This window comes from Homalodisca vitripennis, unplaced genomic scaffold (genome assembly GCF_021130785.1).
Source record: "Homalodisca vitripennis isolate AUS2020 unplaced genomic scaffold, UT_GWSS_2.1 ScUCBcl_4305;HRSCAF=10415, whole genome shotgun sequence".
NCBI lineage: Eukaryota > Metazoa > Arthropoda > Insecta > Hemiptera > Cicadellidae > Homalodisca > Homalodisca vitripennis.
Genome location: NW_025780438.1, coordinates 1 through 71,392, shown reverse-complemented (window position 1 = coordinate 71,392; position 71,392 = coordinate 1). Strand labels below are relative to the sequence as shown.

Below are 71,392 nucleotides of genomic sequence, written 5' to 3'. Positions count from 1 at the left end.
TTTTTCTGACTCAGGAATGATTCTTCTGGTTCGTTTGCACTTATTAATTACTAATTGAGGGTATCCATTGCTTCTGAGATCCGATTCAATTTTCTTAAATTCTTCTTTTAGTCCATCTTTATCTGAGCACAAGCTCTTTGCTCTATCAAACAACGAGTAGGCTACTCCTTCTTTGACAGATTTTTGATGGTTGGATTGATAATTTAAATATATTCCTGTGTGTGTTATCTTTCGAAAAACAGTTGTCTTAAGGACATCCCTATCTCTTAATACACACACATCCAAAAAGGGAAGCTTGTTTTGGACTTCCACTTCCATTGTGAGGCGGATGGAAGGAGAAATACTATTAATGTGATTCAAAAAATTATTTAATTCAATGTCTCCATGAGAAAAAATAACAAAGGTATCATCCACATACCTCCACCAAATCTTCGGTTTGAACTGAGCTGAAGCCAAAGCTTTTCGCTCGAATTCCTCCATAAAGATATTGGCGAAAATAGGAGACAGTGGAGAACCCATTGCCATCCCCTCATCTTGGCGGTAAATTTTACCCTCTAACTCAAAATAATTGCATTGAGTGCATAGTTTCTAACAGTTCCATAATTACTGGCACGGGAAGTTTAGTTCTATCCTTTAATGTTTGGTCTTCTTTGAGACGTGATTTAATAATTCCGAGAGTTTCTGGAACTGGTACATTTGTAAATAGACTTTCGACATCAAAACTTACCAGTTTGTCAGTTTCAGTCAACTTTAGGGATTTTGACTTCTCTACGAAATCTCTGGAATTTTTAATGAAAGAGTCAGTTTTTTCCTACCAATGGCGTTAAGATGTCCAAGAGGACTTTAGACAATTCCCTGCAAGGTGAATCACGAGAACTAATGATGGGCCGAAGAGGGATGGTAGGTTTGTGGATTTTGGGAAGGCCATACATATGGGGGATTTTTGAGTGGTGAGGAGTTAATTTAGATCTAAATTTATCTGAAAAAAATTCTTTATGTTTTCTTAAGGTGTTTGCTACTTTGCGTTCAAATGAATCAGTCGGGTCTTTATTTAAAAACTGTATATTTTGCCAGTATTTTAAAAAGTTTCCGCAATCTTTTCTTTATACGCTACCGAGTCAAGTACCACAGTAGCGTTGCCTTTGTCGGCAGGTAAGATTTTGACCGTGTCGTCTTTCCCAAGGATCGACCTGGCCCTTTTCTCCTCTATTGTCAAATTGGGTTTTGTGGGAGGAATTTTTCTGAGTAAAAGACTGGCCTCACAACGAAACCGGTCACCCTGTTCCTCAGGTAACTGTGAAACAGCCGACTCGATTCCAGTTACGAAATCCAGTGCCTTTACCGATTTTTGTGCCACAGAAAAGTTTAAACCCTTGGATAAGACTGATATTTCCGCTTCATTCAGGATTTTTGAAGAGAGGTTGATTACATTTTTATTATTTGCATCCGTATTCACGTTGCCATCCTTAGGCAAATCACATTTTTTAGGCCTAATTTTTTCCAGTTTGGAGATTTTCTTTTTCTTATCTGTTTCAGAAACTTTTATACATCTATTTTGGATGCTTTCGAGAATGTTGTTAAATTCTGTACCGATCAGTGTTTTTAATTCAGTTTTTTTACACTCAATACTATTTTGGAGGAGGTATCTTTCACGATGATGATATGCAATTCTTTCTTTAAGTAAAGATTTAGAAGCAGAAGACAAAATTTTACTGGCTTTCCTACTATGAAAAGGAGTTTTTAGAGTTAACCCTATAGGCATAAGGTCTTCAACCTTACATTTATGCAAGAAAGTTAAATGATTAATGTGTTTAGTTAATTTAAGATGCAAGCTCTCAAGGTCTTTGATTTGTTTACTGGTTCCGGGTCCGTACCGAGAATCAATTCTTTGTTTAAAGGTTATTTTTGACGATGGAAGGATTGTGAAGGAAACAGGATTTTTCCGGACATTTGCCATCGTTCAGTGAAACAAGAAAACAGTAACACTACGTTTCGAGATCTGCAATCTGATCTCTTCTTCAGGTAAAGAACTAACCTAATACATAATTACAAACTAAGTTAAAATAAACAAATCTTACTAAAGCGTTGTGGCACGCCTAAGTCAGGAATCACAACCTACATGTTGTTGTCAACTTCACTAACACTAAAGACATGCACTTAATACAAAACTATACAAAACACTAATCATTAAAAGTAAACTACGGAAACAGGTCACAATGCGTCTTCACTCGTCTACTGACCACCTACGACTGACCAGAGGGACTAGCCAATGGCAATCGTGACGGCTGGCTAAAACAAGATGGCGGAAATACAAGGGAAGGGGAACAGGAATGGGCCCTTTCGTTATTATTGGTTCATGCGAGATGAACTTCTTAAAACCATATTGTGACTCCGCATTGGTTTATTACAAATATCCGATCCGTTTGATACTTTTGGTTTTCTCTTTAGTTCATTTTTTAGAATTGGCAACCAAAGCGGCCTAATCTCGACTGATGGTTGACTGATTGGTTGGTCTGCCAATTTAATGTATGTTGCCTCAATTAATTTCCTTTTGAAGAAATGTGGTTCCCGGTGTATTATGTGGGCTTCATCCCAATTCATATGATGGTCTTCGGACCAACAATGGTGTGCAATTTTTGGACTTTTCTGTGAAACCCTTTCTCGTGTTTTCTTTGTGTTCTTTTATCCTTACGTTTAGTGGTCTTTTTGTCTCGCCTATGTATTCCCTATTGCAGCTACATTTTATACTGTAAACACAGTTTTTGGAATCCTGTGTGCCATTTTTTGGTTTTGTTTTTACGAGACTTTGTCTAAGAGTGTTGTGTGTTTTAAACGCGGTTCTAATGTTGTACTTTCTACCTACTCTTCTAATTTTCTCCGATAATCCCGGCACATAAGGGATTGACATAAACGCAAATTTATCACAAATCTGTTTTTCTGACTCAGGAATGATTCTTCTGGTTCGTTTGCACTTATTAATTACTAATTGAGGGTATCCATTGCTTCTGAGATCCGATTCAATTTTCTTAAATTCTTCTTTTAGTCCATCTTTATCTGAGCACAAGCTCTTTGCTCTATCAAACAACGAGTAGGCTACTCCTTCTTTGACAGATTTTTGATGGTTGGATTGATAATTTAAATATATTCCTGTGTGTGTTATCTTTCGAAAAACAGTTGTCTTAAGGACATCCCTATCTCTTAATACACACACATCCAAAAAGGGAAGCTTGTTTTGGACTTCCACTTCCATTGTGAGGCGGATGGAAGGAGAAATACTATTAATGTGATTCAAAAAATTATTTAATTCAATGTCTCCATGAGAAAAAATAACAAAGGTATCATCCACATACCTCCACCAAATCTTCGGTTTGAACTGAGCTGAAGCCAAAGCTTTTCGCTCGAATTCCTCCATAAAGATATTGGCGAAAATAGGAGACAGTGGAGAACCCATTGCCATCCCCTCATCTTGGCGGTAAATTTTACCCTCTAACTCAAAATAATTGCATTGAGTGCATAGTTCTAACAGTTCCATAATTACTGGCACGGGAAGTTTAGTTCTATCCTTTAATGTTTGGTCTTCTTTGAGACGTGATTTAATAATTCCGAGAGTTTCTGGAACTGGTACATTTGTAAATAGACTTTCGACATCAAAACTTACCAGTTTGTCAGTTTCAGTCAACTTTAGGGATTTTGACTTCTCTACGAAATCTCTGGAATTTTTAATGAAAGAGTCAGTTTTTCCTACCAATGGCGTTAAGATGTCCAAGAGGACTTTAGACAATTCCCTGCAAATTCACGGTCACCCTGTTCCTCAGGTAACTGTGAAACAGCCGACTCGATTCCAGTTACGAAATCCAGTGCCTTTACCGATTTTTGTGCCACAGAAAAGTTTAAACCCTTGGATAAGACTGATATTTCCGCTTCATTCAGGATTTTTGAAGAGAGGTTGATTACATTTTTATTATTTGCATCCGTATTCACGTTGCCATCCTTAGGCAAATCACATTTTTTAGGCCTAATTTTTTCCAGTTTGGAGATTTTCTTTTTCTTATCTGTTTCAGAAACTTTTATACATCTATTTTGGATGCTTTCGAGAATGTTGTTGAATTCTGTACCGATCAGTGTTTTTAATTCAGTTTTTTTACACTCAATACTATTTTGGAGGAGGTATCTTTCACGATGATGATATGCAATTCTTTCAATTGCAATTTCTTGTTTCACTGAACGATGGCAAATGTCCGGAAAAATCCTGTTTCCTTCACAATCCTTCCATCGTCAAAAATAACCTTTAAACAAAGAATTGATTCTCGGTACGGACCCGGAACCAGTAAACAAATCAAAGACCTTGAGAGCTTGCATCTTAAATTAACTAAACACATTAATCATTTAACTTTCTTGCATAAATGTAAGGTTGAAGACCTTATGCCTATAGGGTTAACTCTAAAAACTCCTTTTCATAGTAGGAAAGCCAGTAAAATTTTGTCTTCTGCTTCTAAATCTTTACTTAAAGAAAGAATTGCATATCATCATCGTGAAAGATACCTCCTCCAAAATAGTATTGAGTGTAAAAAAACTGAATTAAAAACACTGATCGGTACAGAATTCAACAACATTCTCGAAAGCATCCAAAATAGATGTATAAAAGTTTCTGAAACAGATAAGAAAAAGAAAATCTCCAAAACTGGAAAAAATTAGGCCTAAAAAATGTGATTTGCCTAAGGATGGCAACGTGAATACGGATGCAAATAATAAAAATGTAATCAACCTCTCTTCAAAAATCCTGAATGAAGCGGAAATATCAGTCTTATCCAAGGGTTTAAACTTTTCTGTGGCACAAAAATCGGTAAAGGCACTGGATTTCGTAACTGGAATCGAGTCGGCTGTTTCACAGTTACCTGAGGAACAGGGTGACCGGTTTTTTTCGTTGTGAGGCCAGTCTTTTACTCAGAAAAATTCCTCCCACAAAACCCAATTTGACAATAGAGGAGAAAAGGGCCAGGTCGATCCTTGGGAAAGACGACACGGTCAAAATCTTACCTGCCGACAAAGGCAACGCTACTGTGGTACTTGACTCGGTAGCGTATAAAGAAAAGATTGCGGAAACTTTAAATACTGGCAAATATACAGTTTTAAATAAAGACCCGACTGATTCATTTGAACGCAAAGTAGCAAACACCTTAAGAAAACATAAAGAATTTTTTTCAGATAAATTTAGATCTAAATTAACTCCTCACCACTCAAAAATCCCCCATATGTATGGCCTTCCCAAAATCCACAAACCTACCATCCCTCTTCGGCCCATCATTAGTTCTCGTGATTCACCTTGCAGGGAATTGTCTAAAGTCCTCTTGGACATCTTAACGCCATTGGTAGGAAAAACTGACTCTTTCATTAAAAATTCCAGAGATTTCGTAGAGAAGTCAAAATCCCTAAAGTTGACTGAAACTGACAAACTGGTAAGTTTTGATGTCGAAAGTCTATTTACAAATGTACCAGTTCCAGAAACTCTCGGAATTATTAAATCACGTCTCAAAGAAGACCAAACATTAAAGGATAGAACTAAACTTCCCGTGCCAGTAATTATGGAACTGTTAGAACTATGCACTCAATGCAATTATTTTGAGTTAGAGGGTAAAATTTACCGCCAAGATGAGGGGATGGCAATGGGTTCTCCACTGTCTCCTATTTTCGCCAATATCTTTATGGAGGAATTCGAGCGAAAAGCTTTGGCTTCAGCTCAGTTCAAACCGAAGATTTGGTGGAGGTATGTGGATGATACCTTTGTTATTTTTCTCATGGAGACATTGAATTAAATAATTTTTTGAATCACATTAATAGTATTTCTCCTTCCATCCGCCTCACAATGGAAGTGGAAGTCCAAAACAAGCTTCCCTTTTTGGATGTGTGTGTATTAAGAGATAGGGATGTCCTTAAGACAACTGTTTTTCGAAAGATAACACACACAGGAATATATTTAAATTATCAATCCAACCATCAAAAATCTGTCAAAGAAGGAGTAGCCTACTCGTTGTTTGATAGAGCAAAGAGCTTGTGCTCAGATAAAGATGGACTAAAAGAAGAATTTAAGAAAATTGAATCGGATCTCAGAAGCAATGGATACCCTCAATTAGTAATTAATAAGTGCAAACGAACCAGAAGAATCATTCCTGAGTCAGAAAAAACAGATTTATGATAAATTTGCGTTTATGTCAATCCCTTATGTGCCGGGATTATCGGAGAAAATTAGAAGAGTAGGTAGAAAGTACAACATTAGAACCGCGTTTAAAACACACAACACTCTTAGACAAAGTCTCGTAAAAACAAAACCAAAAAATGGCACACAGGATTCCAAAAACTGTGTTTACAGTATAAAATGTAGCTGCAATAGGGAATACATAGGCGAGACAAAAAGACCACTAAACGTAAGGATAAAAGAACACAAAGAAAACACGAGAAAGGGTTTCACAGAAAAGTCAAAAATTGCACACCATTGTTGGTCCGAAGACCATCATATGAATTGGGATGAAGCCCACATAATACACCGGGAACCACATTTCTTCAAAAGGAAATTAATTGAGGCAACATACATTAAATTGGCAGACCAACCAATCAGTCAACCATCAGTCGAGATTAGGCCGCTTTGGTTGCCAATTCTAAAAAATGAACTAAAGAGAAAACCAAAAGTATCAAACGGATCGGATATTTGTAATAAACCAATGCGGAGTCACAATATGGTTTTAAGAAGTTCATCTCGCATGAACCAATAATAACGAAAGGGCCCATTCCTGTTCCCCTTCCCTTGTATTTCCGCCATCTTGTTTTAGCCAGCCGTCACGATTGCCATTGGCTAGTCCCTCTGGTCAGTCGTAGGTGGTCAGTAGACGAGTGAAGACGCATTGTGACCTGTTTCCGTAGTTTACTTTTAATGATTAGTGTTTTGTATAGTTTTGTATTAAGTGCATGTCTTTAGTGTTAGTGAAGTTGACAACAACATGTAGGTTGTGATTCCTGACTTAGGCGTGCCACAACGCTTTAGTAAGATTTGTTTATTTTAACTTAGTTTGTAATTATGTATTAGGTTAGTTCTTTACCTGAAGAAGAGATCAGATTGCAGATCTCGAAACGTAGTGTTACTGTTTTCTTGTTTCACTGAACGATGGCAAATGTCCGGAAAAATCCTGTTTCTTTCACAATCCTTCCATCGTCAAAAATAACCTTTAAACAAAGAATCTGAAGTACAGTCAAATATGATAGAAAAATATTTTCTAATTTTTTTTTAGATTCAAGGGTGTCTGTCTTACTTTATTGATTTTTGATTGTAAATGAAAAGTTGGGAAAACTTGTAAACACATTTTTTGGACTTAAAGTAGAGGCCGTATGCTCGGCTAACTAAGATGATAGCGCCAAATCAATCCATCCTACTCACTAGGATGCTGCACCTGCTTACTAGTCACTTCTACGATAACGGAGGAAGAAGACAGATAGACAAACAAGTGCCCCCAACCACAATTACATAATACATACCACAATTACATAATACATCTCGTATTCTCTCCTCTTTTGCACATACTACAGCTATCTGAGCTAGGCAAAACTCATCGAACTTCACAGAATTACACAATAACTATGGAACACCCAGGTCCTTTGTTTTTCGGGCTTATAAAATGCTAGAAATCATTTTATTTTGAACCTCTAGCCTAGTTTAAGATGAGCTAGTGTAGCAATTATATCTTAATTGTTAATTTATCTGTTTATAGTTTTGAGTAATTTTTCAATATTCCTAATATAAAAATTACATGATACCTATAACTGGCCGGCACTCCCCATGCTTCTGCGCCTCTGGCGAGTGCCATTCCTGTCACCTGCTTGCTATGCCACTGTTCTATACTCAAAGCTTTTATAGATACGTACATTTTCTTATGCTGAGTAGGCAGATCTTTATCTATGGAGCCAAAATGTCATATATTAAAAGCTATAATACCACAGTCATAGTTTTAAGTGTTAATTAGTTTTTCAAAAGTGTAATATAGATCTTAACTTTTCCAATGTTTCTTTGTTTGTCTATGATAAAATGTGAGAAGCTTGAATACTTACCTCAGCACTATTTATATATTTTAAATTTATTCTTAACTGTTTTAATATCTTAATAATTATCTCAACTGTTTCTCTCAGGTCCAATATGAAACTGACAAGGAAGAGGAGTCAGATTCTGACCAAGAGGAAAATGAAGGCAGCAAACTACTGGGAATGGAGTTGAAAACGGAGAAAGACGTGAAAAAGGCTATCAAACACCAAGCGACTAAGCAAGTTCAGAAAAGTAAAGCTTTTCAGACGAAACAGAGATTGGAGAAGAAGAAGCAAATAAAAAAGTCACATAAAAACAAACATGAGAGAGTAAAGGCACGAATGAAAAAACAAAAATTTAAAGGAAATAAATTTAAGAGATGAAGTTGTATTAGTGGATATTTTTAATTAAAGTTTAAAAATATGTTTTCTAATATTTTCCAACCTTACGTCAATTTTTATATATGCTAACTGCTATACAGCTGACCTAAGAATCAACTATCATTCTCCTTAAAATTTTAAAATTTGGATCCTTTTTAAATGCCAAATTTAAACTATTCTTTTCTGGCCGATTTTGGAATTTTATCTTTCACTGTCCCAATTTAATTTTCTGGCACAAAAACACTCTGATTGTTACCATCTCAAACAGCAGTCTTCTAACATAAAAATTAATTGTATATATTATGTTTTATAAGATTAGATATCAATATACAGTTTATTAGGAACAAATTATATTTATAATTATAATATTATGATATATATAATTATACATTATAATTATTGTTTATAATTACATTTATAATTGTTAATTTTGCCTCAAAACCAACTAAGCATTACAACACATAATGTATAAGTCCTATTTTGTTTTTATTAGTATAAAAATAACTGATAAGAAATGATAATACAAGTTAGTTGGAACAGGGTTGGTATTTTATAGTGTATTTATAGATATAGTATTTTATTTAAAAAAATTTAAATGAAATTTGTTACATTCGATGATGAAATAAATTAGACATAAAACTTTTACAAGAGCAAAGTAAAAATGAGAATGAAGTAGAAGTAACAGGTCAATTTCCATATCATTCAATATTTAACATTTTTCAGAAGAACTGGTGAAGTAAGAATAGGCTAGGCCTAGTTTAGTTTTCTGTAAACAGAAAATTAGTTAGGGTAATAATTACTAATTGATGACCTCACAACACTACATTGCACTAAAATTCACTATATTATATGGTAGCTCCGTCGATGACCGGTAGAACCAGATAGACTGAGTCATTTTACAAAAACTATATACAAATCACAATGGCGGTGGATGCAGAAAAAACCCACTGTCCAATTCTTTTAGGGAATAGATTGGCCTCTCAACCAAACAGCCCCTCAGATGTTTCTTAAACTTCCCAAGCTCAAGATTTCGCACGTACTCCGGCAGGGTGTTAAAAAGGTTGAGCTGAAGTAGGGAAGCTCCTCTGAGTCACAGCGAGCCTACATTGAGGCACATCCAGCTGGCAGGCCCCACGAGTGTGGTGATCATGCACCTGGCTCCTTCTGTCAAATGAATCTATGTTGTCCCGCATGTTATTAATAGCAAAGTCAGTCATTTTAATTATAGTGTAAAGGACTTACCCAAATAGTCATGTCCCAGTCTGCACTACTCTGGGTATTTACCATTATAACTTGGACTTATTCGAAGCAATTCCATTTAAGCTTATTTAAACCTAATATTTTATTTTAAAAACGTATTATATAACTTCAGGGTTATTAATTAGTCTTTAATTTATTTCAAAAATATATTTATTTTTATGCTCAGTACAAACATTAGAAACTCAAACAAATTAGTCGTTATTATATCTTCATCATAAGTTTAAATGGAATGACAAAAATATATCCTAAACAGATCATGCAAAATACATATTTATGTAACAAAATATAACAAACATGGACTAGATCTCTAACAAAATAACAAAAACAAACTTAGTAAAATATAAGTCAAATAAGTAACAGGAAATACAAAAACATTAAAACACTATTATACACACAGCAAGTACGCTAGGTTTAGTTTTGTCAAGATGGTACTCCATAGTTATGAAAATACTATTATTATTATTCAGATGTATAAACATAGTTAAACTTATAACTTACTCTTATAAGAATTGTTTAGCTGTGTCTAAAATTCCTTAAGGGTTGTTGCTGCCATTATTAATTTAATAATTACGATAATGAAGAAATAATCACTTAATGATCACTTTAATAAAAATGTTATTTCTACTTATTTTTAATCCAGGATAAAAATATGAGTCCATTAAATTACAAACAAATAAATCACAATGCTAATCATTATGTATCAACAGCTTGTCTGCAATAAAACTAAATCATTTATTATAATTATAGCCTTTAGTGTTTTGAAAAAAACTAAAACTAAAGTTACATAATATAAACCATTATTTAAAACATATATATATTTATTTATTATATTTTAGCCAGTTAATTATTGACTGGCACTGAAAAATGCCTAATTTTATACATTTTATTTTATAGTATTGTTTAAGAGTTTTCCTTCAAAACTATTCAAATATACTTTGTAATGAATAAGCAAATGTTGTCTTTTACTTTAAAATTCTTATTTATAATACTTAGAACTACAAAATTCTACAAATTAACTCATTAGCATATTTAACTACCCTAAATAATAGAACCTTAAATTCGATCTGAAAATCGTTGATACAAAGTGCAGTTAACATAGACTAAATTTATAATATTTTTAAAATTTACATTCCTATTGCTCATTAGTGTGACAATCTACAGGATTATTAACATGTATTGCATTATTTGAGACTACATAACATAATAATATTATTACAATAATATTGAAATAAAAAGGCAGTGTAGAGTACTAATAATATATATATATTATATATATATATATATATATATATATATATATATATATATATATATTATAGTTAAATCCCAAAAATGTTGTGGCACTTGTGGAGATTATGTTATACTTTATTAAACAGAGCTTGAGGTATTCGGCCTACTCATTTCTTTTAATGTTCAATAGCAGTTGTCCATGTCTAAGTACCATAAATGATTATAATTTTTTATATTTGTTTTTTTATATACAATTAAAACACTAGAGGAAACAAGTTTTAAACTTGTTATCCATTTCTACTTTAAATCCAAAATATAGTATTTAATTCTAAATTTTATTCTGTTCATTTATATATATATAAATATGAGGCATATGAGAACTACTTAATGTGTGATAAAAATCGATATCAGAATAATATCAACAGAACTGAAACTACTATTAATTGTTCTTTCATACGGTACTGTTAAGTAATTAGGCGACAAGGAATCAGTTAGTAATAACTGTAGCAGTAGCCAAATAAATGAAACCGCACTTTCCACCACGTACTAGGTGGTTGGTCTGCGAATGCTGATCTATTGTGACCTGTATTCTGTTGTTTAGTTTTAATAATTAGTGTTGTGTTTTGTTTTTATGTTTTAGAGTGAGTGAAGTTGACACAAACCATGGTGGTTGTGATTTCTGCCTTATGGTGGTTGTGTGTTCTGTCATAACACTCTGGTACGATTTGTTTATCATAAGCTAGATTGTAATTTATGTGTTAGGTTAGTTACTCACCTGAGGAAGAGATCAGATTGCAGATCTCGAAACTTAGTGTTACTGATTTTTTGTTTCACTAAATGATGGCAAATGTCCAAAAATTCCTGTTTCCTTCACAATCATTCCATCATTAAAAACAAACTGTTCAAACAAAGAATTTAAATTTTGGTCATAAACTGTTTTTAAATTAACCGACTTGGAACTTGACATATAATTTTTCTAACTCACAACAATTTTAAAATTTAATTGTTTGCAAAATTAGTTTGGATTAAAAGGATCCTCAAATTTGTATGTTAGTATGGATTATAGGGATTTTATTGTTCTATCTGCTGAATAAAAATGTAGCTCTAACAAGATGAGAGAGCAGACATCTTGGAGGCACTCTTATGGTTCAATAAATTATTGGGAAAGTAAATTGCTGTTGAAATTTTTAAAATTATATCATGGACCGCTATGGCTCTGTTGGTGTTTTACTTATTTTGGAGGAGTTGGAAGCCTAGAGGGTTTGAGAATGGTGAGTCCTATAACATACATCACCACTGTTAAAATGTTGGGGAGGAAATAGATTGAGCTCCAGTAACGCAGACAAGCGTCAATACGTAACAGGGAGAATGCCATAGACCAGTATGAGAAGTGCAGCATCTTCCACCAGTAGCGGAAAAATGCCCAGACGTAGTTCACCTGGAAATGATCAGTAATTACATAAACATCTACTACAGTGTGACAAGTCTCAAAGGCATGATTAAAAGTCAGTAGTCATAATTAACTTATTGTTCTACATAACAGATCATAAGTTACAAATCTCAATAACTATCAGTAAAAGTTATGTTTATAGTCAAAATTGTCCATTAGGTGTGCCATCATAATTGAATGGGTCCCACCAATAAAGTTCTAAGTTAAAGATTCTGCAACGAAATATTTTGTATGCAAAAACATTCTACACAACATCATGAACAAATATAAGGTTTCAATTACATTAGAAACCCTGTAACTGATACATACAATACAGCAAATATCTGGCCTTGTGGTTCAGTAACATTCCAAGCAACCCAGAATGTTCACCTCGTCACAAATCAACTTGTTGCCAATTGATATAAATCCGTTAAACCAACGCAAAAAAAAGAAAATTAACAATGCAATTTGGTCTAGAAAGATCTTTAGAGCTTCAAGAAATACAGGAGAATTTTACATAACAAAGAAGAATAAACTTAATTAATCAAGGAAAACTTTCACTCATGTGAGATGAGCACAGCAATTTTCATAACATCTTGCTTGCTAATATTTTTTTTCATTAAAAAATCTAATTTAACTAATAAGGTTATATTCACGTTCATTTGTAAAAATAGTGTAAGCAACAGTCGTTTATGTGTTGCACTTTAAAATTTCCAATACTAGTAGTATCATAATGCTCCACAGTATTATGCAAAACAATAATCGTAATATTTTTTTAAAACAATAAATGACTTTTTATTTTCTGAAAAAAATGTTTTATTTAGGGCTAGGATAATTACTGTTAAGATTTATTCAACTAACTGATGGCACTTCCAATACCAGCAGAAATGTGCAAGACTGATCAGGTGTTAGGAGGAAGAAAATTGGCAAAGGTCATATGGAGGGAACACTTGCCATAATGGTGAAGGAAGGGAAAAAAAGAAGGAAGTTACATGTTCTTCTACTGGTTGCTTCTCTTATTTTTTATATAAAGTTTTTTTTATAATAAACATGTCCTACTGGCTGAACACCCCAATCATGTTCTGTTCTCATAGACTGTAGTCTGGTATATCTAAGTTTACTAAAGGATGTAAACGTATAAAAGTCACATCCTTCAGGCAATCTTCATAAAATGTGGAATTTTATGATCACTATTTCAATATTGTAAGGCTTTGGTAGCTAACAAAAAGAGGGTCAAATCCAAAAACAACATAATCAACTGTCAAAGAGGATGACAAAGATGAAATTTGTTTTCTTCCAGCTTCTTAATTACCATTGGCCTCCACCCTAAATAAACCTCAGATAAAGTTCAACAATAAACTAAATAACTATAAAATAATCAACTTTATAACAAATATACAATATTTGGACATTTTTGCTTAAGCATTTTTATAAAAATACCTATTATAGTATTTCCACTGTATGACACGATCATAACTGTTCTAGTACATATGACCAACTTTTGAGGTAATTTTTACATTTATTTTTAGTACAACAGTGAAAAATAAATTGTAGACTTTTGAAAACTAGGACTCATTAATCAACGGTTTCATACAAAAATTAAAAAACATTATTTTTAAAAGGGAGTTTAAGGACATGTAACCAAAAATCAGGATTAATGTTTTTGCTACCGTGCTATTTACCATTTTTAAAAGAATGCTGATGTGATAAATTTTGGATTTATATTTCTAGTTAAACCACAGAATCTAAGCAGGCGAAACAAATAAATTAGTCTAAATATTTTTAAACAAAAGGCGCTTCCGTCCCCCTGCCGCTGAGTGAAGATTGTTTATAAATACTTCCTTGGCAACCGCGATAACCACAGAGCGTGCACCAGGCATTTCGAAGGCTTTTTGTGAACTAAAAAAACTCTCCAAGAGACAAATCTATAGTATTGGATATAACTATATTTGGCGTTTGGTCAAAGTAGGCAAAGTATTCTAATTAACCTACGGCGTGAGAAGGGTTAATGTTTGCCCCTACTGTAACCATTCCCAAAGCAAACATTCTTTGAAGAGGCTGCTTCAGGATCACATTCCACATGTACATTCTGACTTTCTCTCACTGATTGGTCACAACCCCACAGGTTTGCTGCGATTTTGGCAGGACATCACTCTCAAAACTCGATTAAACTGTTGGTTGATTAAACTCTACCTGAGATGCAGGACAAGTACATTTAGGACCTTTTGTGGCTTACCCCAGGAGTCCAACTTCCTCCTTTCCTTTTTAATATGTACACTGTCATACCAGAAACATAATCAGCAACATTATGTATGATGGTGATATTGCACAGTCGTACTATCACAACAATATTCAACCAACCATGCTGGTGTTAACAATCCTAGCTGTGCTCAAAGAAGATTTTAGAATATCTAATCATTTATTTCATAAAAATAATTAGTTTTAGAACCCCTTTAAAAAATGCATCTGGTGTACAAAACAAAAACATTAAGTAATTTTTAGCACTACAAATAAAATTCAACATTTGTTGTAATAAATTAAAACAAAAAGTGGTTAACTTACGCCAGGAGGAAGTGTGTTGTTGCGGAATGCTTTGTAGAACATATCCTCTGCTGGAAGGTAGAAGGGAACAGAGCACAGACACAAATAATATCCGGCATACACTCCATGCCACAGACTAGACACTACAAACGTCACAGGCATCCTGCCAACATGTAAACAACAAAATACTTAATACCAGCTTGACAGATTTTTTAATGATTTCATCCCATTATATATATTTTTAATAAAAAAGAAATAATGCTTTCTAGAAATATGCTAACTATGAACAAATATACTATTTATTTTTATTTATCTTTTAATCTGGTTCTTAGTAAACAAATCTTATACAGACTAAATTCAAATTGAGTAGCCTACAACAGTAGATCTCATGAATCAAATACAAATTGATGACTTCCTTTAATAGACTAGTTTTTAAAATTTTCTCCATTAATGGTAGATAAAAGGAAGAGTTACCATTTGGAAATTTTGAGTTGGGGGACATCACTCTTACAAAATTAACCCTTTGAAGCCGATTTAAATTTAGCATTTTTTCAGATTACGCTCATTTAAGGTGAAAAAATGAAAATTCCTTAAAGCTAATTTTTTATTCATTCCTAATGACTAATAACACACACACAAAATTTACAATAATGTAATACTTGCATTCGGCATACATGTGATGAAAAATATGAAAACATCCTCATTATCGTCACTGTCAGTATAATTGTTTAAAAGAATATCACTAATATCATCTTCATCCACATCATTATAAGCACTAGAAAACGTAGCATTCAAAACTTTAGCAACAAAATCGTCAATCAGAATCGTCTGGGTGATGAGCCATAATTACACAACAGAAAAGAAACAATAAAAACTTGATTATAACACCGAAAACATGGTAACAATAACTTTTTACAACTGTTTGTAAAAGGAATGACAACGCAAGAACACTTCCCAAAGGCACAATGCGTGCTCCACTGATAGTCGGTAATGGCGGATAGTATCGTCATCGGCGTACAGACGGGAGTGGGAGAACAGCTGCCAGCAACAAAACAATCTATTGCTTACTTACTGCGGCCAGCTGACAGCTGCAACTGGATTATTTGGTCAAGCCAGTACATTACTTAGTATTGTGGCTTATATATTGAGGTTATAAACTTAAAAAACAGTAATTAAACATATTTTTATCGATCGGCGGATTATTTCGTCTTTGGCGTTATAAGACCTAAAAACATCGCGGATTATTCCGTCTACGGCGTGCTAAGAGTTAAGCATAGAGTGGTCACATTTTCTTGTCCTAAATGCTACTCAAATGAAAAAGGATGGATGTCACTCTAATAATCACAACCTCTCCTAATACAGTTTAGGATTTTTTAAATCTAAACTAAACCATAATTTATTTTTAGAGATTCTAAAACACTAATGAGAGTCGACCACTGACCTGTAGGACTTTACTGGGAACCGTTTGTATACGTTGACGGCGAGCCAATGTTGTATGGTCATATTCCATGCTTTCATAGAGGATCGGATGGTGGGCTGGAAGTCTGATCCCCAGGCATCGATGTTGTAGATGGCTGCGAAACTGTACTGTTCCTTCTGTGCCAACTCGGGACTGGCAGCTCTGTTAAAACACATTTAGTTACACATAATATAGCTATGTTGGGAAGGGTTGATTCAATGTGAATGTTGAGTTTTGCTCTAATTCACCAGTATAGCTTTAGTTGTGAAATCCAATCTCCAGTGTGTGTGCAGTGACATCTGGAGTCATGTTTGTCTGAAGGGATCCAAAAAAATTCTGTGGCAAAGAAGCTCATAAACGCTTCGCATTGTTTTGACATGAGACACCTAGACAACAAAATATAGTGTAATCTAGGTGAAGGGTTAATGGCATTGTCTAATAAGGTGCACAATTGAGTGCACTACAATGTTCGGACACGATCCCAAAACACAGTGAGCAAACAAGTTCTCTTATAAGATGCATGCTTAAGAACTACTAGTGATCAAATTATATAATAATGTAGCATATATGCCTGAGTTATCACAAGAACAAGTAAAGAGATAGACAGACACATTAACCAATTTTAAAAGGCCTCCATAGTAAATTAAGAAAACAATTGAAATAAAATAAATACTAACATACAACAATTAGGTTGAACTTCGTATTGGCTTGGGTTACTATACTGCATTTTATCGCATTGAAACATGGAGCAGCATTAGCTTGGGAAAAAATACTATGATTTACTGTCAACATAATAGAACCACCATTTCTAGCAGACATTTTGATACAAAGATTATAATGGACTTTTTATAACACAAATTATATAAATAGAAACATACGAGGGTAGGTTGTAATATAAAGCAGAACATTGTATTGTTTAACATTAAGTTCAAGCTTTCTTTCAAAGGTCTTTTCTAAGTTGTCACACTAATATCGGCCTTGTTCGAGTAAACTACCCAACGCTATATAAACTCACATTCTGCCAAGGGTGAAGAATTCAGTGGAGGGTCCCTGCCCCGGCTTAGGCTCTGTGACAGCAGGGTATGCCCCTAGTCCACTCATTGTGAACACACACTCTGAGAGACGCATTCCGATGTACATCCGCATGCGGAAGTTGAAGAATGATGGGTACAGATACCAGAGGCGGTACAGCATTGAACGTTCTGTGTAGAACTCATCACTCAGGGCATACTATGGACATCACACATATTTTTAAAATAATTTGTGTACTTATTTTCTCTGTGCAATAGTAATTAATCTAGATCATCATCCAAACAAGAAGATTATGATAGCTTTTAAATGTCATTTTGTTATTAATTTTTATTTCCTGGATATCCTAGTACTGCTAGATCTGTTCCTATTTGCTTTCTAGTGTAATTACAAAAAATTCTTTTCTATCATACTTAATGGTTACTTTTTTAAGAAAACTGACATAATTTATTGTTATATACGTATTTTGAAAGTTCTTAACATTTGTTTATGAGAGATCATTAAAAATGCACCACTAACTTTAATGTCACTGCATTATTTTGTTACATGTTGTTAGTTATAGAGTTCATCAATAAAATCTGCAACATTCGTTTAAAAAAAAAAGCAGCCATTTTGAGGTAATAATGCTGTTTGATGTCTGCACTGTTATGTGATTATTTACAGACTGTGAAATTGCTTCATGTTATAAAGAAATGGTCAGTTGTAAAACAAAAATTTTACTGCATTAGATAAATACAGTAAAGTACTAAACCAAAGCAATAAAAATAGTTTACCCATTGAGTAGTTATTTAAGTAATAATATTTTTCATTTTTGTCACTTGAATTTTTACAAATCATTGACGTCAGGAATACAGCACTCGGCCAGATCACATAACCCCTTAATTACTACTTACTACTAAGAGCAACAACTGAAGGAAAGAAACTTTTAAATAATTTGAGACAAGAAAATAAGTAGGGTTGCCATATCACTGGATTTCCCCAGATCACTGGATTTTGAAAGTAAAAATATAGCTCCTGAGCATTCCCACAAAAATCTTAAAAAAAACCCTTTTTTTAATTTTCCTACAAAAATGTGTTATTTAACAGAAATGTGTCAAAATCATATTTTAGAACAAAAATATTTACGAGGGTAATTCGGAAAGTAAGGTCAGTTTTTTTATTTAAAAAAAACTGCAACAGATTTTTTAAAAAAACTTGTTTTATTTGATTCCTGACATCAATCACTATTTTTCTACATAATTTCCACTTTTGTTTAAACACTTGTCATAACGATCTACAAGTTTTTGAATGCCGGTGTCATAGAAGTCGGCCGCCTGCGACGATAACCAGTCTTGTACTGCTTGTTTCACCTTGTCATTAGTGTCGAAGCGCTTCCCGCCTAGGAACTCTTTTAGGTAGCGAAACAAGTGGAAGTCGCTCGGCGCTAAGTCTAGGCTGTATGGCGAGTGTTCTAGCTGTTTCCAACCAAACGATTTAATGAGATTTTGGGTTTGGTTGGCAGAGTGGGGTCTGGCATTGTCATGCAGCAACGAAACTCCAGCTGTCAATAGGCCACGTTGCTTGTTCTGTATTGCTCGTCTAAGGTTAGTCAGAGTGTTGCAATAAGAGGCCGCATTTATTGTTGTTCCTCGCTACATAAACTCGACTAGCAATATCCCGTCTATCCCAAAACACTGTCGCCATAACCTTGCGTGTGGACAATGTTTGTTTTGCTTTCACTTTAACCGGTGACGTCGAGTGACGCCACTCCATCGACTGGCGTTTCATTTCTGGGGTTATGTGGGAAACCCATGTCTCGTCACTCGTCACAATGTGGTCTAAAAGGTTATCACCTTCCTGATGATATTGGATCAAAAATTCAAGAGCAATACCCATTCTTCTTTTTTTGTGTTCCTCAGTAAGCAGCCTGGGAACCCAACATGAGCACAATTTGCAAAAATCCAAAATTTCAGAAACAATTTTAAACAATGTGGTTCTACTCACGTTTGGAAATTCGATTGCTAATGAAGAAACAGTGAATCGCCGATCTTCACGAATTTTTTCATCGATGGCTTTCACCAAATCTTCGGTGATCACTGACGCCCGACGAGATCATGGTTCGTCATGGACATTTTCCCGTCCATCTCTCACCCACTTCCGCACTTTGCTGTCACTCATTGCATTTGGACCATACACTTCACTAATCTGTCGAAGAATATCCGCTGCTGAAACGTTCCTTGCTGTCAAAAACCGTATCACAGACCGTATTTCACAGTCGGCAGGGCGATCAATAGTTTTAAACATTTAAAAAAGGAACAGACAACAGCAGACTACAACGATTTTACTCCAAATGGCGTCGTCCTGCGTGCAATGCATGCCGGGAGTCAGGGCGCATGCGCATTTCGCTGCTCGCATACTGTTTGTCTGGTTTACGCAAATCAGACCTTACTTTCCGAATTACCCTCGTATATTAGTAACTTTATTTCATCATGTAATGATTGTCAATGCTAAACCTAAAATTACTGGGTGGGTTTCCTTTGGTGGGAAACTTCTTTATCTTCATAAAAAACCTATGATAAAAACGTGTTGTCGATTACTGAGGATAAGAAAATTTATGGCATAGCAACCAAAGTAACACAAGTGAACCAAACTGAATAGAGGACCAAAGTAACCAAACCGAAACAAGCATTTTTACTAATCCCATTTTTATTTTAGTGATTACTATCTGTATTGTAAAAGACATTAAGTTGTTATGTTAGCATTTTAGCTTACGTTTTAAGGCTTTATTGTTTGTAGTATTATATTTTGAATAGAAATTAATTGTGAGTGTTGAAACAGACAAAAATATATGCCCAAGTAAAAAATGTGAAAAATTTTCCTGTCTTTTTAATTAGTTCTTCAGGATCTAATTTTCTTATTTGCTTCTGTAGAAAGTATTTTCTCTTGCTTGCTTAATGGACAAAAATGGAATACACTAACAGTAGAGTCAATTTAAAGCATTTTATATGTGAAATATAGTTTTAAATTATATTCTTATCAAGAGTTCTGCAAATAACTTTTGTAAAATACAATTTTATGAAAGAGATAGTAAAAATTGGTATTACAACCATCATCTCCTGGCTCTAGTAACCTACCAGCTCTATCCCCACAATTAAGTGGTGTGTCCTTTCAGATGAATAATTATATTCATTGATAAATGAATGATGTGATGATTGAGATTCAGTTGGTTATTTTTAAATAAGTGGAACATTTAATCAATAACCTAAATGGTATATTGGTAGATGGGAATATTTGTAACTATATGTTTATAATGTAGTTACCATACTGTGGGTTTATGTTTACTGCTTCTAAAATATTAAATTCTAGCTGCTAACTGATAAAGTGATCAAAACTTATTTTTGAATTTTACATTCTATTTCTACACCTTGCTAAACAAGGAAATGAGTTTAATTAGCAAATAGTTAATGTTTGGTTGGTTTTTAAATCTTGATGTTAATACGAAATATTTCTAAAAAAGAGGCTCATTCATATTGCTAAACAGCCTTTCCAAATTATTAAATTAAAACTATAAAAAAGTATATTGTTTCATAGATTTTATAGTTGCGACCTCGTGTCGTCGCAACCGAAAGAGGGCACCTTCCAGAGAAATAATAATTAACCGTGGATCCGCCACTAGATTCCTCCTATCCAAAACCTAACCAGCTTTGATGACTAAAGATAAACTAATAATTTAGATATGGTTCCAAAAGGTTCCCTAACAATTATACTAAATCCTAGACCATGTACACTCATTTCTACCTGTCTACTCTACCCGATCGCTGCACAACGACTCCCTCCCAACCTTCGATCTCAGTCTGCTAACCTAGCAGGAATCATCCTTCCAGAATTCCGGATGGTAGGAGGCTCCTATTGTTTAAGCTATGACCTAGAGGTCGGCGCAGCTGGCTAACGTGTTCACGGCTACTCATAGATTACACACGCCAATTTCTAATCTATAGAGGCACTCGCTACATTGTTCACTCCTTTTATTTGTTTGGTCTGATTTAGGATACTTAAACATAAAAACATTTCCCACAAACCATAATAATACAAGCATATTAACTAATGATTATATTCTACAGTTTTTTAAATGTTGAAATGCATTAAAAAGCATATTTCAATGCTTCATTTTAAAAGCACTTGGCATTGTTCACACATCCATTACTATTATTTAATTGCATTCACAATCACTCTACAACCTTATCAATCAACTTCAGAATCACGCAAGTTTTCACGATCTGAAACGTAATGTAAACAAACTGTCAGACAATATAGTGTACAGCTAAAACACAACAAGTAAAACATTTCAATATCAGCAGGTTGGCCACATTTATAGAAATAAAATAATTTGGTTGCATCTAAAAACTTAATAAGGAAAACACCAATGATATCTGCCAAAAATACGGTAAACTAAGTGATTTAATGTCAAATGAAGAAAAGATACCCGGTACCTGACTCACATTAAGCCCTGGCCGAGCTGCTCATAACCAGCACATGTGTCTACTCCAATGGGTTTAAAACATAAAATAAGTGATTCCAGTGCAATCTTAACACATGTATCACACTGCCACCCACAACTTACTCAATGAGAAGATGGACCTACCTTGAGAGGGAAAACGTAAGAGGAGAGTAGAAAAGCTCCAGCCCACAAAGGAACAGGCATTATCCTCTCCAGCGTAGCCTTGGTACAAGGAGCCAGTTCTGCAAACGGACTGTTGAACATATCCCAGTACATACGGTACTTGAAATAAGGTCCTGTAATTAGAAAAATAACAGACTCATAACTCAAAAAAATACCTTTGTCCTTTAAAATTCAAACACAATACAACAAAATATCCTACATGACAAGTAGGTCTAATTTAACTTTATAATATACACAAACACATCAGGTAAAATGTTTGCCCATCTTATTTTTATAACCTTTTGCTTTTTACACACCTTACTCCTAAGAAAGTTGAGGGAAAGATATTAATGAAGAGTTCTGCAGTGACTGAGCTCATATCTGTCAGTAAATGACAGAGTGTTGATTTTTAAGATATGCAATAATTAATTGTAGGAGTGCTATACAAGTTGATTCTGAGTCTATATTGTTTGTATTAAATGTGAATGACATTAGTACTGGGCCTACTTAGCACTCTCAAAGCTACCAGAATAGCTTACTTTGCACTATTTGAGACTCATCTTTGCTATGGAATAGTGATTTGGGGAAGGTCTTCCATCACCAACTTCCGGCGAGTGCTAGTTTTGCAAAAGTGTGCAGTATAAATCATGGCTAGCTTAAATCCTCAAGAAACTTATAGGGGGGCTTTTAAGACATTAGGCATACTCACAGTGGTGTGTACTTACATCACTGAGGTAATTCAACAGGTCTTAAAAGGAAATCTTTTGAGGAACAGCGATATCTATAATCGTCAAACAAGACATGGTGATGAATTTAATTTGCCAGCCTACAGATAAGCTCTGCAAAGAAACCATCTTAACACATTCACTGCGGGTGACGAGCATGCTCGTCATGCGAAAATGGTGCGCCGAGCGGTGGACGAGCGAGCTCGGCATACGGCAGCTGCTTTCATATTGCCTCAGTGAGAGCTAAGCAGTTGCCCGGGAAGGCTTTAACACTCATAGCGAGGTGTGCCTGTTTCGGTGAGTCAGTTGGTACGATTCGTCGCCGGTTCGCCATTTTCGTTTGTTGTGTATGCTTTGCGATATTGTGTGAGTGGATTATGTCTGTTGACTGTGTAAGTGTATGTACTCATAATGGAAGGAAGACGATAATGTTATTGACGATAATTTTTCATCTGATGAAGACAATGAGTCGCAATGAAATGCACTTTCTCCAGGTTGTTGTAGTAAATTCTTTTTACCTTTACAACATGTACAACTCAGATAGACAGTTCCTGTATGACTTCTGAATTCATGTTCTTGAAGACCTGCTCCCTCCAAAGAAAACCCCACTGCTCATCACACCGACACGCAACAGCATGCATCGTCTCTCCAAACTAACGAAGCGCAAAGGAAACGGCAAGTCAGTTACCCGGAGGTTGCCGCGTTTGCTACCAAGAAGGCAAGCGTAAGGAAACAGTCTACTATTGTGCAGTGTGCCCTGACGAACCAGGTCTGTGTGAACTCAGTTGCTTTGATAAGTATCACGAGGACAAATAAGTAGTTTTGAGTCTTTGGCGGTGGATGGGGATGTATACAGGGTGAGTAAGAAATGTGGTAAAATATTTTAAGACGTGATTGTAGAGCTAAAAATAAGAAAAAAATGTTATATAAAGTTAGGTCCGGAAATGCTCCATTACTGAGTACTGGCTGGCGAAAGAATTTGCTTTGTTTTCAGTTCACCTGGTGAAATTAAGTGATTCTGAAATGTTTTGTTCTTACTTTTTAACTCAAATAAGGTGGATTTATATGGAAAATCACCTGAAAAATCAAATAAAATCACTCTAGATGTTGTAGTGTGAACAGTTTTTGAGAAAAAGTATGAAATTTGCAAAAATTCTAATAAAAATACCGTCGTAATGTTTGATGTCCAATAACATTGTTAAATGACCAATAAACAAACTGTTTTTCCTAATACAGATTGTAGAGAATTTAATTCTGAAAACAACAATAATAAGCAAAGTTAACTAAATGTGTAAAAAAGTTATGAAATTGACTCCTCACGTATTACACTACATAGCAAACTTTTGCTGTTTTATAATAAGGAATGAGTATCTGATTGGTAACAGCTGGTAATAATTAATCATTTAAACAACAGCTGTTTAAACATATTTAAATAATAAATAATCAGCTGGGCATTTATTATTAGATGACATATGTCACCTCATTGTTGAACAAAACAACAAATTGTAAAGATGCTGTGTGTTTGTGTTAAGTATTTTAACCAGTTATTTTCATCCATTTTATTAGTGATTTTGTGTTGTGTGTTTCATTTATTAAAAATGGAAGGTAATAGTCATGTGTATTCAAACTCTGAATTTGCAGACATGCATTTAATGTATGGTTTGGGACGCTGCAATAGTACTGCAGCAAGACGTCTGTATCAAGAGAACTTTCCTAACCGCAGGTGTCCAAGCATTCATCAACGCCTATCTGAAACAGGTTCTTTGAAGTCTTCGGAGGATAGTAATGCAGGCATCACCCGATCATGTAGCACTGTTGAATTAGAAGACTTGGTTCTTAATGAAATTTCTGATTATCCTGAAAAGAGCACTAGAAAATTGTCACTAAAGTTCAATGTCAGCCTATCTAGTATTCAAAGAGTACTACACAAGTACCAGTTACACCCATACAATTTACAACATGTCCAAACTCTTTTGCCACAAGACTACGCTCCCCGTGTTGCTTTTTGTCAATGGCTTCTGGAAAAATGTGGTGATCCAAACTTTTTAAATACAATTTTGTTTATCGATGAGGCTCACTTTACAAGAACAGCGATCATTAACTTCCATAACAACCACACTTGGGCAGATATATATCCTCATGCTATCAAACCTAATCGCCCACAACATCAGTTTTCAGTAAATGTTTGGCCTGGAATCTTAGCAGATCATTTAGTCATGTACCTTCCCTCCAGGCTTAATGGCGTGGTGTACTTGAACTTTTTAATAGACGAGCTACCTAACCTGCTTGATGGTGTACCTCTGTGTTTGCGCCAAAACATGTGGTTTATGCATGACGGGACACCTGCGCATTACTCTATGGCTGTTCGTGGATACCTAAATGAGAGTTTCACAAATATATGGATAGACCGAGGTGGACCATTTTCATGGCCAGCAAGAACACCGGACTTAAATCCTTTGGACTTTTACCTTTGGGGACATTTAAAAACATTATTTTACTCTTCCCCAATAGATACCATTGAAGAACTCCGATTAAACATTTCTAATGGAATAGAAACCATTAAGCAGACATCTGGAGTTTTTGAACGGGTCCGAAACTCGATAAGAAGACGCCTGAATGTGCATTTTGAACAACGGGGGTCATTTTGAGCATCATCTTTAATCTTCCGGTGAGATTTAAAGCGATTGTAGATATTTTTATTGTATTTAAAAATAAAATTTTTAACTAAAAGTGTGTTTGTTTTTCACCAGCTGTTACCAATCAGATACTCATTCCTTATTATAAAACAGCAAAAGTTTGCTGTGTAGTGTAATACATGAGGCGTCAATTTCATAACTTTTTTACACATTTAGTTAACTTTGCTTATCATTGTTGTTTTCAGAATTAAATTCTCTACAATCTGTTTTAGGAAAATCAATTTGTTTATTGGCCATTTAACAATATTATTGGACATCAAACATTTAAGATGGTATTTTTATTATTAAATTTTTGGCAAATTTCATACTTTTTTCTTAAACCCTGTTCACACTACAACCTCTAGAGTGGTTTTATTTGATTTTTCAGGTGATTTTCCATATAACTCCACCTTATTTTAGTTAAAAAATAAGAACAAAACATTTCAGGATCACTTAATTTCACCAGGTGAACTGAAAGCAAAGCAAAATCTTTCGCCAGCCATTACTCAGTAATGGAGCGCTTCCGGACCTACCTTTATATAACATTTTTTTATTATTTTTACCTCTACAATCACGTCTTAAAATATTTTACCATATTTCTGACTCACCCTGTATAGTTTTTTCTAATTTTTACTCAGGGAGGGGGGAGTGTTAACTGTTTTTGATGTTGTATATTTTTCAAACTAATATGTAATATATATGTGTAATTGATGTACTATCTATGTGTCAGTCATGTATTATATACGTGTAATTCGTGAGTGTTTGTGCCGAAACCTAGTGCGCTGCGAGCACATACAACACCGGCACCCGGTGTGGATGACGAGCAGACTCGGCACGGATATGACGTCACCCGTTACGGCCAACGAAGCTTCTGGGATACCTTGGACAACCCTTTCGGCCATCCTGACTCCATTTTGGGTAAATAAAAACAAAAAAAATCCCAGTAATTTTGTCATCCGCAGTGAATGTGTTAATCAGGTGCCAGGTTTTACAACACGCTACCAAGAAAACTAAAAAAAAACATGGCCCTATTGTTTTGAAGAAGAAAATGTTCAAGTGGCTAGAGGAAGGAATTGTTTATAGCCTGCAAGAGTTGAACACCACCATCAATGACTAATAGAAGTTTCTATGAATGTATTAACTTTTAATTGTAAATAATGTACTAGCACTAACCCTATGAATATGAAAATAATAAATACTGTCTATTGTCTACTGCACATATTACATGTATGCTGATAATTTACAGACTTCTGTTCATTTTACTACTACTGACATAATTGTGTCCAAAGTTAACAATAGACCCCAACAATAAACACAGACTTAGGACTGAGTCATGACAATCTCAACTATTTACTTAGTTGCCTTTATGGAGTAAACAGACTTCAACACAGTTAGTGCATCATTTACTATTACTGGCCTGTCACAGAGCAACAACAGAGTGGAAAGCTAAGCTCTTCAAATTATTTAATTACAAAATTGCAAACATTTTGTTAAATTTTCTTTTACTATACCATCTTGTTTATTTAACTTTATGATGAGAAACTGCTGCATTACCTGACAGGAAACTTCTATAGTTACAGAATTATTCTTTACATTACACTTTCGATCTGAGCTTTAGCAGCATATCACACCACACCATGTTAAAATGCAGTTGCATTGTAGAAACTTACTGTTCAATAATCCCTAAAAGTGTATACACTGATATAAATCAAAATTAAATAATTACAACAATTATACCATTTTTTAAAGTTGAAATTTGCAGATTTCTTTACAATTTTTGACAAACTTCTTATGGTGCTAAATTTCTTATTTCACTGTTCATGGACTACCCTATATTACTAATGTTGACTTAAAAAAAATTTTATTTCATTAAGTAAACATTGTAATCATTTGATAATAAGTTTCTATAGAGGTTGAAACATAACATAGTGAAGAAACAAAAAGCAATCTGGAAATACCTTATTATAAATAAAAATTTAATTAATCCATACATTTCAAGCAATAAAAACTACTTTAAACTAGAAAAATAAATTATTATGACAGCCCTTCATAATTTTAATTAAATTCTTCCCACTCTATCTCTTTTACAATCTTATTCCATAGTGACAAATTGACTTTAAAACAATAATTAGAAGATAAACACCAACATTAGGAATTCTCAGTTACAATAGATTGATAGGAACACTACTGAGATTTCAATTTACACTATTGGTGTAATGCCTATGTACCTGTAAGTACACCAATGTAACAGAAAGAGTAATGGAAGATATCCAGAAGGCTTGGGGGTGCGACACGACTAGCTTCCACTTCAATTTGAGGCGAATCATCAGACGAGTCTCTCACTTTCTCTGCCATAGCAGTGTCATGAACCTCAAACGCCAGTCCTACCAACTATAAAAAGTTTTTTCATTTCAGTCCAGAATTAGAGTATCCTACATAAAGACATTTGAGCCAAAAGTAAATAACAAATGATATTTTAATTTGGATTATAATTCCAATATTCTGATTAGGCATATCTTTATACAATTTCTTTTTATTATAAACTATTTACGAATGGTGCAGAAATAAAACTAAAATAGCATAAAAAACTATTCTCTCATAAATATTTTATTATTAGAATCTAACTCTTGAAATTTCAACTATTACTAATTTTTACAGCAAAACAAATACACACCTAAACTTTCTTGAGCACATATTTTTCATACCAGTGATGAATCCGAAAGGGCTTGTGAATTAATGAATCCAAAAGAGAATACTTGTAATTAAAAGTTTTAAATAGCTGTTACCGAGACTTCGCAACGAAATTCTTAAGTCCTGAAACTACTTAGCACTCATGATATAATATGATGGATTTCTAGGGAATTTTCCAAACATAGGTAAGCATACATCAGGTATAAATTATTTCAGTGTTCAAGCTTAAGATGATCAGAGTTTAAACCTTTCTTTTTTATCATTTTTTGGAGCATTTCTGGTTCTAATCAATTATAATTCTAATGCCATAGCATTTTTTGACCTGAAAAAGAAAATAAAAATATATAGGTCTCGGACATACTTCAGTCAAAAAGCATTTAGTTCCGGTCTAAGATATATTTAGTCCAGTAGTCTGCTTGTTGTCAAAAAGCATCTACTTCCGGCTCTTGAAATCTACTTTCAGGTCAAAGATATTTCTATTGCTACAGCTGAGTTTGCCTTGTTCCAATGAAGAAAATCAATAAACATAACATAGGACTGAGAAGCCTTATAGGGTCTGGGGGGAATCCCACCTACTTCCCATCTGTTTGTGGTATGAGCCTGGAGAACTCCTTATTAAGTTCATGCAACATGTAGCATAAATATTACAATTTTTTTCCAAATTCCGAAATATTCCAGGTAACTTTTATATGAAATCTTTCTCTTCATACAAACCTTCACATTTGAACATATTTTACAAAAATAATTGGTCATTTTCAAGATTAGTACATAGAACCCATTTTGTGGTTCATTGTTATTTATAAGACAAGGAGATTACAGAAAGTCTTCTTTAAAATTAGAGGTTCAAAAATACTTTTCTTTCTTAAAATACTTAATGACTGTAAAATCTAATTGAAAGTCTTTAATTTTTAAGACTAGCCTGCAGAAAAGATGTTAATCTAATTTACAAATATTTCTTATTGATTAATAATACTTCCTGATTGTGACGTCCCTTTTGCCTGATCCTTGACATTATTACACAATAAGGCAATATTTTCTATTGAAATTATATTTTTTTTAAAACACACACACACATTATATATATATATATATATATATATATATATATATATATATATGTAACCTTCTGGTAACCCAACTTTATTCTCTTCTTTTATTCCCTTTTTTTGTTTCTGAGTTTGTTCGCTCTGCCTTATATTTTGTTATTGAATTTTCTTGTATATCTTTCTTGATAATATGAATAGTGGAAAATCCTACACAAGTTTGATGAACCAATTTAGATCTATTTCAATGAAAGTGGCCAAGCTAAATTGTCATATTGCTTTTATTGGTACTTGTTTGATGTTAGGACTGTGCCCGAAAGGATTTAACGTTAAATTGCCTACTTCAGGATTGCCATCTACACTTCACCGTCAAGTAAACTTACTTGCCTTAAAAAAAGGATTTCAGCTCTCACATTTTGTGTTGGAATCTTATAAGACTGTTTGCAAAGAACATGCTGAAGAACTTAGAAGCACTCACCGAGAATTAGTTACTAAATTCAACTATAAAAACCCTGTGTTAGAAATAAACCAATTCCTGACAAAAATTGATGACTTCATGAACATGAAGATGATCAACCTACAAAAGAAGCTTAGAGGGCTGTGGGAAAAGACAAAAGATTCGAAAATTGACTTTGATATCAGGCGCCAAATTCTTTTAGAATTACCTCAAACCATATTACTTTTATCAGACAATATATCCGCAAATAAAACATGTCATTATCATGTTCCTGTAGAAAACCACCAGCCTAATTGTGATCCATTGTATAATTCTGGTAATTCATGTGACACAATCAACCTTGTTGAATATAACCATGCTAACATTGAAAACCTATCTAATTATGACCTTTCTGGTGATGAAATATGTGTATTGTCAAAAGGTCTCACTTTTTGTCCTACACCAAAATTTGATCAAATTAGTTTAGTCGAGGACACTTTAAATTTTGCACGTAATGTTTGGATTAAACATTATTTTTCAACTCACGAATCTGAACCTTCAAATCTACCTGGGTGCTTGGAAAAATTCAAAGAGCAAAGCGATTGGGAGCCTCCACCTTTAACACCTGATCATCCCGTTGAGCAATTTATCAATGTTATCCTCTCAAATTTGTCAAGCTCATCTTTCACAAATTCGTTAAAATATAAGAATAACTTAACAAAAAATGAAATTAAAGCTATTAAATCGCTCAAAAACAATAACAATATTATTATTCTAACAGCAGACAAGGGTAACAAAATTGTAATTCAAAACATTAATGATTACTGTAACGAAGTACAGAGACAACTGGCTGATGATGAAACTTACCAACTACTGCAGACAGATCCAACCAAAGAATTTAACGAAACTATAAAAACGTTTTTGGAACAACGAGGAAAAGACGAAGATTTATCACAGAGAACTATAAGCATACTAACACCAAAATTCCCCAGAACTAAAACATTTTACACACTTCCGAAAATTCATAAGAATGTCAGACCACCACCAGGACGTCCAATTGTTGCCAGTTATGGAAGCCCGACTGAAAGAATATCAGGTTACATTGACGACCAACTGCAGCCTTTTGTAAAACTACTTCCATCTTTTGTTAATAATACTAATGATTTTATTGTTAAACTCTCCCAAATTACCCAACCTTTACCAAAGAATTTAATCCTAGCCACAATTGATGTTACATCACTATACACCAACATCCCACATGATGAAGGCATAAACGCAACTAAACATTTCCTTGATACCAGATCCGCACATTCAAAGCCCTCTACTTCTTTCTTTTTAACACTAATAGAGTTTATCCTAACAATGAACTGTTTTAAATTCAAAGATGATTTCTATTTACAAATAAAAGGCACAGCCATGGGAACACGAATGGCACCCTCTTATGCAAATCTTTTTATGGGCTTCTTTGAACAAAATTTCTTAAATACCCAAAATAAACTTCCTCTGATCTGGTATCGTTACATAGATGATATTTTCTTGATATGGCAACATGGTGAAGATCTCCTTAAAGATTTTCTATATTCCCTAAACAAATTTTCAACATTAAATTTCACTTGGAAATATTCCCACACAATCATTACCTTCCTAGATGATGTTGATGTGTTTTTAGAAGCAGGCTTTCTTAAAACAAAAATTCACGTTAAAGATACCAACACTATGAATTACTTAAATTATACTAGTTGCCATCCTACACATGTAAAATCAAGTATTCCAAAAAGTTTAGCCATTCGAGCAAAGAATTTATGTAGCAAAGAGTCTGATTTCACAAATTATATTAACAAAATAACAAACACATTCAAAAATTTAAATTATCCCGACAAACTTGCAAAAAAAAAATTAATAGGACAAAGAATTTTAATTACAACAAATCTTTTCCTCTAGATGAACCTAAATTTACTACCAAATTCTACCCCGGACTTAACAAAATAAACCCTATAATTAAAACTGCTTTCCATATTCTACAGTCATCATCGGAAACTAAAGATATATTTTCAAAACCACCTAGGGTCATCTTTAGAAGACCGTCAAATCTTAAAAATATGCTAGTCCAAACCAATCTTAAACATAAACATTGAGAGAAAATTTTTAACAGTTGTAAACCCTGTCAAAAACCATGTTGTGGTACGTGCAAAATTATGTCCTCTAGTCAAAATTTTAGTAGTAACATAACCAATAAAACTTATCCAATTAAAGGAACAATTGATTGTAATTCAAGTAATATAACATATCAGCTAAATTGTAATTTTTGAAATAAACAATATATTGGCCAATCCTCTAACCCTCTTCGTATCAGAATGACAGGTCAATGTTACAGTATTGTTCATGGAGATGACAAGCCCCTCGCTGTACATTCCAGGGAACATAATCAGGACAAAATTGAAAAGTGTTATAAATTAAAAGGCATCAATAATGTTCCATTGCATGCCAACGAAAATATAAATAGGTTTAATTTGAGAAGGAGCGAAACTGCTCATCAACTTGTTTTAAGATCAAAATTTCCTTTAGGTTTGAACATTCGCTAATTTCCAAAATTTTTTACTCTTTGGTATTTCTGATGAAACATAAGCTGTGAGGTATTTTCCCCTGTTTATTATTCTATTTCAGTTCTTATTCTTGTTTGTATTTAGTTAGTTTAATTATTTAATTTTGTAAATATTTATACACTATTATTGTTATCTGAAGAAGTATGCTGACATACGAAAATTCATATAAAGAGTTTCCAATATTTGGTTTTTTATTTTCAAATGAAAAGAATACATATTGATATAGGCTGGAAACCTTACATAGTAATTGTTAAACAATCAATATTTAGGCATTATTGTTTATTGCCAATATTGTCACTGACATCAGGAGACAGGCAAACCTGTAATAAAAAACTGGAAACCACTTTGACTACATCTCCGACAGCACAAGGCAACTCTCTGACTTCAGGAATCAGACAAACCTGCAATAAAAAACTGGAAACCACTTTGACTACATCTCCGACAAAGCAAAGCAACTCTCTGACTTCAGGAATCAGACAAACCTGCAATAAAAAACTGGAAACCACTTTGACTACATCTCCGACAAAGCAAAGCAACTCTCTGACTTCAGGAATCAGACAAACCTGCAATAAAAAACTGGAAACCACTTCGACTACATCTCCGACAGAGCAAAGCAACTCTCTGACTTCAGGAATCAGACAATCCTGCAATAAGTAACTGGAAACTACCATGACTACATCCCTGACAGAGACTAACAGCTCTCTCACTTCTGGAATTAGACAGACCTGTGTTGAAAAACTAAATCTTAAAAACCCCATACAACCCAACAACAGTGTCTCTTTGCAAATGGCTTAAGTGGGAAAACAAACAAACGACACAGAACAAACACACAAAACAACTGGTAAAAGGAAACCACCATTATTTGCCAAAATAAAGCCAAAGGAGGAATCTTTTGAGGAGTTCTTCTCAAAACACATTGATTTTTATAAGGAATGTACAACCACCAGAAACCTGATCCATCAATCCTACAAGCAACAATCAATCCCCTTCTCAGCCACAAGATCTGTCACAAAATCAAATTAAAAATCATATTGTGAAGGATACAATCACACCTTCAGTGATGTCAAAAGGAAAGACAGAAGCATGCAGTAGCAACATTTTACAATGCTATGAGTCAATAGAAACAAACTGTTTTTTAGGCAACACTCAGCAGAGAAAAGTGACAACCTAAGAATATGCCATCAAAACATAAGAGGTCTGTTTCAAAAATAAACCGGCTGAACCATCTACTATGTGAAATATGTCCCAGCCTCTTAGTCTTAACAGAACACAGTCTCAAGCAAAACATCAAGTGACATTGAAAACACAAAACTTCAAGGATACATTCTCATAGCTGAATACTGCAGAAAAGAACATAAATTGGGGGGAGTTGCTATTTATTGTAAGGACAGCTTAATAAACAGTATAGAAGCTATTGACACAACTAACTACTGTGAAGAAAAACTACTCGAGGCTGCAATGGCTCACATAACAATCAGAGGGAAGCATCTCTACCTCCTAGGTGTTTACCGCCCTCCTGGGGTAAACATTCAAACTAGCTTGGACATTCTATCAAACATCCTGGAACATATTCAAGCACATAATAAATTGTTTATTATGACAGGAGACATAAATATTGACAGATTAAAACCCAACCACCCTGACCACATAATGCTTGACAACGAACTGGCAACACAAAACATAAGAAGGCTCCTTTTACCACCAACTCGCATCACACCTGACACAAGTACTTCAATTGACTGTATATACACTAATATTCCAGAACATGACCTTAGTGCAACAATTTTACAAACTGGACTATCAGATCATACAGCTCAAATGTGCAGTGTGTATTGTAGTAAACACTATACTAATACACAAACTCTACGGCGACAAATGGGAAGGAGAAACCTCGACCAGCTCAAGTCACTGCTTTCCATTAAAAACTGGGATACTGTCCACAATGCTGAAGATGCAGAGTCAGCATTCAATATATTTGAAGGAGTACTGCGAACTGCCCTTGACATCGCTTGCCCTCAAAGGAAGAATAAAAGTAAGAGTAAACTAATTCACTACTATGACCAAGAATCAGCCGAGATGAAAGCTGCCTATTTAAGAGCTCTAAACACCTATGATATAACTGGAAAGGTGCAAGACAGGGAAACTATGGTAAATATGAAAAAGATGTACGACAATAAACTAAAAGCACTACAACAAAATGAAAATACCCGGAAAATAATGACATCTGACAACAAGTCCAAAGCTGTATGGAACCTAATAAATACAGAGAGCCATGCTAAACAACCTAGTAAAACCTGTCCCAAGCTAAACATTAACAATGCAGTGGTAGACAACCCTATTCAGGTAGCTGAACAACTAAACACCTATTTTACTCAAATAGCTGAACTGACAATACAGCAAAACCAACAATTGGGATATTGCAGACTAGGAGAGGATCTAAACACCCCTTTAATACAACCATTTCATCTGACTCCCACAACATGGGAAGAAGTAAAACAAGTAATATACAGTCTAAAAAATAAGTCATCCAGTGGTACAGATGAATACTCTTCAAAAACTGTAAAGCATTGTGCAGAAGAATTGACTCAACCTCTTACATCAATCATAAATAAATCGTTTTCCCTAGGCCAATTTCCTACAAAACTTAAAATCTCCAAGGTATATCCCAAGCACAAAAAGGGGCTAACAACTGACCCCAAAAATTATAGACCCATATCATTAATCTCTACATTTTCAAAAATTATAGAAAAAATTGTATTGAAGAGGCTAATGACGCATCTTGCAAAACACAGCCTTATTACCGACTGTCAACATGGCTTCAAAAAGGGAAAATCAACTTTATCTGCCATCATAAGCTTGGTTGAATCCATAATCGACAGTATAGAAGAAGGAAAATTCGTGACTGCATTATTTCTAGATTACAGCAAGGCCTTCGACTGTTTGGGACACAATCTTATCTCCAAAAAACTTGCAGCCTTGGGAGTAAGAGGCTTGGAAAACAAGTGGTTTAACAGCTACCTAAAAGGAAGATCTCAAGTTGTGGAGATTAAGCATACAACATCTAACCTCACTAGAATGTTCAGATCACACCCTAAACCAATTACAAGAGGAGGCCCACAGGGATCTGTACTAGGACCCATCCTGTTCATTCTGCTGACTAACGATCTCCCAGCCCTAATTGAAAACAACAGTACCAGCTGCATAATGTATGCAGATGATACAACTCTCCTTTTAAGAAATGGCTCAGCTGAAGAATTGTATAATAACTCTGTTCATTCTCTACAAAATGCCATTGCCTACAGCAAATTAAATGACTTGGCGATAAATCCTGACAAAACTACACAAGTGCATTTTAGCAAGAAAAAAGTCCTACCTGCAAGCATCCCCAATAAATCAGTACTTAATCAGACTAAGTTTTTAGATGTAACTATAGACAGCGGACTCACTTGGACAGATCACGTAAACAACATTTGCAGAAAGATCAGTACAGGTATCTACGTTGTTAAACGTATCAAATGGGTTGGCACTCTGGAAGCGGCAAAAGTAGCCTACTATGCATTAGTAGAGTCTCACATTAGATACAGCCTCATAATCTGGGGAACCTCGTTAGGGAACCTTAAGAGAGTGCTTGTACTACAAAAGAAGGCAGTCAGGACCCCTGCAAACCTTGAGCCGCTGCAAAGCTGCTGACAGGCCTACCAGACCCTAGGCATACTTACAGTTCCTGCACTCTACATTTATGAAGCGATCTTACATGTCGACAAATTACACCTGCAGACTCACATGGACGTTCACAATTACCCCACACGCCATGCCTCAAGGCCATTCCACAACACAGAAGAGCCCTCTTTGAAAAAAAAACCATCATACATAGACCAAAAATTAAAAAACCTCTTTCCAGACTTCCTCCGAAACCTGACAGGTGACAGACTGAAGAACTCGCTTAGAGAATTTCTATTTAAGAATCCTGTCTACACTATAGAAGAGTTTCTGGAATCTGCAAATGCAAGAATTACCATGACCTTCAACATTTAAACAATTTTTAATTCACAACTATTATATTACAATTGTATTATAATAACTTTGTATTATAATCTGACAAATTACTGTTCTTAATGATCATGTAATAAAGATACTTTGACTTTGACTACGTTATATGATATGAGGTTTTTCAAAAATACCATAATGAAAATATCAAAGTTCTTAGAGATTATTTTTTAATTGGTTATATTTTTCCATACAAAACACCATTAATAATGGTCTTTATGAATGTTGTAATGTTAAAACATCTCTTTTTTATAAATTCCCACTTTTTCTCTTTTTGGGTGCTTAAAAGTGCTTTGGATGAATTCCTAGACAAATGCCCTTTTATAAATGTCTTGCCCATTGGGCATTTGCCCAGCTCACATCACTAATTGAGTCACATAGATATTTTACTAAGTAGTACCATAAAGCTACTTATTACAGGAAGAGTCCAAATTTTGGGTACTTCTGACAGAAGATATTATATTTTGTAGAGTGAAATTTTTGCACATGAAATATAATATAAGAAGTACCTTTATCTTGTGTGTGTTACAGTTCAATCAAAATTAGTTGAGATATAATTAGTGTGTATTTATCTGTTTGACATTCTACAAGCTCACATAACAAAATTTTCATGGAATTTACATTTGGGATTTTTAAGTTTAGAACTTCTATGCAAGCATCTCTGAACCAGTTACTGATATGCAGATACTGAATACGAGCAACGAGAATTCTTGTCATAAACCTAAAAAATTACTTGAAATTGATAGAACAGAGACTTCTCATCCAAAAAACGTAGTATTCTTGCAATGTGCTAATTAGGTTTGTATGTAATATATTTATTTCATATCTACCAGAAATATGATTTTTTAAATGAGTGTTGAAATGTTAAGCAATTTAATATGTTTGTTGATCTTTAACAACTTTTTGGTCGAATTGAATCATAATTATACATTACAAAAAAATGTACATTCAATAAGTAAAATTATTTACAACAGAGTACCGAACGGCAAAGTGTATAATGTATAATGAGTGTAGTATATTATATTTTATACAATTAGTTTACGCAATATACCGAGGAAAATCTAAATGACTTGTAATGACTAATAAACAAACATAAATGGGTATAAAAACATAAGCCTCATTATATTTTATATCGAAGATATTTTTCCTTATACGACCAAGATTCGGTCCCATAGTGGATCAATTAAGACAGTGTCTACTGTATATTATACTATCTTAACACTTTCAACTTTAGCAACTCTATGGATCACTATGTAAGCTGCAGTAGTGAATTGTTAAAGAGATATATATTAAGCATTTAAATATAACAAATTTATATAATGATTCTGCACCAATTACAAAAAAGGAAGAACTTAATTAAAGTTAAGATGGGGGAAGAAGAATTAGAGGAAAGGTTGAGAGGAATTAAAAATGCATAATAAATTTAGCTAATTGAAAATAAACTAAGACATTCTTACAAAAATGAGTTAATAATGTTTTTATCATAAATGATAAGCTATCTTGGCTTTATTTTATTAAACTCGGCTTACCTTCAAAGTTAAGATCATCTGTATCAGATTTGTATGTGAAGGCGGATATGGAATTCCAAAATATTCTGTTGTCCGGAAAAATATTAGATATGCGAATGTAAATCCAAAACTGAAGACATGGATTGATCTGAAACAATTAAAAACTTAACAACTTGGAGGATCAATTAAAATATCCACTGGTAATAGATAAAATATATAAATATCCAGATTAAACTCAATAGGTTATTGATCTTTTCTACTAAAATACAGGATTGTGTTTCAAAAGAATAATGTGAAACCAGAATTATTGAAGGCTTAATAAAAGCCAAATTAAAATGTTTGCTAATATAACAAGTATTCCAAGGTTATTCTATGTATTTTTACATTACATAGAACAACTAATGTACATTAGAGGGACAGGGAGTGAATTTTCCTGATATTTAGTAATCTATATTCTAGTTCAGTTTCCATTGTAGTTCATACTAATAGAACGCATACTAAATTTTGCAACTCTACTTTTTTGCAAATACTGTTTAAGCCATTACAAAATCACAATAAATAACTATATATTAAACTTATTACAACTGAGTAAATATATTCACGAAATATGCAGTAGTTGGTTCTACCATACATATCTAAATCATTTTAAAAATCTAAATGCTACAGCCCAAATAAAGTACTCAGGTTAAGCTTGTTTTAGTTGCCATCTGAAAGTAGGAAGGCCACAGCTGCAAAAGGTTTTAGTAAGAAATTGAATATTTTAGGCTTTAGCCAAATTCTGCAAGGGGTCTACAAAACCCCTACTGTGTCAATCAATCAGTCAATCAATAATATCTTTATTCAAGACATACATAAAATGTACATGAATGCGTCATTCTTAATAAATAAATTCAAGGTAATGTTATATTAGTTCCACATATATACAACCCTTTTAATGTAAATTATTTTCAAAATCTTAACATAGTTAAAAATAGGTTTAATATTATTTAAATCGTTTTTATTACCAAATTATAATTAATTCCACTAGACTTCAGAAATCAAAATCAAAATACATGGCTCTGGGAGTAAAACTCTTCAAAGTTATAACATGATAAATCAATTAAAAACTGTTTTAATTTATTTTTGAATCTAACACTATTGTTTTTATTCCTGATGCTACCTGGCAGGTCCCCCATAAACTTGATTCCCATATAAGTTAGGCTTTGCTTAAATTTTTCTTTATTATGTTGTTTTATTACAAAGTTATTTTTGTTTCTAGTATTATAATCATGAACATGTAGTTGTCGTGGTAATTTAGTCTCATTATTTTTTACATATAATACTGTTCTATATATATATATATATATATATATATATATATATATATATATATATATATAGAGGCTGTATACAGTCATAAACTCGAGCTCTTTAAAATATAACTTACATGACTCATCTTTTTTGAGTTCTATAATCACCCTAATTGCCTCCTTTTGTAGACGTAAAATTTTATTCAGGTTTACAGCACTTGTTCCCCCATACACTTCAATCCCATATGCGATATGTGAATGAACCATGGCATAGTACACTGATTTCAAGGTTCGTTTATTACAAAAAGGTGCTAGCCTTCTTAGTGCAAAAATTCCTGAACTTGTTTTGTTACATATTTTTTGTACATGAATGTTCCAATTAAGTGTATTATCTAAATGTAGCCCTAAAAATTTAGTTTCTTTATCCAGGTTTTTCATATTAATTTTGTTTGATTCAACATTTTTGCAAGTAAACTGTATAAAAGTAGTTTTATTATCATTGAGTAAAAGACTTCTGTTATTTAAATAATTTTTTAACAATGAAACTGATTCGTTACATTTCTTTTTAGTTGTACCTATTCCATATCGGCAATGCACAAGCTTATATCATCAGCATACAAACAAATTTTACTATTCTCAATTATATATGAAGAAGGTAAAAGTGTATACAAAATTATATCTGTCAGGTGTAGGTAAGGGGTTTTCTTCAGAAAAGTGTTAAAAATGAACTTTGAGATTAAACAAGTTTACAAGTATTTACTCGTACATTAAAATATTTGTTTATTGCTTTAAGGGAAAACACTTAAAATGTAAACAGGATAACAGTAGAGGAAAAATTAAACTCCTCCTATAAAAATCCAAAAGGAATAACTCTCTATAGGAATAGTACATGATCAACTTAAGAGCCTAAACGAAATAAGAAAAACTTACTTAACTATAACTATTACACATGTTCATTAACCTACCCTGACCAAATCCAACCTATTTGAGAGACCTAACCCCCACACATAACCCACGATATATTACCCAACCTACAAAATTCATATAAAAATCTACCATTACGAGACCAAAATTTTGTTATTGAAGTAAAATAAGAAAAACTGACTGACCTAAAAATAATTGCCACAAACATGTTTAACACAGCCAACCAAAGACAGAAATAGACTGGGATTCTGATATTACAAGGGCCATTACAGAAGTTAAAGCCAAACCACGTCCCCTTCCATTGAACCAATCTCCAAAACATATGCTTACGTTTAACTTACCATGTTTCATTAATAATGCCATAAAGTATAGTTATAGTTGTATTCAAATTCTGAAATTTTATACTCTTTAACAAAAGTACATGATGATTTTAGAAAGTCTAATTTGCTTTGTATTAGAATCAATTACAAACATTAGTAACAAAACTTTTTATGACGACTTGGATTGTAGATATTAATATTCCAGAGTATTAATATTTAAATTATCAATGAGACATCCAAGACGATATAAAATATTTTTTTATTAGTAAGCTCCTAGTGAATATTCAGTACAATTTATTACTAAATTGGTTAACTATTAAATATTATCTGGTTTGTCTAAAATAAAAATCACAGTTCTAAATAACACAATGAATTTATTTTAAACTGGAAAATTAATAAGTTCAACGTTTCAGAATTTGTATCACTCTATTTTTCACAAAGAATTGACAAACCTTTTAGTAAATTTAAAAATTCCTTTGGCAAGAAATAAAAAATATTAATCAAATATATCAAACTAAAATCAGAGCTCTCTTCTAAAATAAAATAATAAAGTTTTAAAATAAAAATCAAATACCACTTGGAAATAACTCAAATAAAATGTTCACTTCTAAGTTCACTCAAAATTCAAAAAAAATAAAAATTTTAGACTTCTCTTTACACTAGTTGAACCTTAACTTTCAAGTCTCTGCAATTCAGATTACAGCTCTCTCAAACAATTATTAATGTTCAATTAATTTCCAATTAATAATTCACAATAAAACAGTTCCAGTTAAATATTAATAAATTACTACTTTTCCAAATCTCAATTAAAGTTATTAACAAAGTTTAATTTTAATTCACTTTTCTTGCAAGCATGAACCACTGTAACTTGTATGATTCTATTATGCTCTATTGTTCTTCGAGAATAAGTTATTCAGATTGCTCTGTAGTTTCTATGAATTTAATTTTTTCCTATAGAAAAGACAACAAAATTAATTTAATATCAAATCAGGAAGACTATTTCAATAAAACATACAATAAATTTGGTGCTTACCTCAAAATCCCTCGCGGAAAAAGATTTATGAAACACGGCGCAGTAATCAACTTACTCACGAAAATAACCAAAAGAAGGGCGAAAATTATGAGCGGGCGCTTAAATACTTCCCTTTCCAATCAACTTTGCAGGACATCCGCGGTGTTCTCTCATTGGTCCAGCTGTATCAAACCAGGAGAACAATACTCGCAACAAGACAAGTTCTAATCAATTCAAGGCAGTCAACCTGCCTTCCTAACAATTTAAAACTACCAGTACTAACTTGCCAAAAGATTACATGTTCGTTTTTACCCTGACTTTTCACAATCTAATCTAAAATTAAATCCCAATATTTCGATTCCAAAATTTTTATTTAATTTAAGTTTTAATTAAAAAAATAAATCAATGTAGCTTTAAAAACGCTACACTTTTCTTAACTAAAATGCATCAAAAAGTTCTTTTGTGAGAAAGTTTTTGTTTATTTCATAACGTGGTTTTTGTCAGTCGGAAATATTAAGGAAAAATCTAAATAATACATTTTTATTCTCCATATTTTATTATAAACTGTGTGGTTTGGCTAAATTAAGGTCAGAAGTGGAACACTTGAGTCAGCCTTCTGAGCCACTCCCATGACACAACTTGTACGTCTATAAGTTTTATCAAAATAGCCTACCAGTATTGTACATCTACAAAATTATTATAAAAATAGCTTTCCAAGTCTCCTTCAGTGAATTTTTCTTTTTCAAATTTAAAATATTTACCAATAAAAGTGAAGATAAAATATGCATATGCTAATTTGATATATATGGTAGTAATGGAAAATTAAATGAAATATCAGTACCATACTAACAAACTTGAAAATAAATAGTGAAATAATATTATAGTGATAATTTTTTGTCTTTACATGATGTATTTATATGGGTAGTAAGTTACAAAAGAAGTTATATTATATATTACAATTTTTTATGAAATGCAGAACAAATTAAAAGTAATCAATCCATATTAAAAATTATCTAAATATTAGTGGTCGCTATTTTCATGAAATATTCAAAATACAACAAATTTGTTATTGTTATTATTCAAATGAACTAAAGTATATAAAGATTGTTAAAGTGTACATAATATTAGTATATTGTAATTATTTGCAGTAATGAAAATAGTAAAATAGTGAGGGTCAACGCTTTATAGTGTGGGTGATTTATGTATTTTCTTCCCACTCTTCTTCCTGCTCTGACCTGGTTTCGTCACTCATCTCTGCACAGTCTTTTTCTTTTTTTGGTCTAAGGTTTTAAACTTATACCCAAATCTACAATATTTGAGATTCTTTATCTTTACCCAGATGGATCAATAAGTGTAACCGGTTTTTAAATTGATATTAACCAACAAATTTGCTTAATTACAACTATCAATATAATCAACAGATATTGATTAATTAATTTAAATAATTAACTAATTGAAATCTTCTATAAACACACTTTCAGATTAGTTTTCAGCTCGAATTAGGTCTATAGTGAAGATTTGGCATTTATTGTGGGATGTTAAAATTATGTTGTTCCACTTATTCTTAATTTGGACTAGTTTAACATTTGAATTTTTTTTAAGTAATAGCTTCAAATTGATTGTTTTGGGTTTCCAAATCGACAAACGATTTTTGTTAACTTATGAGCATTATTAAATCATTTTAGAAGGAGGCAAACCTCTATTAGTCAAAATTCCAGAGTTTATTTTGCCTGTGCATCTTTTATCCAATTGAATCCAAAGGTTTTTCTGTACTTTTATAGTCTATTAATTCAGGAAATTTGAACTGCTCGGTACATTGAGCTATTTTTGTTTCCAAGTTAATATTCATTGCCTTAATTTTTGCATTATTTTGCATTAGTTAATTTCATTTTCATTAATTTTTTACTGACCCGGGAATTAGAGGAATCAATTTTAGTATTATTAGCATCAAAACCATTATCAGAAAATGGATCCAGTCAGGCCGAGAAGTTGTGTGATTTTTCAAAAATGTGTTATGTTGTAAATTAAAATAAAGAGCGTTTAATTAAAACTGAGTAAAATGACACCACTCCCATCTCTCATGCTTGATTAGGAGAAAAACTATGGTGATTACAATATATGTTTGTTCCGGTTTTTTGGTAGATTTAGAGAAACTTTACATAGCCATAACTTTGAACCCGTTTGAAATATTTGGGAGGAAATCTGTAATTTTTCTAATCTATATGAGGACTACCACTTTACCAAATTTTATCAAATTCTGAGGTGGTAAAGAATTTTTGTTTATTTGAGTGTGTTTATTTCATACAAAATAACCCATACAAATTATAGCAGAGAGACTAATATTATACGTGGACTGGTAATTTTGTATTGTAATTTGAGGCTGGTGAAAACAGTACGACTGTAGTTTACTCTAGCACATCTGTAAAGAAGCTGTAACTCAGTCCACAAGGTAGGGTCTAGGGTGAGCTGTCAACACTACAACTTGGCTGACGAGTTGGCACACTTCTCCCGAATGAATCAGCAGTCTATTTCTATTAATGGTCTTTGATTAAAGTCAATTGGATATTACAAATTATAGGTTGTAAGTGCAAACTTACATTTAATTTTAGTCCACTTACATTTAATCCACTAATGAAAATTGCCATTCGCACCACATTGGGTGCCATTATAAAATGTATATATAGCCTATTTATATATAAACACACACACATCAAAGATGCACTCACGTAACTTTGGACTTTAGTACCTATATATAAATACAAAAATAACACCAACTAAATAAAATAACGAACAAATTGATTTCTTTTTTTAACAATTGACAAGAATGTATTAATGCTTTATAACAGTTTATATAGGGGAAAAAGAAAAACTGTTTAGTACAACTGTGGCTCACATTAGGCTAATTTAAGGACTAAAAACCATAATTGTGCTAAAAATCATGTGTGACTAACGGAGATCTACATGACATTAACAATTATAATAATAATATAATAGTTACCTACCAAATCATCTAATGTGATCTGAGTATCAATCGTAAATGTTAGTCTTAAGTTTGTTTTTCATTAAAAAAAATATAAAAAAAGGTATCAGTTTACATTAACGTGACCATGGAAAGGTATGTTCATTTTTTTTCCTGATAACTACAATTTTTCCTGAAAACAATATTGAAGAAAAAACTCGTCGGCAACAAAAATCAAAGGAGCTACGATTTTTTTTAATCCTCTGAAAACTCTGTTTTTGACAGTTTCCTATAACTCCGCGTCTGCTCAAACTCAGTATAGCCAGATTTTAAAAACCAATTATCATACCAACAACGAGAAATTATCGTACTTTCATATAAAATAATCGTACCAAACACATTCAATGAAAAAGTATTTTATGTTTGTATAATAAATTATGTTATAATTAACTTTTGGTTTGTTACTTGTATAAATTTGTCAAAAATCTTTCATGTACCATAATAACTACCCATGGTGTATCTTACCGGTGCATAAAATCAATAAAATTATCGTACCTCTGGCAACACTATCCATTAAGGTAAGTGATAAGTTACTGAAATACGTTAATCCTGTCAACGATGCCTACCCGCTTCGCAGTGCTGCGCACTGCTTGCTCTATTAGAAAAAAAATTAACTCGAACTTGCAAACGTCGAATCCCAGATCACGTGATGCCTCTGCTCCTTAACGCAATAATGTCCGAAAAGCATCAATATAATACAATAATATACTTTCCCCCCAGTTCATATGCACCTGTGATAATAATACTTGGCTATAAATGCCCAACCCATGAAAAAAAGTCCATTTTCCATGGTCACGCTAATGTAAATAAATACCAAAAAAAACACAAGTAATGTGAAGCTGGCTAAAGTAGCCTAAATATTTACTGAAATATAGGCTAATAATGACTGTCTTGTTACTTACCTCTTGTTACCATACATTATGATGAGGGCATTCACTAATACAGTGAGTAAAGGGTGTAGGATGTGTCTTCCTGAAGCTATTAGAACTATTATAAATCCAAAGATTGTGGCAACCCATTTTCTCGATTCTTTATTTTTAATTTGTCTCAGAAAATGGCCAAAACCTATACATGAAAATAATAACGATAAGTAAATAATATCATCCCATTCCATTGCCTTCTAGGTTATATGTGGAAAAACCACAAACAGCAAAATGTTTGAATGATTACAAAATAACACAACTCACGGTGACAATTAGTCCATACAAACAAATTACCAGTCCAATATTTAAATGCTTCTCATTGTGGAGCCTAATTTATTTTAATTCAACCACTTACTAAAACTCTGCACTCATCTTCAATGATTATTAATTACCAGTCAACTAGTTACAACGCAGTGGTTGGCTTTGTTGGTTTGGTACTAAACAAACAAACTTGATAAGAACAAAACAGAAGTTCACCAATGTTATTATCCACCAACCACTGTCCAGTTCACCACCCCACCAACACCACTACATAACAGCTGACGAATTACGTATTTAGTTTTGATTGTAATATTGTAGTACATGATTGTACACTCAAAGGCAGTCTTGTTTAACTCACATAGGATGACCGAAGACATGATTCATATCTTCTTCGATTGTGTGCCTTATATGGGTATCTCTCCGAAATGAGCGCTAATCATGGTACTCGTTTCTTATTTTCTAACACTAGCAGTTAGCAAATTAGAATAGTGATATTTACATTAATTGTACAGATTTGTTTATGTATACAACATTTAAATGTCATTTCATAGAATTACTTTACTTTTATGAAAACTATTTTCATAACGTTTGCTACAGTATGTAAAATGAGTAAACTTAAAATGGACGGTAGTTAAATAATTTTCACAAAAGAAATAAAACAAAATGCAGTATGTCGTATTAATAAAAGACTTTAATATGCAATTCAACGTAGAGGTGTAAGCGCGTTTTTATAACTCATCTGAAAATACATAAAAGAAATGCTTCTTTCATGTTAAAAAGAAACTCCAAGAGAACTTTTCATTATTAGTATTTTTATGTGTGGTGTTTTAAATAAACTTAAAATAGATTATAGGCTACGATAATCTAGATTTTTGGTATGGCTAATAAGGTTCATAGTATACAAAGGCTGCTAGAAAACAATTAATTTAAAAAATAAGTATCATAACTACTTTTTCCGCATTTATCTTTAAGCTAATGTAATTAAATTAATTTTTTTTTTTTTTTTTTTTTTTTTTTTTTTTTTTTTTTTTTTTTATTATTTGTGGAGTTGCCTGAAGATGAAACCTTTGGTTTTGAAAGGCCTCGCCCAAAAAGTAAACAATTTGGAAAAAGTTGTGTTTTTATTAACATATAGTAATATTTAATTAAAACTAGGTTATGTCCCACTTATTTCGTCCCTGCTTAGTTGGTAGCTATTTTGTTTTGCACTTGTAACCAAACGATGATTTCAATTAATAGCTGGAATTAATATTTCTTGTGAATGCATAGGCCTATTACAGTAGAAATCAAAATACTTTTATGTGTTTCTAGATTTTTGTAACACGTTTTAGAGTAACCTAAATATTTTGTCACGTGAGAAACTTTATTTGAGTTACACATAGCCGCCCATTTATGACCGTGCCAATTGTGTTTTAAATAAATATGTAACCTTTCGTTATACACAGGTTGAGATATGTTATTCAGCTAATGGAAAGTTTGTTGTAATATATCCTCACAAACTTCAAATACCAAGTATGTCGCACAACTTTTATTTTCGCTTTGAATACGGCCATAGATAAAGGTATTTAAGGAATGACCTGTGCTCTTTGCATAAAGTTAGGTATATTACCAAGAAGTTTTAACCCTGCTTTAATTGTATTTTATATTATTACATGGGAATTACTCTAGCACATCTGTAAATAAGCTGTAACTATCTATGACTTACGCGATATAAGTAGGTTCATATTATGTTATCATAAATAGTCACTAGTACCAAGGTTAAAATTAACTTTTACGAGCGCTCAAGTTATCTGAGGTTGAGTCTGAAGAATATGTCAAGGTATGTTTTTCTTTCCTTGCCAGAAGTGCGGGATGGCTACTAAAGCCCGCACTGATGACCAGAAATATTTCCGATCGGTACTTTCCCGACCTCAGATGACATGCCAGATCGTTGTAAACTTTGAGAGTTAGCGTTTGTGGCTAATGTTGCCAGCTATGACAGCATATATTGGAGCTATATAATCTAAACTGACTCAGCATTGTCTGCTTACGATTATCTGCTACTCGACCGTACACCAATGAAGACACAAAAATAATCAAAATGTATCGTATGTTATAGTTAATAGTATATGATAATAATTCATCTATATAATTATCAAGTATCGAACAGAAAGTTTTCTTTAGAAAGAAAATTAATTATGAGACATGCTAGTTTTGGTAAAGGTCGATATGAGTAAAAGTATCAAACTATTTTTTTTCTCAAATCAAATTCACCCTTGCGTCATACACTTAAAGTCAATCGTTACTCTTTTTTATAAAAAAAAAACACGAGTTAATTTCTCTACTACGTTTAAAATGTTACGAAAAATATTAATTTTATATATTTTGGAAATAAAAACATGTAACTCCTTCTGAAAGAACGATATCTAAAATTTGAAGTGTTTAAATTGTAAAAATCGTATTCATATAGAATTTGTGTTGATTCTTAAAATGACACCGTGCGCCTTCGAATTTTCAGTCTGCTACCTGCCGCGCTGCTTGTAGATGCACGCGCAGGAGCGCACTCATCTTTCCCAACGGGAGTCCCCTTATCCGGCCTTACCCCTCCAGCCCCTCAATTAGTTCCATCGCTCTGCACTTGATGTCTCCGTTCTCGGTTCTATAACAACCAAACAAACAGTTTTACAAGGCTAATAAATTTCACTGAGTCTTGCTTATGGCTGAGCACAAATGTTAATTGTATTGTGAATGAAGATATACGAATATTTATAATGTTATACTAATACATTTCAAATAATTAAACCATTCAAAACATCGTTAGATTTAAAAATTACAGTGGATTGAATGAATTTCAACTCTTGACAAAAGGGGCATTTTACGAAAGCTGGGCTACGTGCTTTAAAAATTTATCAATTTTACACTTTCATCCGTTTTTTATTAACGTCAAAGAATAATAAAAATTATTGTTTTCTATGATAATAATTATAATAGAAAAAAACGCTACCCTAATTGGAATCAATCTGGTTATAATAAATAGTCTAACAATCTAATTAATAAATTATCTATAAATGTAGAGGCTGGAAAATTGTTTAAAACTCTATAAATTGATCAATCGACGAGACTATGAATTTGACGCAGAATGTAGGATTATCTTATAATTCGGCACAAACTAAAACTGTTGAGGATAAGGTTAAGGGGTTTTACGAGGTGTTTGCAAAAGATACAACCAGACGAGGAATGGACGCGTGTTTTATTTTAAAATAACTAATTTTCTTAAAGAACTGTATCAACAAATATGTCGTTTTCTAACATTTTGATCATAAAAAGTATGATTTCTTCCAGTCATAATTAAATCAAAAGTTTAACTCATATTCATACTGCACATACTTTTATTTTCAGCCAGTTTTATTTGAGCCTGTTTACGCAATCGCTTATTGTTTTAAAATTTAAAGGTCTATAATTCCTGTAAAGTGGTCGAATACATGTTTTATTAGATCACTTCTCTAAGAGCCTATCCTCGAGGTCTGTCGTCATTAATTTTTGTCTGCCTGTCTTTTCAAACGCTATCAAAACAATCTGACATAGACAAGAAAGTTTTCATAAACTTTCAAGGACCATTGAGTATAATGATGGTACATGTCCAATCATGGAATTTGAGTAAGCTTCGTTGAAGCCTATCACTGACACAATTTCTTGTTTGTCTACCGTGTGGATAAAACATTTATTTTCTGTATTACTCTCTGCCTGTCAGGCATATCAAGAATTGAATGTGATATTGGCTTCAATTTTGACTGCAACCTCAGGAGGCGTTTTATGCGACACGTGTTTTGTCGTACTCCTAACTCGTTTGTATATAGAAAAGACACAGTTCGAAGATGGTTTCATATGTGATTCTATAGATCACAATTATCCAAAGTTGCGCAAATATGGCAACTTGGATAATGCAGTATTATGAGTATTATTTTAACTTTACTTAAAGTTTAAGTTTTTTATTTTATGAAAATGATGAAATTATTAACACAATTTAAATTTTACACAAAACGCCATCTGCTCATTCTCAATTTGGAATACGAATAAAAATATGTCTTACACGGTACGTAATAAAATATTAATTGTCCCTGTCCACTGGAATAGTTTTATTATTGAAATGCTATCGTGTTGTCCTATACACTATCGTGTTAATACGACCCTACAAAGGACTTTTAGTTCAATAGCTAAATCGATATTATACTTCTTTAAAGGATGTGCAAGTGTTACAGACCCATATATAAATAAATCTTAAACGAAATTGGATAGATATAACGTATTTAAACTCTTGTCCCCCCTCATTGGAATTAACCACCAAACTTTATCTGAACAAAAAAATAATTAACACGGAGTAAGGAAGTCATATGAATTATTTATCAATAAGAACATTCAAATTCAGTAAGAACAGACTTCCCAGCTTACTTGATCTCCGAACGTCACATCCACTTGTTTAAAAATACCCAAAATTTTACTGTACATTAATAAAACATTTTTATAATGTACATTGAAGTAGTTATATCTATAAGGCAAATTATATTCCTATCTAATACTTTCATAATGTATAATGGAAACCAGGACACCCCGTGCTATAATTATTTGGATTTTATCTTTACTACATAAAAAATAGCGACACCCTACGGATATTATATCTCCATTACGAGAGCTACCTACTTAAAATATATACATATGGTTTAGGAATAAATATTCCTGCCGGTTTAATCTCAAAAAGGTACAGTAGATGTCACTGAAGGGGATCTACCACCTCTAAACGTCAAAGCAAATATGCATTATAGTTTAGACGGTTAATTTGTACAATACTGATGATATGATGACTATGAAGGTTGGCATGTAACTCGCAACACCTCTAAATATTTAAAAGCTCTATCATTTTGTAACATTATTATCAAAAATCTTAAAAAAATACATTTGTTTGTAAAAAAGTAAAATTGAGTTAGTTTGATACAACCGACCAGAGTATATGTTTGTCAATATATTTACTTATAACGATTGTTATGTTTAAACACGTTTCAATGTAAAAACACAAAGAAGACTTTTAGAATTGTCAGGCCATTCAAAACGTTTGTTACGTGTTTTATTCTGTCGTAAAATTTTTCGGATAACGGCGGTACAAACCTATGAATAATACACAATAGCAGTATGGAAATAATAGTAAACACGTGATTAGCAATTCAAACTGAAGTTATACAATGTTTGGGCAAGTACTTTGGCCAGTCTCGCCCAATAGAGAGTTTCAGGATGGCGCATTCACAACTGTACAGCATTTCGGTGTGGGATATTTTACAACATACATTAGAATTGAGGCAATATTTTTAAGTAATTTAAAGCCACTGTTATTCTTATTCTTTTTCATAAAAATTCTAGATAACAGCACATGTAAAATATACCTTTCTTCCAACTTAACCAGAAGGAAACTTGTACCTCTTAAAGTAGTTTCAAAAATTGTATTATGGCTGTTGTAATAATTATTAATATATTGGATTAGTCTGGAAAAATAATTTATAGTTATAACTACAAATATTAAAATAAGCATATCAATTGTTTGTTTAAAGTTGATTATTGACTATGGTCGATGGAAGATTCGAAAGGCTAACAGGATTTCGATGCTTTTAACTAGCCATTTGTCTAGACAGTAATTTAAACTTAATGATTTACAGAATTCATGTTCATACGGTTGCATTATATCGTGATTTTGTACAATGTGGATTGTAACCATTTTGGAGCTTTCTATTGGTTGAGACTTAAGAACTATTCCGAGTAATGTATTGTAACTTATCCGTATGTATTGTCTTAGTACACATTTTAGTTTGAATTGGCTAGAGATTATGACATTTTACCTCTATTTCCGCAATATTACTGAATATTTTTCAACACTGCACCCTTTTAATTCAATTATTTATAAAAACAGACACAGTTACAGTTTTTTGAATACATATTATTATTATGTTATATTTATAAACTTGTATTACACTTACACTTTTTGACGACTTTTGCACTTTAAATTTGACATCCATTCACAATTTTTGGAAAGAATGGTTATATATTAGTTTTATTTATGTCTATTTTTAAGTTCTAAAAACAAATTTTACCAACATTTTGCTATCTCACACTGTTTTGCCAAACTATACTGACGCAAGCATTAAATGTTAATGGCGAAATAAACACGTTGGTCTTGAATGTCTACGTCTGCTTCAAGTCTAGGAAATTTACAAGAAGTTATTTATGTTTAGTTACATACAACTGAAAATATAAACACAGATACACTGCACAGTGGATTGGGTGTAGTATTGTTCAGAACTGGCGAGTCTAATCAAAAGTCGTTGATATACTAAAATTTAACAATAATGTAATGTATAACACTTTTAAATGTTAAATAGTCTAAGTAAGGTCTAAGAAAAATAATAATTTTATGTAGTATCAAAATTATTAGATTCAACAACAAAAAAGAAGGGTAGACTTTAAAAAGCGGCCTACACTCGTTATTCGGTTCTTTCTATCGAATGGTTCGATATTTTATCGTAAGGAATAATTCGATAATACAATTTATTTAACTTAGCATATGATTTCAACTTACTACTTATAGTAATATTAATGTAAACAATAAACAGCAAGAAGTAACTAATATTTAGATACTTAAAAATGGCAATGAATATGAGGATAATATGTGAGATATTTCTCACAAGTGACTTCAACATGTGAGGTTTTTGGCTCCTGGTAACCCATGGGGAGAATTCTTTCCTCCATTTCACAAAAGCGGTTTGTCATTCATTGATATCAAACTAGACAAGTCATAAATACTGTAAGGTTTCTTTGATATCTAAGTCTAGGCCATAGTTGGCTTTTTTTTTTTGTGATGTTAGTGTTAAATTTATGTTTTGAAAAGTGTAATGGACGAGATTCTTCTTATTACGGTAATTTATTATAAATCTTATTGTGTACGATTTGTACATATCGAAGTTGAATATTGTATGAAATTGTTCGATAAAACAACCTAAAACCGAGTGTAAGCCGCTTACTAAAGTCTCCCAAGAAAGAAGAAAAAAGATTTTATCGGTTGGCTCCCATACGAACACCTGATTTAGGCCTCACGTGTTTCAAATTAGTATTAGATTAGATGGTGTTTGAGGTTATAAATGCGTAAACCGTGTAATTTTTCGAATAAGTGTATTTTTTGTCAGATTAACTATGGAACACACATTTAAAGAAATAGGATCTCTCCTCAAAGATGGACCAATAAATGGCAAAGAGAGTTTGTTTTTAGAAATTTTTGATATAATTTTGAGCTGCACAAGCCAGGAGGAAGCCAAAGAACATTTCTCCAGTGAGTTTTTATCATCTATCCTTAAGTTTTCTGACTGGAATTTGGAATACAAAAGTATAATTTACAAGATCTTCATTAATATCTTCTCAGAAGAGGATTTGAATGACCATCTTTCTGAAAGCAAGGTGATTATTGATCTGTTTGATTTATCTCTAAGTGACATTACCAATAAAAACAGTATACATGCTGATTCCGCATCGATGCTGCTTTCCAACATCACTCGATGCCATAATAGCTGTAAACGGATTTCAGATTGTGAATGCCCACTATCCCAAATATTACATAAACTAGTTGCAGCATTTACAATAGTAGGTTACAATATATCGTGCTCATTGGATCAACTAGCAATGGTGCTATGCAACCTCAGCCAGTTAACAGATGTTAGAAAAATCATGACTCAATCTGACCATTGCATGTTACAGAAACTTGTTCCTTTCATGAATCATGAAAGCAATGTTCGACGTAGAGGGATTATTGGTGTAGTACACAATTGTGCCTTTGATTCGAGTGTCCACGACTGGCTGCTAAGTATAGACGTTGATATCTTACCAAGACTTCTTCTTCCATTGGCAGGCCCTGAGCAATTTGATGATGAAGACAATGACAAATTGCCAATTGAACTGCAGTACCTTCCTGACACTAAAACTCGTGAACCTGATCCAGAAATTCGGAAACAAATTTTAGAAACATTGAATCAACTTTGTGCAACAAGATCTGGCCGGCAGTTTTTAAGGGATCACAACTCTTACATTATTCTGCGAGAACTGCACAAATGGGAAGAAGACACCTCTGCTCTATTGGCTTGTGAAAATGTTGTAGATATTCTTATCCGAACTGAGGATGAAATTGGAATCGATCTTCTAAAATCTGTTGAAATACCTTCGGAGTTGCAAGAAAAGTTTAAAAATCTTAGTTCTGATTAAATTTGATTTTAAAAATCTAAATTAATATTTTGTACATAATGATAATATAAGTTATTTTATTATTGTATAGTAGGCTAATACATAGTCTACTTGTAACTATACAAGTAAAGCAAACCTTTTAAAGTAAAAAAAGTACTTTTCGCTTAATTTTCCTATATCCAGATAGTCTAAACATGTGTGGATGTATCCTGTTATGTTTCAAATGTATTAAGACCCACAACAATTGATTATAGTTTTGTTACAATCTCCAGTGTCATCATGCCTTTTGAATTCTCAAATTCTATTCAAGGGTAGATCACAAATGATGTGCATTATTGATGGAAATTGATTTTAGTTATAGAACGGGGTCTGTGTCCAACCGCCTCAGGTAGAATGCGGTCATCCCCGGTCACAGTGGTGGTGGTAAAAATTGGCAATTACTTCTCAAATTGAAGACAGTTGTGCATTTCAAATAAGAAGACTTAGGGTAATAGGCTACTGTACCTCAATAGCACAGAACTTTGAATTATATAAAAATCAACCATAGGCATCAAAGAACATATTTTGACCATTCTATTAAAAACTAACAGAATATCATTGTTCCGTTAGCAAAAATATATAGTGGCCGTTGGGAAGAACAAAATGTATAGATTAACTTATTAAGAAATATCCAGCAAATAAAATTTCTTGTTTAGACAAAAACTGATAAATATGCTTGTTTTCCATATAGTGTTTAATTTCAATAAAAGAGAAATTATTTAAGATAGAAATATTTTTTAATTTAAAAAATAGGAACATTTTTAGTTATTCATCCCTACTGGTGCACAGGGTTTATATAAATAAAATTTAAATACTTTTCGTAATAAGATTTTATAAATAACTAACATCTTTACTGCACCACAAGACGAACTTAAATAACTAATGTCTTTTATTTCCTCTATAGTTTCTTGTGATACATCAATTAAAAAAAAAGAATCGTTAATTTTTGTATATTATTTTGAAAAATTGATTACCATGTATTTTTTCACATATATCAGTAATCAGTTACTTGTTCAGTCAAGACCCTTGCCATAAACAGCTTTATATTTTAATAGTGAGCAGTGCATTTTTATATTTCAATTCTACTGATAAAGAATAATATCTCACAATTACAAATAACATAGTAAAATAAATCAATCAAACCTGACTTGCTTTTTTCTAACAATTACTAGTTTTTCATTTCATGACAAGTCATTTTATTAATTTTCTGACAGGATGAAAAACTATAATACTGAGATTCAATAGTTAAATTCAAGTTTGTTAAAATTCCAATAACTTGATGAGCACAAATAAATTATTTTATTGTTTTTCTAAGACTTTTTTTTCTCAAACAATCTATTACTGACTAAAATAAGAATTGAATTATTTAATATTTGTGTTACAACAAAAAAATTAAGACAATTTAAATACAGTATTAAGCAATATAATGATTCTGAGAGCTTTTCATTTAGCCAGTTAAAGGTTTTATAAGAACTTGGATCACCTTGAACATTACCATCCACACAAACTGCAATCAACGGTACCTAAGTTTTCTTCTCATCTTTTAGTCTCACTCTTAATGTCTTCACCCAGGAACCCTCTCTATAGAATATGTAAATTTTTTAGTCACTTAATGTTTTTATAGTGATTACGTTGAGTGAATGATATTTTTTTATATCTAATAAAAACTGTACTATTGTCTTAAAATAATAGACAAGTAAAATGAAAGTGACCAAACAATAAGAACGCTGCCTTTGTCTTGTAACTAAATAGTTCAAAATGACCACTGCTTCGATCAGTGAATTATGTTGAATCTGTTAAGTATGTTAACTTTTGATATCTTATGTATTTATTTACTAGTAACAGATTTACACTTTTGCGAGATGCACTAAGTATAAGTACTTAATACAAGAAACACTGACATTTCTGACAACCAGGCCATTTTAATTCAACCATTTGTTTACATAAGATCTCTGTAATTTCAAACTGTTAGAATTACATTTTTTGTGTTGTTAATTTTATTTATATAATAAACTTCATATAAGACTTACCTGTAATTTCATTAGCCTATTACATTTCTAATTAGCTTTACCTTACTATCTGTTAGGGAATAACATAGATTCATTTAGAATAGGGTAATAAAATATTGTCTCTTTGTATCAATGCTTTTATCTTACAACACTAAAAATTTGTTGTATTCTTGGCAGATCTCAATAGAATTTTGAGTTTGCCTTGCTCTTCTATTTTTGAGCGGGTATTAGTTATTTTAATAATTATCACACACAGCCAGGTGTACTCATTAAAGTTTCCTATTGCAAAGCTGCAACAGGCTATTAAACGTTATTAAGACATAGCTACTAGACAGTTTAAATGGTTTTTAATATTTGTATACAAGTATATACTGTAGTACCTCAATACCAATGGAAACATTCTTGTTATCAAAGGACTCTTCCAGTTGCCGTTATCAAAGGTTTTTGTTATCAAGGCTATGTAGACTCAGTCGCGCTATTGATTTTACACAGATTTATCTAAAAGCAATAATAGCAAGTGCATCATGTCAGTGGCTTAACATGGACTTGGCTTGGGAAGGGGGATGAATGATACCACACCAGGAGAATATGGAATAAATCTTCATACATCTATATATATAGATTCAACAGGCCTAATTCAAAGTTTAGGGGGTTTCTATCCCCCTCATAGTAAGCCATGTGATTTTTTTATAGCAAGTGCATTTTTGATCCAACCTTGGAAATGTTTTTTTTTTAATACATTTAAAATACTGCAGTGTACAGTACATTTATTACTTTAATAACAACAAACTTATTACTTAAAACACATTATAACTGACAACAGTTTAATTGCTCAGTACTACAATATTTTAGTTACAAATTAATACTGTATCAATGTTTTTGCTTCAGCTACTGTATTTACTATATGAGCCCATTTTTATTTACTTTATAACATGAAAAAATACATATGTTAATGAAGTGTATTGACTTGTTTTTTTCTCTAATTTATATGAGTGATCCTTGACACTTTCAGCTCATTACAATTCTTTCTTTCACTCATAGAACCTATTTAATATTTCCTCACAAAAGCACCTCGGAACTTGCACTTCATACCCATTGAGGAAAGGTTCTATGTTCAATATTAAATTAATAATCCAAATTGATGTAATCTTCATGACATTTCCTACTTTCTTCATTCATTACAAACCTATAATGTAATGTTTATTTTATCTATATCTTAGATGTTTCTAAAATTAATGGAAATGGGATTACCATACAAATTGATCAATACTAAAGATTAAAATGTAATTGTGTTAATGTTTGTATTATTTATATTATATTAGGTGTCATGTTATTTGTTGTATTTAATGATTTATTGAGTACAGCCTCATTTTGCCTTCAATTATGACAAAGAAATAATAGAAAGAGATAAATTCTAGAATGTAGAAAGATCAACTCAGTACCAAAGAATTAAAAGTACCAATTTTTAGTTTATTTTCGTGCTTTTTCAACATACTGCACCTGTGATATATAGATGTAAGTTATAAACTAAATGTACAATCATTCTTACAATCAGGTCCTGCAAAGAGTATTTAATGTTGGACAGTATTTCAGCTAGTGGGCCATTCTATGTCAAATCAACACAATTTATATGAAAATTGTACCTTATTATTTTAGATTTTGATAAAATCTGGTACAGTAAACTTTCATTTATCTGGCATGGTCAGGAATTGAGGTGTGACCAAATTCTATAAGAACTGTTTTTTAAACAGTCTATTTACAGTGTGTAGTCTACGTATCACAACAATTGGGTGTAACACAATCAATGTTTAGAGCATGTTCACCCTAGCCCTATACCTTACTGTCACTGCCATCCTCTAGACACTGCTTGCATATCTCAGAAGGCAGTAGTGATATGTCAGTAGTTTAGAGTTGTCCCTCCATCACAAACCTGTGAAATTGACCTACCATTACTAGATTCAATATTGATAAGAAAGTGCAACTGGTTACACAGGCTGACAGCCGGTGGCCATGGTCAGCCAAGTGACTTGAGTCCATTGATAACACCTGATGGCCAAATATGACACCTTACCACTTCTCCACACCCGCCTAAAACGCTGTGTCTACCATGAACAGAAAAAAAAACACTGTTGCTTATTAAATGATTGATGTTTTGCGTTGTTCAGTAAAATGTTACTTTTCCGAAACGCGTATCGGATTACCAAGCGTGCATATCTATAGGTCGCCGGATTAATGGAATTTTACTGTATACTCATAGTAAATGCTGAGACTGAAAAATACCAAATTTTTTATCTCCAACTGTTTTTTATATAAAACAATGTGACTTTTCCAAAAACTCACCAAAAAGAAATGAACATCATTTTTGGAATTCTGTATTTCATGTACTTTGGTGAGATTTTTCAAACTTTACACAGCCGTGTTTTGGAAAGGTTATGAGAAAAAAAATTTAAAATTTGGTATTTTTCTTAGTCTAAACACACACTATGAGTACACGAAATTTGAAATGGTGAGGTAAATTGAATTTGATGATTTCACAAGAAATGTCCCTAGTTCATTCATTATTATATGAAAGAAAAGGGTTATTGTGTAAAGATTATTAAAATACATATTCATAGTTTATTTAAGATATTTTATAATAGTAACAATTTCTATTTACAAACATTACAACTGACATCGATAAACTTATATCACACAAAAACAGATATACATAATAATTCAAGAGTAGAACCAAAGTATCATGTAGCACAATAACATAATAAATTTGTGCATGGAATCAGTTTGCTTACTATAAAGTTACCTGGGCTTAAGTAAGGAACCTATAATGTAAATATATGATCACAGTAGAGTCCGGATTGTCTGAAATATACATAAAAAGTTTATAAAAATGCATAAAAACCATATGGTTTTGTTGGATGGATTATATCCTTTCTCTGTTTGAAGTTAAATATAAAACTTCAACATATTTTAGTGTTTACAGTTTTTAAGATGTAATCATGATTTTATTGAAGAATTAAACCTTAACTATGCTACAATGTGGCATGAAAATGTACTCTAAAGGTTACACTTAAGATTAAAAATACTGTAATCAACACATTGTTCTTGAACATTCATTGGCTCACTCACACCTTGTCTGTCTGAATTCTACATTAAAATACCACAATTCTACAATAACTATCTGAAATAGTTTTAACAGTTGATTTCAGCTGATAAAAATTACAGAATTAAAAGTAGCCTAATTATTGAAGTCTGAAATGAAACTAGTTGTTAAGAAAAGTGATGTTATTAAATCATTAATTTTATTGGAGTCACTTTAATTTTTAGCATATAAAATAACATCATATGCACAATGTCTATGACTATTATCAGAACTTCATAACAAGCTTTTGAACTGTGAAATATAGCTCGACGTCTGGTAAGACATCTATTCATAATCATGAATAGGTTTTCAAGATTTTTATTAAACCAGTTTAAGTTAGTTTAATTTTATGGCTGAGTATAAAAACAACTACTTCCGTTAATTAAAAAATATCCTTTCAAAGGACTAAAACAATGTGAAATCAGTCATCACATAAGTATTTCAGATCTAATAAAATTATGAACTAAAACTAATGGCAACCACTAAAATATGACAAATTTACCAAATACATGTTCTTAATAAATAAATTCAACGATTACCTTTTCACTGACTAAACTACATTTTAATATATTAGGCAAATTCAGTCTGAATCCGAATCAATCTTTAGCCTTTTCCTCTTTACTGAATGTTCCTTATTAACTACAACTACTGACTTGTTTGTATTTATAATGTCTGATTTAGTTTCACAATTCTCTTCTTCGGATTCTGAAGTAATCTGACCATTTGTTGCTCCATTCTCTGGAATTTCTAGAGAATTTGGAAAATCTATTGCAGTATTTGATCCTTCATCAGAATCTGACTCAACACTAATTCTTTTCCTCTTCACTATGGTGTTGTGTTGGGGACTTGGTAAAGATATTTCAGACTTTGTTGATGCTAATGTAAAATTCTTTTCATTTTCAGAATCAGATTCAATACTTGATCTTTTCCTTTCATTAACAATGCCATCTTGAGTGATACTGCTTCTTTGACTTGAAATGGCAACTGAAGTTTTGGTTGAATTCAACGTTGAATTTTCATCCTCAGAATCTGAATTAGACCTGTTCTTTACAAAACTTTCACTTCTACTTTTTGTGCTTTGTTGACTCGAAGTTACAACTGAAGTTTTAGTTGAATTTCCATCCTCAGAATCTGAATTGTGTGTAGTCACCTTGATAGAATTTGCACTTTGACTTTTTATACTTTGTTGGTTTGAAATGGCAACTGAAGTTTTGGTTGAATTCAACGTTGAATTTCCATCCTCAGAATCTGAACCTGAATCAGACCTGTTCTTTACAAAACTTTCACTTCTACTTTTTGTGCTTTGTTGACTCAAAGTTACAACTGATGTTTTGGTAGAATTCGATGTAGAATGTCCATCATCAGAATCTGACTGTATGGTGCGCTTTTTTTTCTTACCAGAACTTTTGTTTAGACTCTTTTTGCCATGTTCACTTGGAGAGACAACCAAACTTTTAATAGAATTTTCATCATCAGAATCTGAATCAATACTAAGCCTTTTTCTCTTGACAGCCTTTTGATGACTCTTGGTGCTTTTTTCATTTGGAGATGACAAACGAGATTTTGATGAATTTACTGTGTTTCTGTCTTCATCTGAATCAGATTCAATAGCCTTTTTTCTTCTTAAACTTTTGCTATCAATCCTAGATTCACTTGTATTAGATGAAGCTGTGGAGTTCCTGATTGAATTCAGTGTCCTGCTGTAAGTTTCTGAATCTGAACTGTCGCTAACTCTTGAAGAAGATATGTTATTTTCTCTATGAATATCACTTTTTTGGGTACTTGTCACAATCATTTCATCATTTTCTGAGTCAGAGTTTATAATTAATTTATTCCTCCGATTGTTACTATTCCCCTTACTTGACACTTGACAGTTTTTTCTAGGCACATTAATACTTGTGTTCCCATCAGTATTCTCTTTGTCTGATATCAAGTCTTCATTTCTGCCCTCACTACTTTTAACAGACTCATCTTCTGAATGACTACCCTCAACACTCTGTCTTCTTCCACTCTGCAAGTGTTTATCAGAACGTGACTGACTGTAAACATGTTTTCGATCTGATTTTTCATCATCTGAATCTGATGAAGAATCATTGAAAGAATTTCTGCTGATTTCATTGCCATCCTCTCTGAAACAATGAAGAAATCAACTGTAATTTAAAACAAATATTTATTATGGTCAAGACATACTTGATAAAAAAACAAAATTACTGTAAATAAATTTGTTTAAAGCAATTAACCCTTTTACTGCCGACGTGCGCAATTGCGCACGTTGCGATTTGTTCGAAAACTGCCGACGTGCTTCTTTGCGCACGCTGCCGTTTCTGCGAAAATCGCCGACGTGCGCTATAAAAGCCGTCTCGTATTTGTTTTATACTGGTTTTCAATGTTGTCCAAATGCATCGAAATTCAGCTGTGTTATTCATTACTATATGGACAACACACAGAAAACAGGTTTTATAATCTATGGAAGCCATTTTTGTTACTGAACGTCTTTGGTTATAACTCGAGTTTGGTTTGATGAGGTTATGGTCGATCTCGTTAGTCGTGAGTTCCACTTGTGTTGTTTTGTGTTTTACACTTTATTTGACATTTATATTTGTAAATCTACATATTTTTACGATTAATAAAATGAGTAAGAGAAGAAGATCACCTGCAAAAAAGGTGTTCATCCCACATGTTTTGGGGAACACAAGTGCTAATCAGCAGGCCTATGAACCTAAAAATGTATATATATTTGTAAATATTGATCAAAGTGCCTTTTAACTTTAATTTTCTATTATATATTATATTTTCATATCAATGGACAGTGATTTATGTAATAAAGTGATTTATGTATTATAAAGTGATATAGTGTTATCAATAAGTGTTATCTTGAAATTCGAGGATATTGCACAAATTTCAAAAATTCATCACAGCTTCAGTATTTTTCAAGGTGTGTTCCTAAAACTTTTTGGGAATGTTTATATATAATTACTATACAATAAAAAATTATAATTATGGTGGTGGTTTAATATTTAAATATAGTTGTTAAAGTGCAAACTCAAAAAATAATTTTTATTTATTTAAAATTTTTGTTTCATGACATAATATATATATTTTTTAATGACAGAAAATGTTTAAATTATTTTTTGTGGCAAATTACAACTTATAAGGAAAAAACAAGATAAAGTTTATCAATTTATGATAAAAAATAATGAATCCATGATTTTTTTTTTAAATCATTACATTTTAGTCAATTTCAGCCCGGCATTTTTAGCAAGTCAGTAAAATTAAAGTCTGGCATTTTTCAACAAACTAAAAAAAAAGTGTCCGGCAGTAAAAGGGTTAATTGGTAACAATGTTTGAAATATTTCTTAATGTGTCAGTCAATCATCAAGTAATTCCTCATCATATATATTCTATATCACTCTGCAATAATTAATTCTATAAATTCCAATATTATGAACAAGTTAGTTATTTCAAATTTGTACAGCACATAATATGAAACTTACGACCATCCAAAACAGATGATTTGGAAATAATCATATTCTTGGAACATATTTGTCTTTATACAAAATAGACAACACTGTTAATGTTTTAGATACAATAAAAACACACACTAACAAACAGCTGAGACCAAATTCTACTAATATTGTCAACATGCAGGAAGAGCACATATATTTTAATTATATAACTTTGAACTAAAATTTACTTCATGATTATAAACAATTTCCTTAAATAAAAACACCATCAGTGTGAAAAATTTAGTAATCAAATAATTTTTTTTTAGTTTCAATTTGATCTATAGTTCTATAGGTTCTATGACTTGAAACTCATAACATAGCACACTTGCTAATCTGAGCCAAGATATTTCAAGATCATTGAAATGCTTGGTTTTTTAATGTTTATGAAAATAGATTTATTTTTTTTTAATGTATAGTAATTTTGATCAAATATACAAACACACAGATTTTTAAAGAACCTACACATATCTCTGTGGTAAGCCTGGTTATGTAAGCAAGTAGACAGCATATATTCTCTTCTTACATATCAATGTAATATAGAGCTAGATTTTATTACCTAGAGCGCTTTTGAAAACCATGTTAAAGTAATCACTGGGCTCAAAGATAAGAACATTGTTGATACAACCCAAGAACTGTTGATTCATAAATGAATTTTAATTAGTTAGTTAATATAACATACTGATATATGTTAAGAAACTTCATCACATTTTTTAAACCTTAAAAATAACTGGTATGACACAACTACAACATAACGTCATGAAGCTGACTATTGGATGTTAATCACGACAGCAAGCAAGTGATACATAGTGTTAGTTATGAAACCAGCAATCTCACTCTGTTGCAGAATAAATCATTACTCAGTTCAATAAAAAAAAAAACTATTAGTAGGGTTGGGTAAAAATGTAGCTACATAAAAATGCATAATACAACTTTTAGTCTAAAATTGTTAGTTTATTCTGAAAGTGTTTTAAATTTGTGTTGTTGTTGTTGTTATTATAAGTAGGGTTTGACTGATTCCGATACTCAATACTCAAATATCTTGATAATTATCAGTATCAAGGTATAAACGATTCTCAATACCGTCTCTTTTCAATATAGTGTGATGCCAGTCAGCTGCGTCTATTGGTGGCATTAAACAAATCATTAATCGCTAAAACTTGTTTTTATACTACATTGTGTTAGAACTGAATTTACATAAAGACTTCAAGGGCTATATAGCCCAGGGCAGAAGATTTTCAGAAGTAGCAAATTGAGAGGAAAATATTTAAAAATTAACTGAAAGTAAAGATCAAAAGAAAGGAATAAAATGTATTAAGGCAAAACATAGTGCTAAAAAAACAGGCTCTAAAAGTAATGTTGCTAGAATTGAAATAGGCTACTGTTACTTTTCATAGTATAACAATATTAAGTTGCGCTACTGACGTAACATGATGACTCATTATGTAAAATGTAACTCATGACTCTAGGTCCCCTTTACACTGCAATCTTCGTACAGACTACATTGTGTGTCCATGATAATGACTGTAACCTGATCAATTATACTATAAAACAAATGTAGTAATTTCTTCTAATTAATGACTCAGTGTGAACTTTTGACATCTTTGGCAACTGACTACAAATTTCAGGAATAATTTCTCCCCAAAGTATGAGTGAAATTATACCAGAAGTGTTGAAAACAATAAATTTTGAAACTCCTTAAGGATAACAATAAGGTATTATGAATTTGTTTTTTGTAAAGTAATAAAACTACTTGTACAAAATAGAGTGATATAAACATTATGAATAGCCCCCAAGGCTCTGTTTTAGGCCCAATACTCTTCATCCTCTTCACTAACAACTTCCCACAATTCATTCAACAATACAGTGATACAGTCATGTATGCTGATGACACTGTACTGCTACTTGGAAGACCCAGACCAGAACATTTGGATATAGACAGCTTTGTAGCCTTAAACATGGCAATACAATACTGTCACAATAACGACCTGGTTGTTAATGAAACTAAGACACAGCAACTAATACTGGGACGACAAAAACAGGATGTGTCAGGACTACCCGACCTTGGAGTAATTTCTTCTTGTCGATACCTAGGAGTTACTCTGGACGACAAGCTATCCTGGAGACCTCATGTGGATACTCTCTGCCGTAGATTAAGCACAAGACTCTACGTAATACGAAGAGTTAAGAACACCAGTGACATTGATACTGCAAAAATAGCTTACCACGCATTGTTTGAGTCTCAATTGCTATGGGATTGCAGTGTGGGAAGGAACCACAATGGGAAATTTACAGCGAGTACTTGTGCAACAAAAACAAGCAGTTAGAAGCCTTAAAGGTTTGGAACCAAGAGCATCCTGCAGAGAAGCCTTCCGGGAACTCAAAATTATGACAGTAATCAACCTCTATATCCTAGAAGTAGTCTCCTACGCTCACATCAAAATGCCAACAACAGTGAGAAGCGGAGTACAAATTCACCAGTACAATACAAGACATGCTACTAACTACTGCCTTCCAGTACACACCCACGCCTCAACGGAAAAGAAATCAAGCTACATCGGTGCGAAGATCTGGAATTCACTACCAGAAGCCCTCAAGAGGATAGACCGACAGCGGTTTAGAAAAGATCTGTGAGCCTGGCTGCAAGACAACCCATTCTACTCCGTCACTGAGTTCTTTGAATGGAGACCACAGAACAACCCTTAGTGTACAACTTTTTGATTCTTGTTGTCTTCGTGTACGAAATGTATTATTATGTAAACTGACGCAACTACTGATCTTGAAGATCATGTAAATAAAGTTTTGTCTTTGACTTTCGTTACTTTTCAATCTTTAACACAAGTTGGAGTGAAGAGTATATCATATTTAATTTTCATTCTTGCCATTTCTTTGTTGTTGTTTACATATTGGTTAGTTTGTTTATGTTTCTTTCTGTTGCAAGTATGTAATATTAGTTGAAATTATTATTAAGTCAAGTAGTATAAACATGTTTTGAAAAGTATTTCTCTTTCACAGGAGTGATGTGAAACAAATGATTAGTGTTTTATTTAAAAAAATAACCCAAGTTTCGTAATCTATTTCGGTCTAAGTTGAGAGTGTCAATTTTATATTTTAGCAAATTTTATATGTTGAATTTTACCAAAATTATAATTTGAAATGGATATGAACTATTTAGAACAATCTAGTGATGTAACAGAGTTGTTAGAAAGTGAACCAGTAGACCATGACAGTGGTGGTGAATCTGATTAGGCCTAGTGTAAGATCTCAGTGCCCCAACCGAAACTAGGTTTATAATTGTACATTTTTATAACAATTAAGAATATGTGTTCACAATACAAAATGTGTTTAGTGGATATATAAAATGGTATTTTTTCAAATAGAAAGAACATTTTAACATTGCTCCTAACTCTGAAGATATAAAGTTTGACATGTAAAAAATTTATGTTTGTCTGGATTCATAAATATGATGAGTTTATATGCTACATAATTTTGTACTTGTTATTGATAAATTATATGTTATTGCCAATCTTGATGTGATATATTATATAATATTGTTTCTTGTAAGGAATAAATATTACTATTGTATTATAGTATGTTGCCAGGGTAATGTCAATTTTCATAAAAACATGCTCTGTTGCAAGTTTTATCAATATAAAAAAATGTATTCAATAAGTCCATCAAACTATATATTTTCTGAAACTAGAGAAGTGTATAAATAATTTTTATGTTTTGGAATTTTGATTGTAATACAAATATACCACTTTTTTACGTTGGTCCTACCCCCTCTAAAACAAAAAAATATATAAATAGTTTCAAATAAAAAATAGAATTTTACTTATAAAAGTAAGCATAGTAAGAAATGTTTTTAACAAAAAAAATATATAAAATCATGAATAATCAAATAACATTTAGTATTTTTTATCAAATATCTTTGCAAAACCTGGAAAAGTGGCCTACCAATAGAGGTAATTTAGTTGCCAGTTCATGGATTAAGTTTGAAATTATTGGTTAGCTGCTCTTACTGGCCAGATTTGCTTTAACAGTAACAAAACAAGACCGTTTAGCATAATATATTCTTGTTACAAATGACACAGGAATGGGTATCGAATACAGAATTGAGACCAAAACAATTTTGGTGTTGGAATCAGAATATAATTTTTTTTATCGACCCTTCACTATTTATAAGTAAACCTTTACATATGTAAGTGTCAAAAATATGACTGCAACCAGCATTTCTGTATTATATAGTAATAGAGGGATTGGCAGTAAAAAGGCTAAGGATCAGGCACATACAGTTTTTATGTTAGAGTTTAAACAAAATAAATAACATATATTTATAAAGACAATTACCTCGTAATTTTTTTGGGTCTCTTTTTCGTCAACTTCTTCTTTTTTCCTGAAGGTGATTCCTGTGTGGCTCTTGGAATACCAGGAAATTTGACCTGTTCCTCTACATCTTCTGCAACAGATTTAGTCTTTTTAGCATTAATTTTAACGATACTCAACATTTAACTACTATTTTTATTAAAGCACTAGTTTTGACATTAACAGTATTAGTTTGAGAACAAATTATTTATTTTAATGATACTAGAATATTAAAAAAAATTAATATTGCATTTGAAGCACCTGTAAGGGAGCATTGTATTACACCATTAGCATTATTACCAAACATTATAAAACTTATTTTTATCAGTCTCTTCATTGTGAACTTTCGTAGCACAAGAAGAAATACTTAAAGAATTAAATTTAGAAATAAAACGTGTTTTAACTTATTCAAGTGAAATTTTACAAAAGACTACAAAAATATGCATTATAAGAAGAATTTTTTACCTTTTTGTAGTAATATCACAGTTGGAATCCTCAAATTATTCATAGTGACTCTATATAAAAAAATAATGTCAGAGAGCAGACATATAATGTATATATATATATTATATATATATATATATATGCTTTAGTTAATAAACTTGTCTGTGTTGTTTATTATGTGCAGGTAAATGCAGTGTATGGTATTATTTTGTGAATTTGACACATACTTACTTTTAGTGCCTCCAAACACATTAAATTTGGTAAGACAAGATGCCTGCTGTGATTGGATGTACCAAAGAATTTTTTATAAGATTGGGCATGTCAAGGTGCGTTGATGTGATTGGATGTTTCAAGATGCTTTGATAACTGCATTTCAAGAGGTTTATATTTCCACATAGTTTACATAAGTTTACAATATCAATAATTTAGATAACAGTGTTACAAGAACAATACAAAATATCATAAATATCAAAATATTTAATTATAAATAACATAGCAATATTCATGCTCTAAGCTACAAAAACGTAACAATTATAAAAGTACAATATTATATTACAAAATAGAGGACCCGTGCAATCATTACCGAAATAAAGGGGAAATAAACCAACCGAACAGATTATCTAAAAGCCTACGTAACAGAAGAGTTGCCTCACATACAGATGGAGGTGCTTTTTATTAGATAGCAATTTTTTCACGAGGCAGGAATATAATTAACACAATCACTTAACAATTTAAAATAACTGAGATTATATATTATATGTTGTTGTCTTGTAAGATTCATTATATGAGGTAGTCAAAAATACCCAGCATTTATCAATTACAATTAACTGAAAATATGTAAAATGATTTACCCTGTTTTCCTCCAAAGTAAATAAATTCCTCCTGCATTCATACACGTGTTTCACCTTTCATACAACTGTTCTAAATACTTCTAGAATTCATTTTTAAAAGCTTTTTCTATTAGTTTTGGTTCCAGTGTGCAAACATAACAAATTGAAATGGAATAATTGCTTATGCAAGGATGCACAAGGGTACAAAACTGTGATCTAGTGGAAAAACAAAGATATACGTGATTGTTAGCGTGTAGAAAGAACTTGAGTGCCGCTCGGGTAGTTCCCCACTGGGGTAATACAGACAGATAAACAGTTTGTGCTAACATGTTCAGCATACAAAATATTAGTCCGAAACATTGTGGCTTGAGTCGACGCTTACAACTCATTTTACTACTATTCTAAAAGACTGTTTTAGAACATGGAAGCTAATAACAAACCCCACAAGACGGAATTCACTCATTTTTATTTCAACTACATAATTTTTTAACTACATAAGCTAAGTGTAAATCTCTTTTTGTAATAAACAAACACCCACTGCACTTTTATAGGAGTTATATTAGGATCACTCTTTGACATTCAAAAAGAGTGTTCAAAATACTACAGGAAAGGTTTGACCAGAATAAACATGCTGCTAAGTGTTATTATCTAATTGGGAGTTTCATGGGCTAATAACAAATATCTGCTTATTTTAGCTTTGTCCTTTGAATTATTAACGGCTGAATTTTGTGCTACACTGTTATTCAACAGCACTCACATTGGAAATGTTAAACTTATCAACATGAGAACAATTATTGCAGCAGCTTCATTTTACTGACTCCCTGTACTGTGTAGTAATACTCCTTCAGAAATCTGACACAGAGATTAGTAATATAATGTTAGCACATGTAATTAGCCTGCGACAGGGTTGCAGCCCTCCAGTCTGTAATATAGTGTGGCTTGGTCCGTTCCTTCAAGAAAAAAATTACAACTATTTCTTGAATTAAAAATGATAAGAGGGAAGGGTCATGAAAGAGATCCAATTTAAGGATGAATTTTTTTCTTAAAACATTAATTTACTTACCAGGATTAACATTAGGCAATGTCCCCTCCAGGGCATCTTTTATCAGACCAATTCGTCTGGTTAAATCAGCTGCCTTCCAACGTCCAGGTATCCTCCAGTACGTTTCCTGGAAAATATTTCATTTTTGCTACATATTAACTCAAATTTGTGTAAGTCAGATTTGTCAGCCCAGTGCTCACTTATGTGAGCGGCAAACTCAGTAACTGGAACTGGGCTATTCTTTGATTAAGATACATTAGCTAAGACAATGTAGAGTTCATAATTAACTTAATGTGAGTGAAATTCCAGCAAAGAACAGTTTGTATAGAACGAAAATTGTTTAGAGCATCTGACATGAAACTGGATAGAGCAGCCAGCACAAAAATAGTCTGGAAATTTCTGGTAAGTCTGAATCCCCCCTCTACTCCACGCCCAACACCGCTGCCAATTTTAAGTTATGAAAAATTACTGATCCATCTCAGCATATGTTGCAATAAACAAACATCATCATCTGTCAATGTCAACAGAATATGAGAATTCATTCACCAGCTAGCTTTTGCAGACGTCAATTAAGTGGACAGTATGTCTGTGGGAGCAGCTGGCGGTCAGCAGTGACAACCACTTCAAAATGCCTCAGATAATCACAATCTTAGCCATTTTAACTGAAATAACAATAAATTATAAAAAGAGATACGTTAAATTTTCAATCTTAAAAATAGACTAGAATTTCAGTTAAATTATGACAACATACAAATTGAAATTTTCAATGAATACATCTGTAAAAAGTATGTTATAAATTGTTTTTTGGTAATTTAAAAAATACTTTAATATTTTATTAGCAGACGTGAACAGTGTGACAGCAGGAGGTCTATCGTAACAATATAAAGAGGAAAATACTAAAATAGAAATTGTGATTATTAGAAGGTTTGTTTCGTCAGTTAAATGATGCTTGTTTTGAAAACAATAGATGATTTCCCAAACATCTGCTTTATGCCTGTGACTGGTGAAGGCTCATCTACATAAGAGAATAAAGAGGTTAATAATCTCCAGGTTACTGTACTGGATTTGTGACAGTGCTTGGAATGCTGATGTCGTACCTGATCTGTTGGTTTGTCAATGGACAATATATCGAGCAGCTGGAGAAAGGTGGGATTATCCATTGCCTGTATACAAGATGCAGTGAGAGGCAATAAGGCAATGCCTTCCTCATCATCTCCATTGTCGTCCAGATCATCCAACACTTCCTGTAGCGATACCTTCAGCCATTCCAGAGCCTCCTGCATTTCTGCACACCATAACAGCAAATTACCAAGACCGAACTACATAGTTCTAAATTTATAGCCTTCTCCAGATGAGATAATTTGATTTAATGCTTACACTGGAAATCATATCCACCACAAACTTGAACATCACTGGAAAAACTACTTAAGGTACTGATTTATTTTTATAAAGCTTCACTATAATGTTCAATCACATATCAATACAATATTTTCAGCTTTTGTTAAGCTTTTCAAAACTTGTATACACCATTGAAAATGTCAATACAAAACTTACTATGAACCATTATTTCCAGAAAACATGTTATCCTTTTTGTGATGTTTTACATAAGGTTTGTACATTTTTGTAAGGATTTAAAGGTTTTATAATTTTATTCACACTACCCTATTATATAAGTGTGTGAGAAGTTTCTTAATTATTAAATTTAATAAATAAGCAAAATTTTGTAAACTAAAACACACACGCATATACAGTATATATAAAACGGATGAAACAGCCTATGATTAAGTATTAAATACATTAACACTATTCATAGAGAGCATGTGTATACGTATTCCTGAATCAAACATATCAAGAAATCTGAAATGTAACAGATCAAACATGTTGCACTTCATGTACTCGTCAGCAGAGTAAAAAGCTTTTGTCATAAGCCAAGTTGCAATCTTTAATTTAAACTTATTAATTGGTAGTTCTCTTATAGCTAATGTTGTTGGGAATTGTAAGTATTAAAGGTCCGAGTTAGTCTTATATATATATATATATATATAAATACAAGCAAGAGTCATTATTTTAAAATTACAAAAAGACTGTCTGCAGGACTCTTGATTAAAAAGATCCGCCATTAACCTGATTGCCTTTTTTTGCCACAAGAAAACTTTTTTGGAGGCACCACAGTTGCCCCATAGACGGGTACCATAACAAAGGTATGGAACAGTCCAAAGTAGGTCATTAAGGTCACTCAAGTAAACCACCAATCAGGAGGAATAATGTT

At 32.5% G+C, this 71,392-nt stretch overlaps 3 protein-coding genes across 5 annotated transcripts; 1 reads left to right on the top strand and 2 right to left on the bottom strand.

The window, feature by feature from the left end:
* Positions 1-11,871: 11,871 nt before the first annotated feature.
* Positions 11,872-45,862, bottom strand: LOC124372904 (lysophospholipid acyltransferase 7-like). Of its 2 annotated transcripts, XM_046831315.1 has the most exons (9): positions 45,512-45,859; positions 45,227-45,389; positions 37,782-37,908; positions 27,661-27,823; positions 22,015-22,166; positions 17,380-17,594; positions 16,347-16,526; positions 14,927-15,068; positions 11,872-12,373 (listed from the first exon to the last, which is right to left on the bottom strand). In XM_046831315.1, exons 2-9 carry the CDS (start codon positions 45,241-45,243, stop codon positions 12,167-12,169), a joined length of 1,203 nt encoding a protein of 400 aa, XP_046687271.1. In that variant the 5' UTR covers positions 45,244-45,389; positions 45,512-45,859; the 3' UTR covers positions 11,872-12,166. The 2 variants fall into 2 exon arrangements, with proteins under 2 accessions (XP_046687271.1, XP_046687270.1); XM_046831314.1 differs by having other exon boundaries at positions 45,227-45,862.
* A 6,489-nt stretch (positions 45,863-52,351) lies between these two features.
* LOC124372905 (protein HGH1 homolog) lies at positions 52,352-56,765 on the top strand. Its single transcript, XM_046831316.1, has one exon. The coding sequence runs from the start codon at positions 52,718-52,720 to the stop codon at positions 53,774-53,776; it is 1,059 nt and encodes a 352-aa protein (XP_046687272.1). The 5' UTR covers positions 52,352-52,717; the 3' UTR covers positions 53,777-56,765.
* Positions 56,766-58,396: 1,631 nt separating this feature from the next.
* On the bottom strand, positions 58,397-70,408 carry LOC124372903 (protein timeless homolog; the record flags this gene model as incomplete). Of its 2 annotated transcripts, none has more annotated exon segments than XM_046831311.1 (4): positions 58,397-61,068; positions 66,793-66,901; positions 69,145-69,250; positions 70,221-70,408. In XM_046831311.1, coding segments are annotated over 4 exon segments (1,952 nt in total), but the record flags the coding sequence as incomplete, so codon positions are not given.
* Between the last annotated feature and the right edge of the window lie 984 nt (positions 70,409-71,392).

What these genes read in the sequence shown, in the direction of transcription:
- LOC124372904 (XM_046831314.1), bottom strand. Translation starts at nt 45,438, where the DNA reads ATGGAATGGGATGATATTATTTACTTATCGTTATTATTTTCATGTATA. An exon ending in TTCTTCACCCTTGGCAGAAT is followed by an intron (nt 16,527 to 17,379) that starts GTGAGTTTATAT and finishes GTGTTTTAACAG; the next exon opens with AGCTGCCAGTCCCGAGTTGG. An exon ending in TTCCCAGTAAAGTCCTACAG is followed by an intron (nt 15,069 to 16,346) that starts GTCAGTGGTCGA and finishes ACATGTTGGCAG; the next exon opens with GATGCCTGTGACGTTTGTAG.
- LOC124372905 (XM_046831316.1), top strand. Translation starts at nt 52,718, where the DNA reads ATGGAACACACATTTAAAGAAATAGGATCTCTCCTCAAAGATGGACCA.